The 72,089-nt window shown below is 36.8% G+C and overlaps 1 protein-coding gene across 1 annotated transcript; it reads right to left on the bottom strand.

Annotated features, from left to right (window-relative positions):
- Positions 1 to 27,521: 27,521 nt before the first annotated feature.
- Positions 27,522 to 46,110, bottom strand: LOC114286364 (nitrate reductase [NADH]). The gene is made up of 4 exons (XM_028229529.2): positions 44,361 to 46,110; positions 43,490 to 43,630; positions 39,324 to 39,556; positions 27,522 to 28,933 (listed from the first exon to the last, which is right to left on the bottom strand). The coding sequence occupies exons 1-4, from the start codon at positions 45,370 to 45,372 to the stop codon at positions 27,668 to 27,670; spliced, it is 2,652 nt and encodes an 883-aa protein (XP_028085330.2). The 5' UTR covers positions 45,373 to 46,110; the 3' UTR covers positions 27,522 to 27,667.
- Positions 46,111 to 72,089: the final 25,979 nt, after the last annotated feature.

The following is a 72,089-nucleotide window of genomic DNA, read 5'->3' as shown; positions in this document are numbered from 1 at the left end:
AGCCTCTAAGGCATTGTTTTGCAATGATTCAAGTATTATTCTTGATCATGTGTTAAGGTTAATGTTGGTGTATCAATGTATATGTCGAGCATGTTGTATATTCTTGGATGGAATTAAGTGACTCTTATGTTATAATGTCATATGTTTATATAGAATGGTGGCTTTCGCATGTCTATTTATTTTGGGGCTTTACATCATGCTTGGTCAAAGAGAAGCCTTCATTTTAGGAGTTGTTAAGGCCTTCAAATTCTAGTCGTTAGATGATATAGATAATGGGAACCTTCTGTTTTAGATAATTGCCTTCCATGACCAAGTCTTGATGCCCGAATAAATATGCTGAATTCTGTCACATTTTTCTGGCCATTGGATCATAGGTAGTTGGACTCCAAGTGTGATGGATGATTGGCATGTGTCATAACCACCAGGCCCAATAGCAAGATTGTAGTTATATAGTGGTTCAAATGGGGATAATGGTCAACAATAATCTCCTAAAATGTATGAAAATCTTCTGCTTGAAATATTGATAGAATAATATCTTTAAACTAATTCCTATATATTAGGAAACTACCACCCTATTATCTGATGATAGATATACTTAATAAAATTACCAAGCACCTCCACTTTCATAGGTCACCCCTGCCACGTGCCACTTTCTAATTTGGTTATGCCTTTCGAAAAAACACCTTAGATGTAGTTTTGTCAAACTTTCCAAAATATTAAAAAATTCAATAAAGTTACCATGTACATCCATTTATTTGCATGACCATCGCCACATGGCATCATCCGGTTGGGCAGTCATTTTCAGTATAAACATTGCCACCCTCAAATGTTTCCTTTGTTATGTTCAATTAAAAGGAGACGTTTGATTGTTTGCCACTTCTGGAATCCTTCTGATAGGCTTTCATTAAGACCCCTTGAAGTGAAATTCAACAAGTACTCCTTTATCCTTATCTGACCTTCTAGATTCACTCTTACAAATCAAGCCATCTAGATTGCCTTCTAGAGACTTGACAGGTCTTCATTGGGACCTTTTGAATCCTTACCAGACCTTCTGAGTTAGTTCTTGCAGACTTAATAGGCCTTCATCAAGACTTTTTAAACTACCTTCTGTAGACTTGACAAAGCTTCTTTAAGAGCCTCTAAATTCTAAACACCTCTCAAATATACACAACGATCTTAGACCTCCTTAACAAAGCTCAAGCAGCCATAAACTAGCATCTGAGCTCTTCTATTCTGACCTCATTTCTTTCTACCAACCTTGAGTGAGTTTCTTACAAGAGAATGTTGAAGTGCATAGCTAGTTCTCCTATATAAAACTTCTGGCATACTATAAAGGAATCTTGTTCAATGTGCCAGAAAGCCTGAGATGTTGGTCAAGCTTGACACTTCCATTAGGCCTTCTCAAACATTCTGAAAGACCAATACTTTCACTTGAGAGGCTTGCTACATCTTAGGGCCTGTTCTTTGGGCTAGAAGGCCTGAAGTACTTGGTAGACTTGAAATTAATATTAGGCCTTTTCAAAACTTTGATTCGACTACTCAAACATGAAATAAGTTGCAATTTCTTCTCAAAAAACTGAATTTATTATAGACCGAACTTTTTTACTTGATTTATACTCTTTACTTCCTTCAACACATCCTTTAAACTATTTGATGAATCATTTTGAAGAATGGAGATGTTTGTTCGACCTATAAAACCTTCTATGTGACTTGAGACTTCTTCTAATCACCTTATTGTTTTTGTTTAAGCCATGAAAATAATATCCTCTTCTTATGTGCCCCACAAACCTAATGTGGGTATAGATTTTCATGTACTAAACCAAAAGTTGGCATACACATGTAACGCTTTTTTTTTTTTTTTGAGAAAGGTACCAAAAGGTCTTCATTAAATAGAGAAGGAGAAGGAGGTTCTTCATCACCTTCTATGATATAAGAAGAAGATTTATACCCCCAACCAAAATATCATCAAATTCTCCAACATCATTTTGACCCCATTGTGCACTTTTTAGAGGAAATTTTTGTTAGATCTTCTGGACTATGTTTTGGCTTACTTTAAGTTTGACTTCTGACTTGATTTTAGAGTAAGGCTCGATCTCCTACTTAGTTATAGGAAAAGGATCTTTGGCAAGGTCATTCTCACTTTCTGACAACCTGTGACAAGGATGCCCCCCGCCCTCTGCTCCTTGCTCCCTTGGGATTGGGCTATGGGATGATAAAGCCTGATAAAATCCTATAGGAGTTATGGAAAAAGGAACTATGTCATGTTGATGAAAGTGGTGTTGAGCAAACTAATTTTTCCCTTGTAAGTCAACCAAATAAGGACTGAACAACTGGTTGTACCTCCAAATTGGTTAACCTTGGGTATTGTTGATAGGCCTTTGTTCGCTTACCTGCCCATTGGCAAAGCCAAATCTTCCTTTTGGTGATCTTCTAGGAGGATGTCGCCCCTGAGTTTGAATAAAGATCTCCTGGAGTAGGAGTGCTCAACAAGGATCCTTGATAGACCCCAGGACGTTATATATGAGCATTGATTGGTGCATTGAGCAAAATTCCTTTTCGATGTAGTCCCATTGCTCAAACTTGTAGGATAATCGATTGTGAAAATGGTTGCCTACTTTCTTCAAACATGCCCACCTTTCTGTGAGCTCCTTCAAGGATGTAGTGACAAAACAAGAAATCTCCTGATTTGCTTTTTCAAAACGATCCTTGATGTCTTCTGTTGTGTGGTGTAACTCTTGAGAGTACTCCTGCTGCACAGAAGAATGTTGTTGTGACTCTAAACCAGAAATGCTTGATACATTAGTAGGAGGTTGGACAAACAGATGTTGCGCCCCGAGACCAACTATAGAAGGATTGTACAATGGGTTAGGAAGATTTCATGTTGGTGTGACAAAACCTTCTGCTAAAGTCCTATGAATCCTTATTGTTGGACAGAAGTATCAGTCATTCTCTCTAGGGTCGTCTGAACATGATGCCCTCTGATGTCTGTAACTCATCCTCCTAGAACAAGGGTAGTGCATGACGAACCCTGACCATTCGCAAATGGAGTTGGAACGTCGATCACTAGACTTCTAGGCACGATGCCTTCTAGTTGTTGTCCAATGGTTCCAAACTATAGAGCAGCAGACAGAGTAAGCGTTGTATTCTGTCTCCAAACATAGCCACCATCTTGTTAATGATCGTCATAAGCTCCTGTTGGGACTCCTTCATTTCATTAAAGGATCGCGAAATCTCTTGGGAAACTTCACGATTCCCTCTAATGAGATAGTTTCTGAATTTTTCTGTCACTTTTCAACTCTTGAGAAAATGCATTTTGTGCCGCAGAAGTGTGATCTACAGTTGAGGCATAACTATTTGGTGATGTCTTACCAAGTTACTGACCTTCTGCGAGATTCTTTCTTCTACCTCTTCCTGACATTTTCCCTTAGTAACTTCATGGGTCCCATATGGCGTGCCAAAAGATGTTCGTGCATAAAAAATACAAAAATATACTTTTTAACTAAAACACAAGTTTTGACCAAAACCAGGAGGCTTTGCGTGATTTGAGGGCGTGCATAAATGTACTTGGAAAAATTTGACCTCTAAAACAAGAGGTTGTGTGAGGCTCAAAGGGATTAAAAAAATAAAAAAATAAAAAAAATACCTCTTGCTTTTTGTTTTACCTCAATGAAGATGACTTAAAATCTCGATGGAGTTTTTACTGTAAAAAAATAAAAACAAAAAAAGAGATAAATAACGGGAAATGAATACCAAAACACATAATTTTATAAATTCAATGGATTGAAAATTACAAAAGCATAAGAACAAGTTTAAAAACATGAAATTGAGTTACAAAATAGAATTAGAACACAATTTAAGTTCCAAAACAATGCCCAAGAAAAAAAAAAACACACACACACACACACACATTAATTTGACACGGACGTCATGGAAACTAAGAAACTAAAGCTAAATCTATGGCAAAGATATCTTTCAAGTCTACTCCTAAATTTAATTAGGGCTAAACTAAGGATAGCACTGTGCTATGTACTAAGTTGCGTTGAATGTTGGATTGATTGGGATTTACTTCATCTTCAATTATTGTATTTGTAGATGTTGGAGCCTCTTGAAAATCGTCACTAGCTCCTAGAAATCAATAACAACCTCTTAAAAATCACTCATGATCTCCTGAAAGTGGGGTGCTGGATTGCTCCTACAGTGACATATGTCCCAATAGCCTCCTTTTATGCAAGTGGTTGTTTGTTCCTCATGAATAAGGTTGACTAGATCCTCTTAAAAATATGAGTCGTTGGATGATGGGTGGAGTTTTAGGTAGTTGCCAAGTGTCCCATACTTGGTCCAAGAGAAGCCTTCATTTTAGGATTTGTTAAGGCCCTCCAATTTTAGTCCTTGAATGATATAGATAGTGGAAACCTTATGCTTTAGATGATTGCCATGTGTCCCATGGCCAAGTCTTGATGTCCAAATATGTCTAAATATGCTGAATAATCTCCTACATGTGTTGAATTTACTAATTTGTAAGAGATTCAATTGCTGTCACATTTTTTTGGCCACTGAATCATAGGTAGTTGGACTTCAAGTGTGATGAATGATTGACATGTGTCGTAACCATCAAGCCAAATCCCAAAATTGTAGTTATATGGTGATTCAAATGGGATAATGGTTAACAACAATCTCCTAAAATGTAGGAAAACATTCTGCTGGAAATATTGACAGAATAATATCTTTAAACTAATTCTTATATATTTGGAAAGTACCATTGCTGGAAATATTGATAGAATAATATCTTTAAACTAATTCTTATATATTTGGAAAGTACCATTCTATTATCTGATGATAGATATACTTGATAAAATTACCAAGTACCTCCATTTTCATGGGTCACTCCCACCACGTGTTACCTTTTGGTTTGAATGGGCCTTCTAAAAAGACACTGTAGAGGTAGATTATCAAACTTTCTAGAATATAAAATATTCAATAAACCTACCATGCACAGCCATTTATTTACATGACCATCATCACATGGCATCATCCGATTGAGCGATTATTTTCAGTACAAACAACCACGCAAAAATATATTTGTGTTTATATATGTATATACATTACAACAATGATTCATCCCACTAAAAATATCACCACTAATAGCATTAATACATTAAAAAAATAAAAAAATAATAAAAAAATACAATTTCAAGACCAAAACATCACATCATTAATGGCGGGACCCACTGCCACCTAATTAGTGGGAGCACTAATTAGTGCTCCCAAGCATTTTTCATATACATTATGTAACATTTATGTATTTTTATCTGATACTTGAACAACGTAGTAACATATGAATAGACAGATATAAAATTCTAATTTTACAAGGCCGAATAAATACTAAAACACTTACAATTCAGTCGATATTTTCCAAATGAAAATCCTGTATGTTTGGTAACGTTTACGTTTTCAGTTTATATTTACAAAAAATTTATAAATTGGTTTTTGTTTATTTTTTGTTTATTTTTAGAAAAACATAAACTACAAACACGTTTGGTAATTGACAAAAGGTTTAAAAAAATTTAAAAATATAAAAAAGAGTGAGAAATGGCAAGTGGCGGCGGAAGACGGTGGTGGAAAGTGGTGACAGTAGGTGGTGGGTAGTTGGTGGTGGTGGGTGGTGGCGGGTGGGTGGTGGTGGTGGTGGGTGGGTGAGTGGGTGGGTGACGGTGGCGGGTGGTAGCGAGTGGGTGGTGGTGATGGTGGTGGTGGGTGGGTGGGTGACGGTGGCAGGTGGTGGGTGGTAGCGAGTGAGTGGTGGTGGCGGGTGGCGGGTGGTGGTGGCAGGTGGGCGGCGGATGGTGGTGGGTGGTGGCGGATGGGTGGTGGGTGGTGGGTGGTGATGGTGGGTGGGTGGGTGACGGTAGCGAGTGGTAGCAAGTGGGTGGTGGTGGTGGCGGCGGGTAGTGGGTAGTGGTGGCAGGTGGCGGGTAGTGGTGGTGGTGGGTGGGTGGGTGACGGTGGCGGGTGGTAGGTGGTAGCGAGTGGGTAGTGGTGGTAGTGGTGGTGGGTGGTGGCAGGTGGGTGGCGGGTGGGTGCTAGTGGCAGGTAGGTAGCAGGTGGGTGCTGGTGGTAGGTGGCTAGTGGTGGCAGGTGAGTGGTGAGTGGTGTGGCAAGTAGGTGGCGGGTGGGTGGTGAGTGGTGGTGGCAAGTAGGTGGCGGGTGGTGGTGACAGGCGGTGGATGGTAGTGGCGGGTGGATGGCAGATGGATGGTGGGTGGTGGTGGCGAGGGGTGGATGGTGGTGGCGAGTGGGTGGCAGATGGGTGGTGGGTGGCGGGTAGTGGGTGGTGGTGGCATGTGGGTGGTGAGTGGTGGTGGCAGGTGGTGGTGGGGGGTGGGTGGTGGCGGAAGACGGTGGTGAAAAATGGTGGCGGGTGGTGGCTAGTGTTGGGTGGTAAAAAAAAAAAAAAACTGAAAACTTAAAATGGAAACACATTTTTTGTGTTTTCATTTTTTGGCCAAATTTATAAACTGAGACCACTGATTTATAAATCAAAAATTTTACCAAACAAGTTTTTATTTGAATTTTTAAAATTTTTATAAATATAAACAGAAAACATAAAACGTAAGTGTTACCAAACAGCACCCTAGTATTAGGCAAGTATTGAATTCTTCTCTCTTTTTTTCTTTTATATATATATATATATATATATATACATATCTTATGAGTGCCATGGATAAGATTTTTTTAGAAATTGAACACATTAACAAATTTTATTAAATTTTATTTTTGTGTTAAATTAAATTTTGTTAAAATTGAAACGAGTAGTGCTACACAAACAAAAAAATTCATATATAGAGCTCGTTTGGGAAGTGGGTTAGCTTTTTGGCTTTTTTGGCTATTTTAGTCTGGAGTTAAAAAGCCTGATTTGGAAAGGGTTTTTGATTTTTTTGACTTTTTTGTGAGAGAAAGAATTTAATGATTATGTGTTGGATGTGATGTTTTGTCTTATTGAGCTAAAAAGCCAATTTTATTTTTTGTGACTATTTTAATCAAAAAAAAGCCTCCAAACTAACTTTCCAAACGGAGGCATAATGATGTGACTCTTTATAAACTTTTCATTTCAAAACAAAATACTATTAAAGATGAATTTATTTACAATAATAATATTATTACATTATTCTTATCAAGTTTTTGGTATAAACATCTTGTTGTGACTTTTTTATTTATTTTTTTATTTTTTAAGGGATAGCAAAAGGAATACGAATTTCAGACAAATCGGATCCACATGCTCTGTTTGGGGCCCAATTTATTTTTGATACCCAAGTTGCATCTATTTAGTTTTGAAATGGGTATTTAGGCATTTTTGAAAATGTTGGGCTAACAAGCCTAAACTTATTTTTTTTTTTTTAGGGTAAAAGGATATTATATGTCCAAAAAGAATGGACCTCTAATGTCATATATCTGTATATATGTCGTTTATTTGTTCAATTATCTATTCAGATGGCATATATCTTTACTTATGTCACTTATTTGTTCAATGTCACCTATTTATCCACCTTACCATCGATGACTTTTTCGGCCAATTTTCAATGCACGTCCTTATCAGAATATATATATATATATATATATATTAAACCTTGAACGAATAATATAAGACTCCATAGAAATGGATTTTTTACTAATTAACCCTTTTGAAAATACCATTACTATTGATCCAATACCAAAAAAAATATATATATTATACTTCTTGGTACAATTCACTGTAGTACATTTAGAAAAAATATTTTTGACAATAAATACAAAAATCCATCATTAAAATTTTTCTTGTTTTTGGTACAATAAAATTACGCTTTCATTGGAAAAAAAAATGTGATTATCTTGTGACAGATCCACGTAATATTCCAACTTTATATTTACTTGTTAAAATTGTAAATCTCGATATTTTTTGTTATAATTTTAAAGAACAACTTAATAAACATCTAGTGATAAACAGTGTGCAGTAATGTTTTAAAACCATCAAATAACAACTCCATGATTTTGGATGCCAAATGAACAAGTCGTAATGTGTTGTTGATGATCACATTCTTTTATTATTTTTCATGAGCCAGGTTTCTCTCTAGCTATTGGACTGTTCAGAAATCAATTTTTATGATTATTATTATTCTTTTGTTAATTATTGTACAAGGACATGGCGTAATAAGAGTTGGTTTGAGAATTGAGTTTTTAATTTTTTTTTATAAAAAAATATGTAGAAAATTAAAAAGAATAAATTAACTTTTTATATTGATTTTTTAGCTATTTTAGTTAATTGTCAAACATGGCCTAAGTACTAACATTATTAATAGGAAACCAACCTGTTTGGTACAACTTATTATTAGTTGAAAGTTAATAATAAGAAAGTAAAAATCAAAAGTACTTCTCCCCAATAACTTTTAGATAATTAGATTTTCTCATCTTATTTTTCTTAGGTAATTAATTTTTTTTTTTTTTTAGTTTCTTTAACTACTTTTGCTTAATGAACTGCAAATAGAAGCTACATCAAACACAAACTCCTACATCAAAAAAAAGTTATAAACGCATGGATAAACTGCACCAAACAATCCTTAAATAAAGAAGAAGACGCGAACAAGAAGCAAGGAATATTGAAAAATGACTGAGAGGGAGATTTGCACCGAACAAGTACGACCGAGCTACAATAACACGAGTTATGACGGGCCTTACGAGAGCCGTTTGCTCGGTCGAAGTGATTCCCAGAGCTGTGCTACATTTGTCGGCCGGAGCATGGAATCGCGCATAAAGCCAGACCAAGCTGTGATTCGGTTGGGCAATCGACCAAATCCGTAATGGTGCATTTGGACCGAGCAAAGCATGGCCCGGAATGAATTTAAACCAGGGCGAGGGTTGGTACAATTCACGGCCAGCCAGTCCGGAAGGATCGACACCTTACAACTCGGCCGTGTTGACTGTGACTGGGTTTCCTTCCAAGGGCCAGGTCGGTCGTTACAGCTCGGTAGAGTGTGCCACCTGGACCAATGGTGTGAAGGAAAGGAAATCCACTCCTGGCACGCGTCAATACCGTTTGGCAGTTCCACACATACTGTTTGGAGGTTTTGGCCTTTACACGCGCAAGGTAGTGAAAGGCGAGCACTACCACCTGTCCAGGGAAGGACAGCAGAGGTAGTGCGCGCACAATCCCTGAGGCTGCATGGCCAGCCTAGAAAAAGGCAAGAACGAGAACGTTGGAGATATGCTATCTGAACAACTCTCTCTCTCTCTAAAACAGTACTTTTCTTCCTCAAATGATCTGACTTGATCGTCGGAGGGTCTATCCGGCAACACACCGCCGGGCAGCTCACCCTTTTTTTGTCTTCAGGTCAGGCGTCGTTACGAGAAGCTTGAGTTCAAGGAGTATGGAAAGCAAAGGATATTTCACCCCCGTACAATTGGCGTCGTCTGTGGGAAAACTTCTTGACACACAAACCTTGCTCTTCAAGCTTTTTCGGTTGTTTCCATGGCAAACAGCGATGAAACTTCGTTGTTCATCGTCGATGGTGTCACGCCAGAATCTATTCGACGGAGGGAAGGCCCCCCCGCTATTCCAGCCATAACGGGCCTGCAGACCTCTTTGAGGGGTGTGCGAGACAAACGCGCAAGGAGTTCTGATTGCTCGAAGAGTCTAGAGGGCTGTCGACGGCAGGGGGAGTTGCATGCACAGTGTCTGGAGCACAAACTCAAAGACCAGGACGCCCTCATTCGCAAAATGGAAGCTGAAATGGAGATGCTGAAACGCTAGATCAAGGAGAAGGGTGTCGCTGGAGAGACCAGCCTCAGTGAGCACACCCCGTCTCCTCATTCTGGTAGTCGCCGACAAGAACGGAGGCACACTCTCTCTATCACCAGGAGTTATGGGGTCGGGGCCTCCGATTCGCAGGTGGGCAAATCTCACACTCGCGACAGCACCTACCGCCCCTCACGCCCATCGTCGACATCACAATACTCTTTTTCTGCCCGTTCCGAAGACTTGAGGGATGTGTTGGAAGAGAGGGCTCGCCGTAGAGAGACTCAAAGACTGCCGGCATTGCAGAGGCTCAGCTCCCAAACCTGTTGCAGTGAGGAAGTGGCAATGCCAGCGCCCAGAGTGGTGGCCCCAGCCCTTGTGGACAAAGAGCTGGCGAGACTTACGACTACGCCGCTGTCTCTAGAAATCAAGAGTACACCACTCCCTGCCGGATTCCACCAGCCTAAGGTGACCTTGTACGATGGTAAGACAGATCCGTACATGTACGTGAGTCATTACCGGCAAGTAATGGCTGGACACCGGCGCAATGACGTCCTGATATGCCTCATATTCCCAGCAAGCTTGGGAGAACTGGGCTTGAAATGGTTCGAAAGGCTTCCGGAGGGGAGTATCGAGGGATGACAGCAACTAGCGGCAGCCTTCGTCACCAGATTCAAAACCAACACTCGAACACCAAAGGAGGTCGACCATCTCCTGCGCATCAAGATGGAGTCTGGAGGTTCGTTAAAGGCATACAATGCAAAGTATTGGGAAACCTACAATGAGATCCTCGACTGCCCCACCAATCTGGCGATTACTCAATACAAGCGTGGTCTCCCAGTCGGGCATAGGCTACGAGATTCGCTTACAATGCACCAACCCGCAACCATGGAGTCCTTGATGCAACGGATCAACGAACACATCCGTATGGAGGATGATGCCACCTCTGTAACCGTGAAGGCTAATCCGACCGAGGCGGACAGAAGAATGGCGGGAAAGGTTCACACGGTGGGGCAGAAGGACAACCGCTCTTTGGATTTCCCACTCTTTTTATACGCATACGAGGGGTCATTCACGTCCCTACTATTCATCTTCACTCTAGAGACAAAACCCTAGCCTCCATATCTCTAAACTTCTTCCCTTACTGACGTTACTGTTCTTCTGCTTCATCTACATCCATTTTTGTTCCTTCAGAGGCTGTTATTAAGCTCGAGAGGCTGAACTCTGCTTGGCACCCGATATCGGTGAGTCCCTCTACCCTTCCCTCGTATTTTTTTGTTTGAGTTCTTCGTGTTCTTCATTTCTGTTTTTCCAAGCTTTTAACTAGACTGTTAGGATCTTACTGGTGCCCCTTTAGAGCAACACTAGCACACCCTAGGAAGAACTGGAATCGGAGAAATAGATGGGGCTCCCATGCTCCTTGTTTCTCCAAGTATCAATGCACAAACTTCGAATTTAGAATGAACTGCGTGAACCCTGGGTAAGACCAAGCTAAATAAATCATTTAGATCCATAAATAGGACTTAGCTGAGCAAAAACTTGTTTGTGGTCTCCTTCTGGGGCCTCGACCGAGCTGAAAGCCGGAACCGAACTAGGGAGGCCAAATCGGCCAGATAGTCGAGCTAAGGTAGGAGTCGAACCGATCAAACGCCCCAGAAACCTTTTACCGAGCTAGGAACTCCACATAGAAGCCGTGCAATTTATGCCGCACTAACCCTTGGACTTATTTCTTCACAATGCAGAACAAACTAGGACCGACAAGGCCCGTTCAGCATTACCACCGGTGAAGCTCAAGGTCCGAGCAAACACACAAAAACTTTTCACCGAGATACGAAATAAATCGCCCAATAACTAAAACCGAGATAGATGGAGAAATATCGGTTCATGGTGAGTTCTACCGGGGCACTGGCCGAGTTTCGTAGAGAGTACAACATTCTGGATGACATTCATCTAGAGCTGGCCAAGAGAGGAGACACCCCATGGGGCGAGCTAGACAAGTGCCCCTTCACGGTCGTGTCCGTAGTGGAAGGAGAACTACGGTTCCTGGTCCAGCCCCTGATCTGCGAGTTTTTGAGACAGACCAGGCTTTGCCCGACCCAGGTCTCCAACAATACATACAAAATAATAAATGGTGTGGCCGAGCTAAATAGAATACTCGGTCTGAATCTCGGCCTCGCCGAGATATTTCACCAATATAGTCTTAGCAAAAATAAGGGTGGGTTTTGCTGGTATCTGAAGGTTAGGAAAGGCCGAGCAAAACTCATCGAGGGTAATCCGGATAAAGAAACCAACGATGACGACTTCCTGTGGGTGTCCGGTCGTTATGAGGACACCGAGGCGTCCATACCGGGCTGGTACATTAGGAAAGATTTTAGGAGCGCCGGTAAGTATCTTGTCGAACCGTATTATCTTCTTTCTGCATTGGTCTTCTTGTTGCCGATCTAACACTTGTCTTTTTTTTGCAAATTATAAGCTCTTGGCAGAAGATTACTCCCGCGCTAACCAGGAAGCCATAAGGGTTTTGCTGCGTCATCCGGCCGAGGAGCGAGAATCACCGAAGCTACTCGGCTTCGAACCGACCTACCACTACACCGCGCCGCACAAGAGTAGGGTAACCGACTTTCTGCGTGCGCCCTCTCCAGAACCAGATCCAAGCCTTTCACCGATCAAACTGGTCCCTTTAACGGCCGAGCAAGAAATGGCGAAAATCCGTCCTATCAAGTCAATGATCACCGGCGAGGCGAGCGACTCTCAGCCACTGGAGGCGGCTGGGGGGACTTCTTCCACGCCAGCCGCGCAAGGGGAGGGGGCTATATTGGCTCTGACCAGCGAACAGGCTGTTGGCCGATCGAAGAAGAGGCCGAGAAAAGATCAGGCCGAACAGCATCTAGCGGATGAGGATTTAACCGAGCACGCTTCTACCGACTTGGGGGACCAGATTGACCAACCGATCACCGGGCCATCCACACGATCCAGTGCCCCCCCTGTCTGGTAGCCCGAGTTATCATACAAAGGCCGGGCTGTTTCCACTGCGGACTCAGTCTATGCGGACAAGGATTACTCTCTTGGTTTCAACATGACCAAGGGACTACTCCTTCCCGCCGACATGAAGAAGCACGAAGAGTTATCCGACCTGAAGGTGCTCTGCTCGGTGGCCAAGTCAATAGTGTTGGTAAGTTGGCATTCTCCTTTGTTTATCAAGTTTTTGCTCGGCTAAATCCTATTTATGGATCTAAATGATTTATTTAGCTCGATCTTACCCAGGGTTCAGACAGTTCATCCTAAATTCGAAGTTTGTGCATTGATACTTGGAGAAACAAGGAGCATGGGAGCCCCATCTACTTCTCTGATTCCAGTTCTTCCTAGGGTGTGCTAGTGTTGCTCCAAAGGGGCACCAGTATGATCCTAACAGCCTAGTTAAAAGCTTGGAAAAGTATAAATGAAGAACACGAAGAACTGAAACATAAAAATACGAGGGAGGGGTAGAGGGACTCACCGATATTGGGTGCCAAGCAGAGTTTAGCCTCTCGAGCTTAATAGCAGCCTTTGAAGGAATAAAAATAGACGTAGATGAAGCAGAAGAACAGTAAGGTCAGTAAGGGAAGAAGCTTGAAGATATAGAGGCTAGGGTTTTGTCTCTAGAGTGAAGATGAACAGTAAGGGCGTGAATGACCCCTCATATGCGTATAAAAAGAGTGGGAAATCCAAAGGGCGGCAGCCGTTTGAATTTCGCGCGTGAGGGAGACAGCTGTGGCGCTGCACAGGTCCAATGATGTGAAGCCACGTGGCATCGAAGTCATGGTTCTGTCAGTGCGGCTGTACGACCGGTGACGAGACTAATGGCGCAATTTAGAAGACCGACCAACTAGGATAACTCGGTAATGGCAGTAATCCCAATCACGCTTAGCTCGGATAGGATTAAGGGGCAATTGAGAGGGAGATTTGCGCCGAACAAGTACGACCGAGCTACAATAACGCGAGTTATGACAGGCCTTACAAGAGCCGTTTGCTCGGTCGAAGTGATTCCCCAAGCTGTGCTACATTCGTCAGCTGGAGCGTGGAATCGCGTATAAAGCCAGACCGAGTTGTGATTCGGCTAGGCAATCGACCGAATCCATAATGGTGCGTCTGGACCGAGCAAAGCATGGCTCGGAATGAATTTAAATCGGGGCGAGGGCTGGTACAATTCACGGCCAGCCAGTCCGGAAGGATCGACACCTTACAACTCAGCCGTGTTGACTGTGACTGCGTTTCCTTCCAAGGGACATGCCGGTCGTTACAGCTCGGTAGAGTGTGCCACCTGGACCAATGGTGTGACGGAAGAGAAATCCACTCCTAGCACGCGTCAATACCGTTTGGCAGTTTCACATATACTATTTGGAGGTTTTGGCTTTTACACGCGTAAGGTAGTGAGAGGCGAGCACTGCCACCTGTCCAGGGAAGGACAACAGAGGTAGTGCCCACACAATCCCTGAGGGTGCATGGCCAGCCTAGAAAAAGGCAAGAAGGGGAACGTTGGAGGTATGCTATCTGAACAACTCTCTCTCACTCTAAAACAGTACTCTTCTTCCTCAAGTGATCTAACTTGATCGTCGGAGGGTCTATCCGGCAGCACACCGCCGGGCAGCTCACCCTTTCTTTGTCTTCAGGTCAGGCGTTGTTACAAGAAGCTTGAATTCAAAGAGTACGGAAAGCAAAGGATATTTCACCCGTACAGTAACCATTACTTTTTATTTTCCTTTTTTTGGGTATTATTTTTTCCAGCTAATTTGATAAAACTTCTGTGCCAGATATTTGTTTCAATGTCATTTTCAGAGATAAATAGCAACTAAATGACTTGTAAAAGTTCTACAGAAAAGTCTATATGGGGCAGCTTTCTTATTTGTTTAGCCTCCCCCAAACCATTCATAACACTTTAGTTGATTTAATTATCAAACATTTAGCCATCATCTTGATGATATATAGTTTGTTGATGATAGGAACAGAGATGAAAGTGATGGCTATCACAATTCTTTGTAATAAATCTCTATATAATTGTTTTTTCACTAGTCTAATCATTTATGTTTAAAGTTAAAATAAAAATTATGATATTTTAAAAAATATGATTTTAATGTGATTTTATTTTATTTTATTTTTAATTTGAACTGTTGAATTATTTACTTTATGAATTTTAGTTTTAGGAAACTATAGTAGAGAAATCAGATTGAAATTAGCAATGATCAAATAATTAGTTGGTAAAAAGGATTAGCAATGATTAAGTAATTTTATTTTGTTTTCAATTTTGAACGGTTGAATTATTTGCTTTACGAATTTTAATTGTAGGAAATTATAGTAGAGAAATCATATTCAAATTAGCAATAGCTAGCAATGATTAAATAATCAATTGGTAAAAAATAACAAATGTTGAGTGTAATTGTAAATAAAATATACCGTCTTTTTAAAACAAGTCTATGTGGTGTTTTAATTATTTTTATTTGTCAATTGATAGAAAATTAATTACAAATATAATAACACTTATAACAAATGGACAATTTATAATTCAACAAAGCATATTTTACTAGCCCAATTACCGTCACAAAGAAACCACCTAGAACAACTCAACAATCACCGCACAAAAAAAAAAAGCGTGGGTTTCTGTTTAGTTCTTAATCAGATTGAATAGTGCTGTTGGGCTCGTGGGATCTCATCACGGGTCTCGTTTTGATAATCTGAACCGTTATTGTGTAGAATTTGTCGAGTACTATTAGCCTGTAAAAAATCACGTTAATCGGATATCGGTAGCTATGTAATCAAATTAGATTTTTGTCAACCGTTAATTTATTCACTGTCTATTTTTTTTATACAAAACTGATTTGATCACATAGCTACCGATATCCGATTAACGTGATTTTTAATAAGTTTATTGTTTTCGACGAATTCTACATATTGAACAGTTCCGATTATCAAAACGAGATCCGTGGTGAACCTTTATAAGCCCAACAACATAATCCAATCTTTCGAACTGGACAGAAGCCAAGCCAAAAAAAAAAAAAAAAACAAATCATAAACCCCTACAATCACAATCCTCATAATGAGAAAGAGTTAACGGCGTCAAACTCTTCTCCAGAATATCAAATTCTTTTATATAAAATTTGAACTGACAAGCTCAGACATAAAGTAGTGTTGCAAAACCAATAAGTTAAAAGACTCTGGTTTATATGGTGCTCCATTTGTTTGGACGGGGAATACTTTTTAAAAAATATTTTTTATATTTTTTAGTTTTTGATAAAATAGAAAATGAAAGTTAAGGAAATATTTTTTATAATAAATGAAAAATAAGTCTATTTGGGTACTTTTAAAATACGAAAAATATTTTTTGAACTAAAATTTTACTAACGTCACACCACCACCACCACTTCTACCACTCTCACCTCTATTACCACATCACCATCACCATAATCACCGTCACCGTCGCCATTATCATTGTTGTCACCCAACCACCATGCTGCCGCCGCCGCCGATGTCGATGTCGATGCCGATGCCACTGTTGCCGCCACCACCACCACCACCACCACCGCTGCCTCTACCTTCACCTCCACTTTTGTTCTACCACCATCACTACCAAATATAGAAAAATATTTTCTTTAGAAAACATTTTATGAAAATAAAATTTTGTAAAATGTTTTGTATTAGAAAATATTTTTTTTCCAAACAAACGGAATGTTAGATTCCATAAATTTGGAGATCAAGCTAATTCTTTTTATAAATAATATAAATTAAGAATTTTATAAATTAAACAGTTCATATCATCAAAAAAAAGATTCATGATAAGCCTTATAAACCTCTTAAATTCTCTTATATTGTGATATCCACACGAGAGAAATTTAACTTTTTTAGAATAAGCAAAATACGGTAAGAAAAAATGAAAATTCTAACATTATTATTTACAAAATTAATGTTGACCAAAAACAATCATAGCGATCAGTTTTGATTGGTGTTGTTCTGTGAACCCACGCCAACTACTGGCAATCAAATAAGTTGGCCGGCTTTGGCATCAATGCTCTATTGGACCCAAGGGGTTGTGACATTGTGGTAAGATTTTGGAGTTTAAATTTTAAGGTCACAAGTTTTTTTTTTTTTTTTGGATTAATTTTCTAGGCAAAGCACTGTTGGTTAGGAGGTTAGAGCTCAAGAATGCCTAATCAGCTATTTGGTGTGGGTTTAATGCTCCTCGCTGTGCGAGTCCTAACTTAATCGAAACTTGCCTTGGGAGGTCGGAACAAGCTTCCAGATTATAGTCTCTTACTCGGAACGGACAACAGGACACCATGGTGATCTCCTCATGGGGCGCTGTCTTGGACCTGCGGGAGAGTGGGAGGATTTCCTTGTAACAAAAATAAAATAAAATAAAATGCTCTATTGGGTAAATTACACTCATTTCTGGCTTCTCTTTTTTCTTTTTTTCTTTTTTTCTTTTTTTTTTTTGTTGAAATTATATTTCCATGTAATCATTGTAATTTCAAAAAAAAAAATTAAAAGGAGAGTTCAATGTAATTGTTAGAATCTCAAGATCACAAATGTTATAATTATATATGGTACACATAAAATAGTTTGTATTCTAGAATAACCTAGTATTAGGACAAATACACCTCCTGTGATTTAGGCCAAGTTTGGCATATTGTAAAACAGTCAAAAAGTTAAAAAATTACTCAAAAAGTTAAAAAGTTAACATTATTCACCAAAAGCCAACAATTACAGCTGCACAACTCCCAATCTTAATTTTTCCCTACAAATCAATTTTTACAATTTTTTCGTCTAAAAAGTCAAAAAGTGCACTTATTTAGGACACCCCAAACAACCCCTTAATTAAAATACGAATTGTGGTTTTGGAAATTACGTTCCACCCTATGAGGTTTCTAATTTCATAACAAATCGCTCCTTTTATTAATAAATCATAAAGTCAATTAACAGTTTTTAATAATATTATAAATATGTTTTAATTAATAATTTATGTAATTTTATTATTGTATATAAGAGTAATTATGAATTTCATTTTTTTAGTTAATTCTGTTAAATAAAAAATTCTAACAAAGAGATATTTGTAATTTTTTAATCCACATGAGACAATCTATATTTTAAGCAAATCTCAGGGAATGTGTTTGTAATTTACTCATAATTTATTTATCAAATTGAGATACCACGTGTATTTATTTGAGTAGTATTAAATAATTTATTTCTAAATACTCACATGGTTTAATTATAAATATGTATGTATACATATAATTTATTTCATTACATGTATACAAGTTCTTGTATTTCTCATTTGGTTTTAATAATTCATATTAATTTGTTTACCTAAAAAATGATTAATTAATTTCTTTTATTCTTAATTTACAGTTAATCACTCAAATGTTATACAAACCAAACTGAAATCTCCTTATGTGCTAATTTAACAATTAATAATTGACTTTCTCACAAAAAAATAAAAAAATAAAACTGTTAGTCTAACTAACAATTAACTAACGGATTGGAGCAATTTGTAAATCAAAAATAAACATCAAGGGAGGCTAGTGTAATTTCAAAAAAGCAAAGGAGGCCAAAGTAATTATAAACTTCAAGGAAGGTGGCTGTAATTTACCCTTTATTTTGTGAAAAATGTAATATAATAACTAATAATTTCATTAATTTTATTATTAATTAATGTGTCATATAATAATAAAATTTTAAAAATTAAAACAAATTCTATTTTAATGATAATATGATAATGTCACATCAATAAATTAAAAAAAATTATAAAATATGTCTAGCGTTAGTATAATGTTTATTAGTGGAGAGAGCGACAACACATTCACCAAATTTTTGACGTTTCCACAACCAATATGTACTGCCCTACCAATAATTGAGTATTCCAAACCCAATGTCCTGGGAGCTCTTTCAAAGTTTGCATGGACCACTCTATATTTTATATTTATATGTATTTATATTAATATTAATTTGTAATGTAATATTATATATGGGGACGAAAATTAGAAATTCAATTGCGGGAACCAAGATATGATTAAATTTTTTTTATATGAATTGATATCAATTATTATTTTTTTAAATTCAAAAAATAAAGTATAATTTAATATTAAATTAGTACGTAAAAAATAAAATAATCATATATTTAGTGAATTTAATATATGAAAAAAAAGTAAATTTATGTATTAAATAATTATTTATACAAATCAATTCAATTATCTATTAAAGTAGGACTTGATATTTTTTTCATATCTCGAAAGTTTTTAATGATTAATTCCGTGATAAAATTTTCAATAATTTCCTTCCCAATGTACACATGTAAAGAGTTGGTAAGAAATTCATATTTCATTTCATTACAAAGTCTAATTTTAACAATTTTTGTGACTAAAAATGATCTACGGTAGAAAAAGAAGTAAAATTTTAAATATATTTTATTGTTTATCTATGTTCAGCCAATTTTTTTTTTATTTTTACTGGAAAGAAGAGGCGTAGGCCATTCTAATTAATAGTGGGCCCAATCTGCTTGACAATAGCAAAAGTAGGCGCCATCTTTTCTAAAAATTATATATTATTAATGCTAGATTCAAAAGTTGTGTATATTAATAATTTATTATTATTATTATTATTATTTTTATTTCATCGGGAGGGCTGTGCCTCTGTTGTTAAATATGAGTAAAAAAAAATTAATTTTTCTTAATTTAATATTTCTTCCTCCAACCATACATCAAAAAGGAAAGATCGACCGGTAAGACAAATTTTTTATTTATTTATTTTTTTTTACCGGTTTAAGCTTTTTGACCGATTTGAACCTACCTATTTGAAAGGAACCGGTCGACCGGTTGGTCTACCGGCCAGTCAACCGGCTGGTTGACCGGTTGGTCTCCTCCAACGGTCACGCACAGTAAAGTAAAGTAGTGAAATTTGTACCTTGTTCCCACTTTGATGAATTTTTTGGTGAATTCTCATTTTGATACCAATTTGCTGAAATCATTGGAACTCCAAAAAGTGACTTTTTCACCAAAATTTAAATCTGATGCTATGTTTGGTTCACCGTTGAAGATGCTCTTATATGGTATTTTAAAAAGTTGGTAAAAAATTAATTTTTTAACTTTTTCAACTTATTTTATCTTTTCATAAGAGATAATATGACTTAAAATAAATAAAAAATTAAAAACTGAATTTTTACCAACTTTCCAAAAGATTTGTATATATATTTCATTACAGAAGTGTTACCAACCAACAAGCTGCTTAATTTTGCGTCGGCTTAAACTATAGCCACTAGCCACGCTTTTAGATTAGTAGCTAGTTTAGCTAGGCTTCCTTTCGGTTTTTTTAGAGATTGTTTGGTTTGTATCTCAAATAATTTTTGAAAAAAAAACTTAAAATTTTGTTTAGTTTAAATGTTTTGAAAAAAAAATCAAAATTATTTTTCTCCCTTACACAACACTCAATCATTTTTTCTTTCACACACATCTATTTAAATACAACAAAATATCAAATCATTCCAAACTCTAAAATTATTTTCAAAATATACAACTGAACGAACTAAAAAAATTTCTAAACTCTATCCCTAATTTTTTTTAAAAATTTATCTCAAAACACATAGCAAACACACCCTTAACCTTTTTATTATTATTATTATTTATTTAAGTTAAAAAATGCCTGTTTATTTTTACTAAAAAGTAAATAATAGAGAGAGAGAGAGAGAGAGAGAGAGAGAGAGTTAGGTTGTATTTGGATAAGATTTTGAAAAAAAGAAAGAAGAAAATGTGTAAAATATATGTCAAATAAAATTATATTTTACTTACATTTTTCTTTTTATTTTTTAAATTTTTTTATAAATTCATAACTCTAACACAGTTTAAAAATTCACTCAACTTTTTCAATAACAAAAAATGTATATTATTTGAACATTTATTATTATTATTTTCACAATATAACTGTTAGTGTGTGAGTAGTTTGATTATAATATAAGTCAACGTGTCTCCATAAATTCAAACTTAAAACCTATTTATTTTAAGAAAAAGTAATTGGAGGATACTGTTGAGCCTCCACGGGCTCACCACAGAGCATACATTGTTGATCAGATTACATTTGTGTCAACGAATTATTAATATGATCTAATCAATATAATTTTTTACAGAAATAAAATACTCGACGAATTTTACAAATTAAATATATCATATTATCAATGTAAGTTCCGTAACAGATCCATATGAATTCAACAACGCCTTACAATTATTATTTTTTTAACTGGAGAAAAGCCTCCTTATTTTATTAATATTTTCTCCATTTCTCTTTTTAAATTATAATCGAAACACACAGATTTTGAAAGATGACAAAACCAAAGACAAGGGAGTGTGAGTGGGTAGAGGGTCCAAGGAGTTGAGGTGAAAAGACAAGGTTTAATGGCCTTTCCAAACACGAAGCAACATATTAACTGAAACAGAAGTGAATAGGGGCAAGACGAGAGGAGAGTGGGAGGGGTCGTCAGGCCACATGTTTGTGGCTGACCGTAAACGGTTGTGCCTCTCTGTGTGCCTTTCCAAAGCCGCAGTGGCCAACCCAATATGCTTCCTTCCTTCCTTCTGTGGACAACGTCATTCGTCGACTCCAATCTAATAGCTCAGTGCACCAAACATCACTACAACATTATAATGGACAACCAAGGTTTAATATTATTTTAAGGATTAATTACAATTTCACATTTGTAGTTTAATTCATATTTTATTTTATTTTTTATAGTGTTAATTTGAATAATTTAATTTATATTTTTTAATCCAGTTTTAATTTGATTATTTGGTTCATATTTTTGTTATTTTTTTTTACGTATGAGCTTGACAAGTGTCCTAATTTAGTTTATTTTGACACATATCAATTTAAAATAAGTATCATTTTTTAATTTATATTCTCCAATGAAAAATGAAAAAAAAAATGTGAAAATGAGAGATAGAAAATAAATTATTTTTTATATTTAATTAATATGAACTCTCCAAATGATTAATTGATAAAAAGTCAATTCTTACGGAGTCATATGTTATTTACACAAAGAGTAACATTTTTTAGCGATAACTCATTAAAAAATTGTCGAAAAAGTCATCGTCGCCATCACCAAAAAATTGGCTCAAAAAGGTTGTCAACGACTAATGGTGATTGGTGGTAGGGATGGTCACATGAGGGTTTGTCATCCTCAGCCCCCGCCCCTACTTTCAAACCAACCATCGTCCGTCTCAATCTTGCTACAGGCAAAATTTTTCAACCCTATCCCTATCCCTGCGAATACCCAATCACATTTCAAATAGCCAACACAATTGAGAATTATAAATCCTTTAACACACTAAGGCCTCGTTTGGGAACAGACTAATTTAGTAACTTTTTGGCTATTTGGCTAAAAATGTAGGTAAAAAAAACTTGTATGTTTGGGATGACTTTTTGGCTAATTACGAAAAGATGTGCAAAAAGTAAAGAGAAAAGAGAATCTTTGACTTTTTGGTATGAGTTGTTGGCTTTTTGACTAATTTAATAACTTTTTAACTAATTGACTAAAATAACCTCTTGCCAAACGAGGCCTAAGGCCAAGTTTGGCATGTGGTCAAAGAGTCAAAAAGTTACTTAAAAAGTTAAAAAGTTATCACTATTTACCAAAAGTCAAAAATTACGACTGCACAACTCCTAATTCTAATTTTTCCCTACACACTAATTTATACAATTTTTTAATACACATTTTTTCATAAAAAGTCAAAAGGTTAACCCAAACAACAATATTTTTTTCCTCAACTTTTTAGTTCAAAAGGTCAAAAAGTGCACTTATTTAAGACATCCCAAACAACCCCTAAATAATTTATCTTGTTTCCATATATACAAACAGTGAGACTTTCAGAATTATTATTTATTTAAATAGAACTACAGACTTTTAGTATTCTTTTCTTATATCTAATTATAATATATATATATTATTTATTTGTATATATTATTAATTATATCGGGTCGGGTTTGGATCGGGTGAGGCAATACCCGCTAGGGCTATGCAAAATACTGCTCAATCGTCTAAAACAGCACTGATTCGCATCAATTCGCACTGTAATTTAAATTTTAAAATTTATAATCTGTCTTAGAAATTGCTCCACTCCACTCCACTATAATTAATACATATATAGTTTTTAACCTATAATGAAATATCAAAGTAAAAATAAGTATGAAAGAGATTTAATATGTGAAATTTGTTACACATTAGTAATTATATATATATATATATATGAAAAATATTATGCAAATTATTGTAATGTATTGTGCAAATGTTTGATAATTGGTTAGAATATTTTTCAATATGTCAATTTGCTCAAAATCGCTAAAACTGCAATTTGTCAATTCGTCAATCCGCTTATCCGCCATTCATTTACAATTTTATTTTTAAACCGTTCAAACTGCACCATGCGCACCCCTAATACTCGCCCCCACCCGACCCCTATTGTGAGTGACCAAAATATAATCTATCCCCACTCCACATAAGTGTCAGGTCGGGTAAAATCTACCCCATTCGCGCAAGTATGGGTGGGCCCCCTCAAATCGAACTAAAATGGCTGTCCCTAACTGGTGGAAGTAAGGTGGACAGATATGTAATATTGAATGGATAGAAAAATAAATATGTGACACGTATACATAGAGTTGTAGAAATATATAACATTTAAATAGATAAAATAAATAAATAAATTTTGAACAAATAAATTTATTTTTTAAAAAAATAATATACTTTTCTATCGAAAAGAATTCAAACTTAAATTTATTGACTTAAAAGAGTTTCAGAAATAAACTTGAGTGTACGACTGCAACTATAACAAATAGAGAGAGAGAGAAACCCGTTTGGTTCAGTTTTTAAAATAAGTTTTGAGTTGTATTTTGAAAGATAAATTGTTGAAAAGAATTTTAAAAGTTAAAAATTTATTTAGTCATGTGTTTTGAAAAATAATTTTGGAATGATTTGTATTTTTTTAGTGGACGAATTACGCTAACAGTCCCTATAGTTTAGAGGTCGTATCACTTTGGTTCTTAACTTTTCAATTGTGACATATTTAATCCTAAATTTTAAATCTTGTTCCAAATAAGAACAATTGAAGATACCATTACTTAATTTCAAGGGCAAAATTGTCAATTTGATAAAATATAAATTAATTTGACAAAAATAAATGTCAAAAAAATATTTTAAATTTTTAAAAATTGTTTTTACCAACCAAAGATAAAATTATGTAAAATTGATAAATATTTTAGACATTTATTTATTTATTTTACCAAATTAATTTTTATTATGTGTTTGGATGATAATCATGTAATGGGTGATTGTTAGGATTTTAATGTGTAATCGATATATTTAATATATGAAATATTTTTAGTTTTAGATTTTTTGATTTAATGGACTGGTTTAATAATGAAATCAAAATTGTCGTCATATTTGACTTTTGAAAAAATAGAAACTAATTTAATGAAAATAAAAACAACCACCCATTACATGATCATCATCCAAACATATAATAAAAATTAATTTGATAAAATAAATAAATAAATAAATGTATAAGAAATTTATCAATTTTACATAATTTTATCTTCAGTGAGTAGAAATAATTTTTAAAAATTCAAAAGTATATTTTTGACATTTATTTTTGTCAAATTAATTTATATTTAATTAAATTGATGATTTTGCCATTGAAATTAAGTAATGGTGTCTTCAATTGTCCTTATTTGGAACAAGATTCAAAATTTAGGGTCAAATATGTCACAATTGAAAAGTTAGGGACCAAAGTGACACAAACCCCAAACTATAGAGACCACTAGTGTAATTTATCTTTTTTTAATTAAATAGATGGGTGTGAGAGAAAATTTAATTAATTGATGTGTAGAATACGAGAGAATGAGTGAAGAGAGAGGAGAAAAAAAAATGATTGATTAATTTATTAATAAAAAATAAAGAAAATGAGAGAGAAGAGAAGAGAAAAAATTGAGTTTTGAATTGTACTTTAAAAATTTATTAATCAAACAAACTTTTTTATTTTTATTTTTTTTGATTAAAATTATGTTTTAAAAACAAACCAAACATGGTCAAAATAATTAGGATGATGACTGACCAACTTGCAATAACAAGTTATCAAATTATATCATCCGATTGGAAGAAAACCAAACTTTGTAACAATCGATCCATGCTAATTATTTTGACAATTAAAAGAAAAAAAAATCAATTTATTAATTTAATGACTTATTTCAATTATATTATCTTTTTATTTTTTTATATATATTTAAAAAAAAAAAATTAACTGTTGTCTTTCTTTTCAAGATAGGCGTAAGTGCTGATATATTTACCAACATTATTATGCTTTTGTTGACCTCAAAATCTTCAACCTTTGCATTGGAAATCAAGAAATCCAGTTTTCAAAACCACGCCAAATTTCAATATCTGACAATGACGACTCTATGGTGTTATTCATTTTTGGAAAATGCTTTAAACTTTAAAGAAATTATTAAATTTTTTATTATAAAAAGTGTGAGATTGATACAAATTATATATAAATCTCACATTCATATAAAAAATTTAATAAAAATTTTAATAATTTATTTGAGAGGTCTAATATAACTCCTCACTATTTTTTGGGTGAATATGGTGTGATTCACTGATCATCAAACCTATATTGATGCTGCCGACGATTTGCCCACAGAGCTGCCGCGCATAGTTTGTATCCATCAAAGGCGAAAGAAGTAAAAGACATACTCACATCACATATTTAAATTAAAATAAAAAAAAATTTAAAATATTAATATATGGTACAAATTCAGTTTAAAGTTTTAATTTTTTACAGTTCATTATTCAACTTGAGAGAACCGGATTTAATAAGCCCATTTTGAAGCCAACTTCGGTAACAGTTTGGGTTGGTAGATCAATTTCACTAATCCAAATCATTTACATATTTCGTTGAGTAAAATATTAATTAAAAAATCACAAATTACACTGCTAGTCCTTGTTCTCTGGCTTTTGTGTTATTTTGGTCACTATAATTTCAATTTAATCGATTGACTCTGAATTTCTTATTTTCTTGCAAATTAGTCCATTTGATTCTAATTGTTAACATTTTTTATGACAAATGTGCACAAAAACAGCATATATCATACTTTTAGGAGTAAACTTAAAAACTCGATCAATTTAGTGACTTTTTGGGTAAGTAAGTTTAGTGACTTTAACTCAACTAATTTGGTGAAATTTTTTGTCAAAAACTCTAATAGCGTTATCAATTAGATCAAATTGATGCAAAATCTAAAATTAAGGGTTAAAATTGAGCCAATTGAAACTGTAGAGATTAAAATGATACAAACGAAAAAATATAAGGACTACCTGTGTAATTTGCCCAAACAAAAAAAAATCTATGTGATTGGACATAATAGCTATGTGTTTTAATCACACTATATTTCTAAACTATCGCCAAATTGTCTACTTAGTACCTGAACAATCGATTGAGTCTATTAAGTCCCTAAAATATATACATTAAAGTCTATTTTATCCATAACTATTGATTGAATCCTTTAAGTACCTAAAGTATTTAATTCAAACTTATTTAGTCTGTGAAAGGATTATGAAAACAAATTATATGTCCAAAAATATTATAAATTAGTAAAAAAATTTATCAAGTTAAAATTTTATTTCAAAAAATTCTTGAAATTTTTTCTACCTTTAAAAAGTGAGCGTTAGTTTTTATGGTGAGTTTTAGGGTAAAGATAATTATCCATAACACTTTCTCTATCACATTTTAATAGTCCCTTTTGAGAAATTTTAACTTTTAAGAAGACAAGTAATTATTATACTTGAATTCAAATTTTAAAGCATTAATTACAAAAACACCATTTTATTCTCATTTTTAAATCTATTTATAATTACTAGTAAGGGTAATTTTGGAAATTTATAAATTTAAGGTTTTGACTTTTCAAAATAGATATGCATTTTGGGATAATTAAAAATAAAATAAGGGACTAATAAAATGGGACAGAGGTAGTATTTTTTTTATTTATTTTCTACCATTGGTACATATACTTGCCTTTTATCTAATCCATTAATTGTTTTTAAGTTTTTCGCTAAGTTTTTTTTATTACTTAATTAATGTATCATTTTGTTCTATTATTATTTATAGCGAAGTGTTATCATTTAAATTATCTAATTCTACTTATTCAATATATCTAATATTCATATAATTTAATTATGGAATAATTAGAGTTTTTTTATGATTATAATTAGATTTTAGTGAATTGCTTTCATATTAGTCGCATCCAAATTTGAATTTTAAAATAATTAAGCATACTTTTCTTTAGAAGTCCTAATTTATGGAATAATTAGAGTTTAATTGTTATGGTTAAATTAGAGTTAACCAATAAACTTTTTTTAAAAATAAAAAATAATTAGATTTTAGTAAATTGCTTCCATATATAGTAGCACACAAATTTCAATTTCGAAAAGTTGAGCATATTTTCCTTTTAAAAATCGTAATTTATGGAATAATTAGAGTTTTATTGTTATGATTAAATAAGAGTTTAACCAATAGAATATTTCTTATTATTTAAAAATCAAAAAATCATAAAATTTAATTTGAGAGTTTAGAGCTCCCACAAGCCTTGTTATTAGAAATATCATTTTCCTTATATATATAGATTACAACTAATTACAGGGGTCAAAAAAAAAAAAAAACTATATTCGATAGCTCTGTAGGGAAATTGAAATAGAAGAAGATTTAGAAAATACCAAAGAGAAATAAAACACATATACTTAATACATGAGATAACAAAGAAATATTAGACCTTAATATCTTCTGTCATCAAATTCTTTCTTAGTCTCCATCATTGAATTATGTATGAAGATTTCGGTTCTTGGCTTTTTCAAAACACCAACAAAGAATTCTTGATATCATATCCTATCTTCACCAAACTAGGCTGCACGGCGAACTGAATCATCGGCGGTGGCCCACACGCCAATGCCAGCGTCTCATCGGACGGACCAGGGATGTGCTCCCTCAGGATACTCTCGGTGATGGCCCCCACACTATATCTCCACGCTTCCCTCACTGTCTTTCCCACCACATACCACACTTTCAACCTATCACACTTGTCAGCCCAAGCATCAAGCTCATCCCTCAGCAATATATCCTCCTCCGACCGATTCGCATACACCAAATACATCTCTGTATCATCATTCTGATTCTTCAAGATTGCCTGAATCACCTGATATATCGGTGTTATGCCCGTCCCACCCGCGATCATAGCCAACCTCTTACCAAACTTGTGTTTGCCATGCACAGTGAAACTTCCCATTCCTGTATACTCAATGTGCCCTAATGGACCCTTCACTTCTATCACAGACCCTAATGGGACTGAGTCCAAGTACTGAGTCATGAGTCCACCATTAGGGAACTTAGGGTTCGAACCCTTCAAGTAAATCTTCACCACAAGCTCAAAATAACCCACCTCGTCAACCGAGCTCGTCGGCGTGTAGGCTCGCATGCATAGCTTACCATCAATGGTTACACACAAGAAAATATGCTTCCCCACAGGCAATCCCAGCGCTTGTTCTTCACATGGCAATGAAAATTTAAACTTTTTGACGTCATGAGAAATCGAAGTCTTTTCCACTAGCGTGCATGGAATTTTTTCCCGTGGAACGAGGGCAATGGTTCTCGATCGAGGAACTTCTTTGATCGGATCGAACTGGGTCATGTTCAACTCTCCGATTCGGTAGTCCTCGAGGAGTTTCTTGGCGTTGTCGGAGTGGATAGCATCGAACTCTTCGGTGCAGTCGGTTCCAGCGTTGATGAGAATGCTGTCGGCGCCGCCGGGGTGGTCGAGGAGGAACCGAGTGCAGTCGTAGACGTGGCCGTGGACGACGATCCATGATGAGTCGGCCGAGTTGTGGTTTTTGACTTCGGACATTGAGTAGAGATTTGAGGTGGTGTTTGTGAAGGGTGAAGAGAGGTTCTTGTTTAGGGTTTGGGTAGACTCGGATGAGTTCTCGAGGTGACTCTGCCGGGTCATCCAGCCACCGGACTGGTTTCCGGGCTGAGTTGGGTGGTCGAACATGATTCCGATCTCGGCCTTGTGTGGCTTGCACACATTCGTCTTTACTCGGAACCAGCAATTGTTCATCATTCCCTGTAAACATTATTTGCACAACGTAAGCTTTCATGAGGAAATGCATGGCGCAGCTCAATACCACATTCATAAGACAAACCCTTGGACAGAAAATATTATATATTTTTTGGCATTTAGTATAATGAAAAAGAGATGTTTACAAAAAAAATATTTTTCATAATCAATGAAAATAAATTTGTTTGAACAGCAAATATTTTTCATTTTTAAAATACAATCTCACCTCCACTGCTATGCCACCGCCACTATCACCGCATCCAACTTTCATGTGTTTTTTTCTTTTTACCCTTCTTATATACTATTGAAATATTTTTAATATTAAAATTTTTATTAAAAAATTTTTCACAAATAAAAACAAGGTCAATGACATAATTTTTATATTCCAGACTTCATAATTAACATAATTTGTGAGAATAAAAAAGTGACGTATCATTTTTTGCTAAAAAGAATGGGTTATGTTAACGAGGGAAAATTATTAGGTATTCTCAAAATATCATATGATCATACTCTCTCACAAATTACTATTTATTATGTCTCATCATATTTTTCAATTGCCCAATATAAATAATTAATATTTCATCTTCTCTACCAATTATACAATCATAGATCATCAAGTGATTATACTACTAGACTACTACTGGTACTAGGGATGTGTATAATATCGCCGAAACTGCCAAAATCGCACCGAACCGCACCGCCAAGGCAAATTCGTTATTATTTGCCAATCGAACCGCCGTTTTTTAGTAAGAAAAATGGCAAATTCTAGTGACACTTTTATCAATCCGCCGATTTCTATTTTTCTTTCAAACCGCATCGACCCGCACCGCTATTAAATCATGTGTTTATAAGATTCTAAAAATTCTTTTGTAGTTAAGTTTGCTTGTTGTTCTATACCTTAGAATATAGTATTACATACCTGCTCGAGGGGAATTCAAGATGTCAGTAATCTAAAATAAAGTTGGATTCCAATTCACTTTTCAATCTTTTTTTTTCTGGCCATGTTGCAAACTTGCATCAGCTCACTTTTCAATCTAAATACTTTTCAACAGTAAACATTTTCAATATACTGTAAACCCTGAATGATATTAATTTTATGTATTGTATTTGATCATTGTAGCTTCCACAGATGCTTGTAATGAACTGATGGCATAGTCATTGATATTATCATGTTGTTGCTACACTTGCTGGATCAGAAGAAAACTTCGCAAGATGCTTAACATCACGGTATCTCTCGTCTTTTTTTTACTCTTTGATTTAAGTTTTGTAATTTGAATTATATTTTTTATAAACCGCCAATCCGCCCGAACCGCCAAGGCAAATCTGCCATTATTTGCCAACCGAACCGCCGATTTTTGATAAGAAAAATGGCAAATTCTAATGACACTTTTATCAATCCACCACCCGCCATACGGTTTCTATTTTTCTCTCAAACCGCACTGACCCGCACCGCGCACACCCCTAACTGGTACTACTAGAATACTACTGAATAATCAACCGTTAACAAGTGCGTCATGTTAGTTAAGCAGTAAGACCATCTCTAACGCTTCACCAAACCTGACATCAAATTTAAAATTTGGTGAAAAAGTCACTTTTTTTAGTTCCAACGGTTTCATCAAATCGATATCAAATCGAGAATTCACCAAACCTTTCACCAAAATGAGAATAGGCTCAGCGTTTCACCAAATCACTGTTTCTGACCGTTGGCGAAAACCAACCGGTCGACCACTAAAGGGTTCAAACAGTTCAAAAAAAAGTTCAAACAGTTAAAAAAAAAAAATTTTGCCTTACCGGTGGACCAGTCGGTCGTCCCGGAAAAAAGGTCAAACAGTTTACTGAAAAGGTTCAAACAATTCAAAAAAAAAAAATTTGCCTTCACCGGTCGACTGGCAGGTCGACCAACCGGTTGTCCCGGTTCAGATTTGATGAAAATTTGATTTGATGAACCATTGGAGCCCTCCGTATCAAAATGAGAAAAAAGTCACTTTTTTACTCAGATTTGATGAAAATTTTGGTGAACCGTTGGAGATGCTCTAATGTATTTATTAGTTTAATAAAAATGTACAAAAACATTTAATAATAAATGCATTAAATTAATGGGTAACTAAAAAAAAATTATTAATTTAATGAATAATTAAAATTTAAAAACTTATTAAAATCAAAGAAATGAATACATTATTAAAAAGCTAATTATCTAAAAGTCTTACTTATAAATGTTATCGTAACTAAGGTCTTATGTAAGATTTTTTGAATGAATAGATCATATTTAATAAAACTGATAATAATATTAATTTTTCCTAATTTTTAAAACTAAGAATATTATTAATTTTGTATAGTAATGTTCAAGATAATTGTTTCACTAACTGATGAAAAAAAAAACAGAGAATGAAATTAAACGTTTTTACCCTTTTTAGTTTGATTCAATTATCTAATAAAACCGAGAATATTATCAATTTTATAACTGAAAACATTATCAATTTTTTTTTTGAAGTATTTTTTTTATAAAAATTTTGCACATCAATGTTCCATTATCATTCTCTTTTATAGATACAAAACTTTCAATTTTGTACAAAAAACATAATTCAACTTTTTCAAAAAAATGTTTCAAATTGCTAGAATTTATTTTTCAAAAAATTATACTTTTAGTTTTACCTATTTTTTTTATTTTTACTGAATTTTTTTAATATTTTAAGCATTTTTAAAATTTTTAGACATATTTAACATAAATACACTTAGAAAATATAATATTTGTGAAAAAAATATTTAAAAAATTCAACAAATACCAAAAATATAAAAATTTTGTACATCTTTCGTATTGTTATGTATTTATTAATTTTTTAAAATATTTGTTCACAAATAATTTACTATTTAGATACATCTAAGTAAGGTATATCTCAAAAAGTAAAAAAAAAAAAAAAAAATTTGCTTAAAATTTTAAAAAAATTCACTAAAAACAAAAAGATATGAAATATTAAAAAACACAGTTTTCAGAAAATTAAATTTAAAAAACTGAAACCAAACACACTGATTAGTTTTTTTTTTCTTTGCACATAATTTTGTTTTTAAAATTTTTTTAATTTGAAAGTTGTTATTTTAAAATTTTGAAAATCATAATAAATATCAAATCGTCATATTCTTTTATATATAATCATAAATGGTAAATAATTATTATTTAAAGGACAATTCAAATTATTAAAAAATTAATAAGACTTAAAAATCTTAATTAATATTTAATAAAATATAAATTCATAAATTAAAATTTATATATAAATATGCTTAATTAAATATATCTGCACTAATATCCCATGAGCATCCGTACTCACCTAATTGGGTAATAAACAGAAGAAGTGACAGCGAAAGTGAACGTTTAATAAAAGGATTTGGACCGTCTTCGGTCTCAAATCTAACCGGACAGTCTATGGGGTTGTTTGGGATAAAAGTATATTTTTTAATTTTTTATAAAATATGAATTAGGTATGGATTGAGTTTAAAGTGATGTGGTAAAGAGGTAATGTGATTTAAATAAGATGATATGAGTTAAATATGATAGTGACTTTTTGACTTTTTTAAATTATGTCAAACCAAGTCTAAGGCCTCGTTTGGGAACAGGCTAATTTAGTAATTTTTTGGCTATTTGGCTAAAATATGAGCTAAAAAAACTAGTATGTTTGGGATGATTTTTTGGCTAATTACGAAAAGATGTGCAAAAAGTAGAGAGAAAAGAGAATCTTTGACTTTTTTGTATGGGTTGTTGGCTTTTTGGCTAATTTAGTAACTTTTTGACTTTTTGGCTAAAATAGAGCCTTCCCAAACGAGGCCTAAGCCTCCGTTTGGGTGGATTCATTTTTTAACTTTGTAAACTTTTTTGACTATTTTAACCTAGGGTTAAAAAGTTTGATTTGGAAAAGTCTTTTGACTTTTTTAGCTTTTTAACTTTTTTTTTGTTAAAGAAAGAAGGTAATGATTATGTATTGGATGTAATATTTTGTCTTATTGAACTAAAGTAATATATTTTTTTTATATAACTATTTTAGCCCAAATCTTGCTTCTCAAACAGAAGCTAATTTAGTTTTGAAAATTAACTTTATATAAATTATTTATTTTTTTTGACGGTCTATTTTTTTTCATATAAAACTAAATTGAAGATGTGATTGTTATTATTCAATTGATTTAATTTTTTATAAATATTATATACTTAATGAATATTAAAATGTGTATAATTCGAATTATCAACACCTCTCTAATTTGATTTAGGACAAAAAAAAAATCAATTTCTTAATAAAATTTACTCTTCTATAAAAAAAAATATATATATATAATACATATATGGACCCACACAGCATCAATCAATCATCACCACACAATTATAATCCGGATAAAATTCTAAAATTATTTATTTAAACTCTAGGAATATAAAAGGGAACAAGTCATCTAGATTATTATTTATTTAAACTAGAGGAATACTACAGTAATTAAATTTAAGCCTCAAATTTAATATCTTATGTCTCCAATAATGACCAATTAAAATTCGTTTTGATGACGACACGTGAATGGAACTTGGCACCATCATCAAAGCTAGTTTCAATCACCAATATGGAAAATGGAGTGGGGGACTATTCCTGAAAATGGCTTGCATAAGTTTGTCAAATTATTAGTCATTCATCTTGAAACTGCGGGTGAGGCAGCCACCTGAACGTCACGTCACGTGAATGTTATATTCGCATTCCTTTTTGATATTACGTGACATTGGCATCGTTTGGCTAAGATTTTTTTTCACATTAACTCTTTATTATATCCTTTTAAATTTAATTTATATTTTATAATTTATTTATAAAAAGTATAAAAATATATTTATTTAAATTATTTCAAACATTTCATAAGTTAATAAAATAAAATATTATATTCAAATCATAATAATTTTACTTTTTCCCTTACAACAGTCCAAAACAAATAAAAAGGTCAACTCAAACGGAAAAAAAAAAAAAAAATCTAACCCAAAAGAGCCCATATATATTTTTCTGCCAAACGACAATATTCATATACATCTCTATCTCTATGTGTTTGGTGAGACAAATGAAAATTAAAAACCTTGAGATTCAAATATGAGAAATGTTAAAAACCATAGTAAAGAGTTGTTTTTGTGTCAAAAAAAATGTGTAAAAAATATAAAGTGGTGTTTTGAAAAGTTGATAAAAAGTTGACTTTTTGAAAAACAAATTTTGATTAAATAAAAGGAAAGGGTTTTTGCCATCTAAAAAAAGGAAAAAGGAGGGGTTATTGGTCGACTGGCACGTACAATTAGGGCTTGTGAGAGTCGGGTACAATTTGGACAAGTTCAACTCGAGCAATTCGAGTCAAGTTTGAAATTTTTTAGGATTTGAACCAAAAAAAATTTAAATTCGGTACAAGTTTGAATAAAAATTTAAAAATCAAAATTAAATTTAGACATGCTTGGACGGAGACATAGAACAACTCGAACAATCCAAAGCCTGAATTATATATATAAATTTATAAAAATATTGAATATACATATAAATTATTAATCATTGGATGATATTGGCTTTTTGACTTTTTGGCTTTTTTGGCTATTTTAGCCTGGGCTAAAAAGCTTGGTTTGGGAAGGACTTTTTGGCTTTTTGGCTTTTTTGACTTTTTTTGTGAGAGAAGAATGTAATGATTATAGGTTGGATGTGATGTTTTATTTGTTATGGCTAAAATAGCCTATTTTGTTTTTTGTGGCTAAAATAGTCAAAAAAGCCTGAAAACCATCTTGCCAAACAGAGGCTTTAGATCGTTAGATCATATTGAAAATATTATAAACACAAGTAACACAACACAAATTTTATTTAAATGTTTTGTCTCATAAATTATAAAGATGATCATAGTGGCATCTTTCTTACATTAGATAAATGATTTGTTTTGATATTATTAATGATTTTATTTAAAAAACTATAAATAGAATATAATTTTAACAAATTAATTAACTTAGTTGCACTAAAACAAGAAAAATGAATAAAATTCATGTGCAATTCGGATTTAACTCGGGCCAGCCTTAGGCAGACAACTTGAGTTACAATTCGGCTTTGAGCTAGCTTAGATAACTCTTAACACAACTTGGACCGATTTTGGATAATATCTCAATCTATCCAAATCTGTCCCAGTTGCAATCCTAGTAAGGAGTCGTATTTTAATAATTTAATATATTTATCATTCAAATTTCATATAGATCATTTATAAAAAAATAAAAAAAATTAGATTCATAAAATAATTGTAACTAAATTATTTCATGATTTTGACTTTCTGAATTCAGTTTTCTAAAAATTGATTTTTTCATTTTTTGTTTTTTTTTTGTTTTTAGTGAATATTTTTAAAATTTTAAGCAATTTTTTCCCCCTTTTTTAGATGCACCTTGCTTAGATGTATCTAAAAAGAAAAAATTTTTGTGAATTTTTTTTTAAAAATTAATAAATACACAAAATATAAAAAATGTACTGAATTTTCACACACACACACACGCATATATATATATATTGCATTTTTTGATATTTAGTGGATTTTTTAAAGACATTTTTTTACAAATATTTTACTTTTTAAGTGTATTTATGTTAGATGTATCTAAAAATTCAAAAAAAATGTTGAAAATATTTTAAAAATTCATTGAAAACAAAAAAAAAATAAAAAATAAAAAAGTTTAATTTTTTAAAAAGTGCTTTGTAAAAATCAAAACCAAACAAGCTATTATATGTAGAAATAACTATAATTATCTCTTTAATTTTTTATTAATAGACGTGTGAAAAAGTAAGAGAATAATTAATATTTTTTTTGTGACTTTTTAACTTTTGACTATTTGGCTTTGTTTGATATGTGAATTGATTTTTTAATTTTTTTGACTATTTTAATTTGAGATTAAAAAGTTTCATTTTAAGTTGGATATTTTTTTTTTTTGTTTTTGTCTTTTTTTTTACTTTTGTAAGACAGAATGATTTCTAGTTCGTAGTAATCTTTCCAACTTAAACTCTCGTAATAGAGTCATGATTTCTTGGGCTCCTCCTCTTGGTGGTTAGGACTGCAAATGAACAGAGCCGTTCATGAACAGGCTCGAGTTCGATTCGGTAAGAGCTCGTTCGAACTCGATTCGTTAAATTTTTTCTATGTTCGAGCTCGAGCTTGATCTCGTTAAATTTTTAATAAATAAGCCCAAACATTCTAAAACTCGGCTCGTATGGCTCGTTTAATATTTATTATTTATATATTAAATAATATAAAAATATGTATAAAAAATAAGAGAAATATGTTCTTTATATATTTAAAAAATATAAATGTAAATAATAGTTAACTATAGATAGTACATTTACATAACAGTGATAGTAGATATTATTATTTTAGTAAAATATGGACTTTTTTTTAGTATGTTTATATATATTGTATATATAATTGTATAATCAAAATTTTAATTGTAACTTTAGTCTCACATGTAAGTATGAATTTATAATTTTTTTGGCTCGTTAAGGCTCGTGAACAGACTCGAGCTCGAGTCGAGCCTAAGCCAACTCAGCTCGAGCTCGGTTCGTTAATTTTTTATTCAGCTCGAGCTCGACCTCGAGCTCATTAAAATCTTAATAAACAAGTCCAAACATACTAAAGGTCGGCTCGACTCGGCTTGGCTCGTTTTGCAGCCCTACTGGTAGGTGGCTAAAAATCAATGTAGATGGAGCGGTAAATAACCACTCTAGCAAGGCTCTACGCTCGGACACGGGGGATTGGATTGGTGGTTTCAAATATATGTTGGGCGAGCTGCGCCATTAGTGGCAAAGCTATAAGCCATTCGCCGTGGCCTACAAATGGGCTTGGATAAGGATACCGTCATGTTATTATAGAATCAGATTCTGTGGAAGCAATCTAAGCCATCACGGTTTCATGCTAGGTGGATCCTAATTTCAACCTCTGCCAAGAGATTGGGGAGTTGCTCAAGCGAAATTGGCAATGTGAGTTGCACACCATCGGAAGGGAAGCCAACCGTTGTGCGGACTTGTTAGCCAAGGCTACTATTGGTATGGTTGAAGTTGAAATTCTACTAATAGCCTCTCCCTCTGTGGAGCTGGCTCTAGCTAATGACAAGCTGAGAGGGAGTTCCTCTCGTAATGTTTGCTTGTAGTTTTGGGATGCGGCTTTGGGATGCGGCCTTTATTGTGTTTAAAAAAAAAATAATAATTATACTTTGAATGTAACATTTTATTTTATTAATTTTTTAATTTATTTATTTTTTTTTGAAAACTATTTTAGCCTTTTAACTCCTCAAATCAACATGCCAAACGAGGACTTTGTATATTATCAAAAAGCCCTAAATCATTAAAGAGGTGTTTAGATTATAAATTTATATAAAAATTTTGTGAAGGAAATGAAACAAAATTAACTTATATTTCATTTGTATTTTTCTCCCATTTTTCTTTATTTTTTATTTTTAAATTCTTACCTAAATTCCTAATTCAAAGAAGACATAAAAGAGGAATCTATAATGGATAAGAGCATCTCCAACCCACTAGGCATATAATGCTTGTTAGTCAAAATGCCTAATGTGACTCACTTTTTTCAACTCCAATGCACTAGGTATATGCTTAGGCATTTTGGCTCAGCTCACATTCACTAGCTACATGTAGCTAGCCTTCAAGGCTAGGCAAAATGTATTTAATCATTAAGATTATTTCCCTCCATCTTTGTTGCTGAGGTGGCATTCTATAAAGTTAATAGTATTTGGATGAATAGCTAAAATAAAGAGCATGGTTGGGGTAGAAACATGAATCGTTGACAAGCAAAATAAAATGTATACTTTATAGTAATATTTAGATAGATAAAATGCCTACTACCATTGGAGATACACAATGAATTGAGAAGAATTCTTACCCTAAAATATAAAACACAAGCAAGATTTTAGGGATTTTTTCCAAAATAAGCTAAAATACTAAGCTATTTCTCAAACTAAGCCTAGTTTTGATGGAATTCTCAAAATAAGCTAAAACGTGGTTACAAACCACGTTTTCACTGTTTTCAGGACCCTCCTGCAAAAAATTAGTGAAATAGTAAAAGCGTGGCTTTTAATTAAAAAAGTGAGATTACAAACCACCCTTTTAAATAAAATTTTTTTTTTTCAAAAAATGTGATTTCAAATTACGCTTTTACTGTTAAAATGTAAAAACGTATTTTGAAACAACATTTTCCATACAAACCATCCCAGACTCTGACACTCACAAACACCCACAACACTCACGTGCGCGCGTACACACCCACAACACTCACACATTAATTTTTATATATAATAATAATTTATAATAGTAAATAATAATCAATTATATCATTTTTATAATTTTTGTAAATATAATTTATTTTTATATAATTTTTATCTTTCGAGTGGTTAGAAATAATTTTTTACAAATTAAATTAAAACAACCATACGTATGTATATAACTTGCTCAAAAGTTAAAATGATAATTATTTTTTATTTTTTATTTCTTAACCAAATTAATTTTTAATTTTTTTAAAAAAATTCTAAAAATCAAACCATACATAACCTAAAAATTTTTTGATTATGGTTTAAGGGTATGGATGGTATGATTTTTAGGTTATGGTTTAAGGGTATGGATGGTGTGATTTAAAAAGCAAACCATATGTATGTAAGTCATTTATCAAAAGATTTTTAAGTTATGTATGATTTGATTTAAATTTTTTTTTTAAAAAAAATTAAAAACTAATTTGGTTAAGAAATAAAAAATAAAAAATATTTATCATTTAAGGGTAAAAAATAATTATCATTTTAACTTTTGGGCAGGTTATATACATGCGTATGGTTGTTTCAATTTAATTTGTAAAAAAATATTTCTAACCACTTGAAAGATTAAAATTATATAAAAATAATGTATATTTACAAAAATTATAAAAATTATATAATTAATTATTATTTGTTATTATAAATTATTATATATATTTAATTATTATTATATATAAAAATTAATGTGCCTGAGTGTTGTGGGTGTGTGTGCGCGTGAGTATTGTGGGGGTGTGTGTGTCAGAGCGTGGGATGGTTTCTATGGAAAACGTTGTTTCAAAACATGTTTTTACATTTCTAGTGAAACCACGTTTTTTGAAAGAAAAAAAAATTATTTAAAAACGTGATTTGTAACCACGCTTTCTTAATTAAAAATGTGATTTGTAATCACGCTTTTACTATTTCATTAATTTTTCACAGGAGAATCCTGAAAACAGTGAAAGCGTAGTTTATAAACACATTTTAGCTTATTTTAAGAAATTCGTCAAAACTAGACCCAATTTAAAAAATAACTTGATATTTTAATTTAAAATAGTAATAATATATTAGTAATAAATAAGTAGGGTAGGGCCGTACCATGAGGTTCCAGATGAGATTCTCGGGTTGAGTGTTGAGAGTCTCGTCCCAGGCTCGGACCGCGATCTCCTTGGCTGCAACCAGGTGCAGGACCTCCACCTCCAGGGACCAAAAGCACCAACACCAATATTTGCCATACTTATTGGGCTTCTCTTTATGCTCCACCTCACACACGTGCCACGTCTCCCCTCCATCCATCGTCACCTCTACACGCGTCACTTTCTTCCCTCCTCCTAATTTTTTTTATATAAAAAAAAAAATTTAAAAATATATAAATTTGTCCAAAACAATCAGCAAGTGAGTACTATTTGTGGTCAACAATATCCCACTCTCAATATAAAAAAAAAAACTCTTTATCTGTTCAATGTTATCTATCTGTCTATCTTACCGTCACTTACAACTGTCGTTGCCTATTTTTCAACATGTATCCTTATCACAAAAATAATTAAATCATGAATCAAATAACATATGACTTCATAAGAATAAATTTTTTACTAATTAATCTTAATTTGAATATTGTTTTTGTACATACTTTTTAACACTAAGGCCTCGTTTGGGAACCTTCATTTTTAGTCAAAAAGTCAAAAAGTTATTAAATTAGCCAAAAAGCCAACAATCTATACCAAAAAGTCAAAGATTCTCTTTTCTCTCTACTTTTTGCACATCTTTTCGTAAAAAGTCAAAAAGCCATCCCAAACATACTAGTTTTTTTTAGTTCATATTTTAGCCAAATAATCAAAAAATTACTAAATTAGCCTGTTCCTTAACTAGGCCTAATAATAGTAGTAAGCAGTGTTTTTTTTAATTATTATTTCAAATAAAAAAAAAAAAAGACGAGGGTGATAAGGGAGAGTGAAAGCCACACGCTTGGGAGAAGTGGTGGGAAAAGAAAAGGGGAAAAAAAAAAACAAAAGAAGAAGTCATGGATGAGAATACAAATACCGCAAAAGGATTTTGGGCTCGTTTGGTTTGATTTTCTGAAAAAATTTTGGGAAATTTTCTCTACAAATAAGTTTTCAAAAATAATCAAACCAAACAAATTTTCCCAAAAAAATTTCTCAAAACTTGTAAACCAAACAAGTTTTCCAAACAAATCTCTCTCACACACATATCAAATCAATCACTTTTTCCAAAACTCTATCTCAAAATAATTTTCCAAAACATCTTTTAAAAAAAACTAAACCAAACATGTTTTCGTACTTTTTATCTCTAAAACACATCTCTCAAACACAAACCAAACATACCCTTTACTTTTGCGGCGAGGACACTTCAAAATATAGAAATGTTTTAACCCATCTGCAACAACAAACCATAAAAGACGTAAACCTTTTTCTTGTTTGGTTTGGCAATTCCAGTTCTCATTACGCAAACACACTCGGGGTCCGATGGAAAGATGTCTGGGAAGATGATTTGTGATCAAAATAGTTAAAAAAAGATAAAATAAATTATTTTAATCACAACAAACAAAACATCATATCTAATTCATAATTATTATATTTTTCTCTCATAAAAAAAGTTTAAAAAATCAAAAATCTCTTCCCAAACCAAACTTTTTAACCTAACTAAAATAGTCAAAAAACAAAAAACTAAAAATCCAAAAAATCAACCCACATCCCAAACCAACTTCATATATCCTCCCTCGTTATATATAGGTCCAAACACTCTCCTCGTTTCCATAAGTAAGCACGTGACAACCGGCCCCAAAAGAAAAATAATAGTAATAATAATAGAGAGGATCATACTATTGACATGACAACAAAAAGTTCAAATTTATAAAACAAATTATCGAAATCTTAATTCAAAAAATTTGAATAAAATCATTTAATTAACAATGGACTACATCATCGGAGAAGGGTATTGCTGTGTGGTTACTGTTGTGTTCTTTGTGAGAGGTTATTCTGAGTATTTTTTGATAATTTAAATTGTTCATATTATAAGGTTCATTGAGTAGATCATCCATATAAAAAATTAAATTAATTAGAAAACTGTAACTCTATAAGTAAAGCACATTTGTTTCTGTAACTTTTATAAATTTTTAAAAACAATTAAGACGGAGATCATGAATATCCAATTAATTTAAATTTCTTATCTGAATAATATTCCTAACGAATCTTATAATATAAAGAATATAAATTATTATAAAAAAAAAACACAGAGAGACGTCCCAAAAAAGAACAGTAATAACTGCTGTTCCTTAAAGCAGTACCCCTTCTCCCTTCATCATCCCATCTCATGGCCGCCCAACTACTTTTGGAGCATCACCGGAAAAGTTAAACGAAAACTTTTTAAGAATTAAATATTAATTTAAATAATTATAATTTAATTTTTCTCATTATAAATTTTTTTAATTTAAATTTGATTTTTCTTACTTTTCGAAAGGCAAACTTTATTAATTAAGTTTTCACGAATAATTTTTTTTACATATTTTTCAATTTGTTATATTTTTAATTCATTTATTTATTAATTATATTTTTACAATCAACTTTAAACTAAAACCAAATTATTTGGGGGCCCAACTAAAAAACAATAAAAAAATTATCTAGATCATTATAATGAATTTGTTTATTATTTATTTGATCCAATATAATTATCAAACTTGCCTAATGGACAGGCCTCCTCGTATATGGTCAAAATCATTTTCAATCATTTGTTTTGTGTCCCGAAACTTATTCTAATATCATTTTTATAATAAGATGTAAAGATAATACTAAAATAATTGGAGTTTCAATACACTTTTTTACATACGATAAAGCCTCCGTTTAAGAAGTGGATTGACTTTTTGACTTTTTGATTTTTTTGGTTATTTTAGCCTGGGCTAAAAAGTTTGGTTTGGGAATGACTTTTTGACTTTTTGACTTTTTTGACTTTTTTTGTGAGAGAAGAATGTAATGATTATGGGTTGGATGTGATAATTTATTTTTTGTGGCTAAAATAACCTATTTTATCTTTTGTGGCTAAAATAGCCAAAAAAATCCCGTTTAGCTCTTGCCAAACGGAGCCAAAGTTATTTATTTAAGAAACAAATATACAAAAAAATGTGCAAAATAGATTTATACCTCGATGCCGGACCCCCCCAAAAAAAAAAAAAAAAAAAAACTCAAAATGAAGCTCATTCATATATTTGAAGATTAAAATATTTTAACAGTTGGATTCAAAGTTTTGCCAAATGAAATCATGAGTATGTTTGATGCAGCATATTTTAAAGTGATAATTAAAAAGTAGAAGTCAAAAATATTTTTCTCTAACTTTTAAATAATTAATTTTTTAATTTATTTAAATTATTTATATCTCATAAATTTTAAAGTTCACATGTACTAGGATGATATAGATCTTCCAATTTTTTAATAATAAGCTAATTCTTTGTTGATACCTAACATCATCACTATCTGAATATTATTATAAATTTATTTTAATGGGTAAATAAATAGAGATTAATGACTAACCATTACATTGTCACCATCATTTCCAATAAAGTAATACTAAGGATGCTAAATAAAAATATTGGTAAAATATTTAGCTTCCAACATTTTTCTTTTCAATGATAATAAAAATTCAAAATATATGGGTGATTTAGAAATTGATTATAAGTTGATTTTTTGATTTTTTTTTAAATTTTTAAATTTTTTTTTATATGAGACGTGATGTGACCAAAAATGGATTAAAAGTTGATTTGTGACTTTTTTAGCTTGTTCACAAATGACTCCATAGTCTTCGTTTGGAATATGGGTTGACTTTTGGCTATTTGACTATTTTAAATTTCGTTTGACAACATTACTTTTTCTCTTAAAAACTAAAAAGTCATTAAAAAACTAAAAAGTCAATAACTTATACCAAAAATTTAAGATTTATTTTCTCTTTATTTTTTGCATATCTTCTCATAAAATACTAAAAAGTCATCCTAAACAGACTATTTTTTTTTACGTCATATTTTATCTAAAAAGTAAAAAATGTACTAAAAAAGTCTATTCCCAAACGATTAAAAAGTCTTATTTAAGATAAATTTTTGACTTTTTTTTATTTTTATAAAAAAAAAAATATTATAATTTAAATGTGATATTTTATTCTATTCGATTAAAATAATCAATCGGATTGTATATAACAAAATTAGCCCAAATGGACATGTCAAACGGAGGCATAAGACGGTATTCCACTGGTTTGTGACTCACCGGAATATGCGTAGCCTCTTAACGTGTATGGCCTCTGGGTGGTCCACGTGTTGATCGGCAATATCTCCTGATGACAAGGTGTGGTGATTACTGAGTTAATATTCAGCTCATTGATGATGTACTCAGGCTTGTACCACCAAGCTGCATACATCATCACACATCATATCATTACTTTTCTATTTTTAATACTACAAACAACAACTAATCAATTAATCAATACAGGACAATTACGTGTTATATGGTGTTTTGAGAACTTTTTAATTTTTTTAATTTATTTTATTTTTTTATGAATAAAAAATGTGAGAAATAAATTGACTATGTTTGGTTCCATTTTTCTAAAAATAATTTTTAGAAAATTCTACTTTCTTATTTTCGGTGTTTTTTTATTTTTACTGAGTTTTTTTAATATTTTATGCAAATTTTTTATTTTTTAAACGCACCTAACATAAATACACTTAAAAAGTAAAAATTATAAAAAAAATCTTTTAAAAATTCACTAAATACCAAAAATATAAAAAAATACAAAAATTCAGTACATTTTTTGTATTTTTATGTATTTCTTAATTTTTTAAAATATTTTTTCACATTTTTTTTTACTTTTTAATACATCTAAATAAGGTACATCTAAAAAAAGTAAAAAAAATGTTTAAAATTTTAAAAATATTAATTTAAAACAAAAAAATACGAAAATTAAAAAATTCAATTTTTAAAAAATTTAATAAAAAAACTCAAATCAAACACACTGATGTGACTCAAAATGAATAAAAAATTAAAAATTAGCTTTTATTTACTTCCCAAAACACCCTTTAGAGAGAGAAACAAACAAAAGTAGAGAGAGAGAGAGAGAGAGAGAGAGAGAGAGAGAGGGTACCCTCGGAGTTGGCAAGTTCGGCATCCACGTGGGAGGGAAGGACTCGGTTGTCTTTGAAATGGTAATAACTGTTTGATTCCTGAGTTGTTACTATGATACGCTTTAGCCATTTTACCATACGACCTCCTATGAAACCCGGTATGATCATTCGTATTGGGAACCCATGATCTGGTGATAAACGATCACCGTTTTGCATGTACGCTAATATGATGTCCCGCGATGCATCCATGGCGAACTCTTTCTTCAGGCTCGTGCCGTACTTAGACCCACCGCCGCCGGGGAGATCCTCGGCACCCTCGAAACACACGTTTAGTGCTCCCTTTTTACGGCTGAGGATGCCGCACCGCTTCAGGACACACCGCAACGGTACGCCGCGCCACACCGAAGTCGACACTCCGGCGGCGCCCCAGTTGAACCCGATGGTTTTCTTCACCATGTTTTGTTCTTTGCGGCGGTTACCGGCGCAGACGAGACTGACTGGGAACTCGCGGCTCGGGAACTCGGTGACCAGCTGGTCCATGGTGAACCGGGTCGGGTGCTTGACTAGACCGGTGACCTCAACGGTCCAGTCTTCCCAGGTTCCTTTCGGGACCGGGCCGTGGTTCCGGACGTAGTGGAGCGGGACGGGGGTGATGAAGCCGTGGTGCATGAGTCGGGTCAGGGGAGGTTCCGAGTTGAAAGGGTGCTTCCCGGTGAGTCGGATCATCGACGGGTTTCGCTCCACCCAATTATCGGCGGTTCCTTCGTCTCTCGAGTCGAAAACCAACGGTTCAGATTCCATTTTTTCTTTGTTTAATGCGTTGTCATAATCATTCTCAGCCTCATCTTCGGACGAGGAATCCTCGAAAACTACCGGTTTAATGGGTCGGCTAATTTCAGGAGTATAAGGAAAGCTATAGGCTCGGACGGAGGAGTCGGAGCGGTGGTTCGGACCGGGTTTAAAGGTGTGAGGAACGCCGGATAGACTCTGGTCGAGGCGACTGAACTGTCGGTTTTGGACAGAGGCCGCCATTGAAGACTATGGTTCGAAAGAAAGGTGCCACACTTTCGGTCTCTACTTCTTTTTTTTCTTGATGATTTTTTGTTTTATAATTTTTTTTTTTGGGGGCATATGTTTTTCCACTGGAAACAAGAAGTGAGAGACCACGTTGGAGTCTTATATAGGGGGGTTACTCGCACCGTAAAACTGGATCGTGACGTCATATAAATATAATATGTGTGTGAATAATAATAATAGAGAGAGAGAGAGAGAGAGAGGGAAAGAGAGAGAGATTGGCGGCTTGAAGGTGAGAGCAGCGGCTCAAGGTGAAGCCGAGGCTACAGCTGCATGCTGCGGCTGTCCGTAATGGGCCTTGGTTTTTGGTTGAGAAATAACTTGTCTCCTATTAAAATTTTAATTGAATTTAACAGTTAAAGTCTTTAATCAATAAAAATTATTAAGTGAAAGATTCTGACCAATAAAAGTTATTAAATAGAAAATTCTTATTAATAATAATTTTGGAAAAAATTTATTAAGTCATATTTTCATAAACTCTTATCAATAAAAAAAATTTTCGTTTAATAATTCTTACGGTTAAAAATCTCGACTCTCCGATCTAAGTTGAAAGTTCCAATGGTGATAAACTAAATGCTTTGGGTTAAATCCTCCACATAAATGGCACATATTAATGTGAAAGATGTTTGCCTTGTATGATTTGTGTTTTGAGATATTATTTTAAAAATAATTTTTTGGAGAGAGTTTAAAAAATGAAAAAAATATTTATAAGTTATATTTGAAAGATTTATTTAATGTGAAGTGTACGGGGAGCAAATATTTGTCACTGTCCGTACTTCTTTCGTCCAAGCTCCGTGTCTATCTGATCAACCGAAAGCACAACGACGGTGAGCTATTTAGCGGTGTGTTGCTAGAAACCCCTCCGACGGTCAAGCTAGCACACACTCAGAGAGAGAGAGAGAGAGAGAGAGAGAGAGAAGCTCAATGAATGTAAGTCTATCTCACCAAATGATGTTCTATATCCAGCATGGGGGCGCAGTCACGTTTATATACTTTCTGCGCTCAACTCTGCACCCATTAGTCTCTTGACAAGTGGTGTTGCTCTCCCATCTGTCAGCACAAATCCAGCAATCACCACCTAACCCAACCATCAGGCTACATTAGCGGGAACTCGGCAGCCCGGCGGAATCACCTCGGCCTTCCATGATCGTGCTGCGTAACGTGCCCGAGTGCTCCACTCGCCGAGCTCCATAACAGCCGAGCTCGGTAGCACTCTAGTAGGACAGTTCCAGATAGGTTACACGGGCATTCAGAAGACTTTTCCCACCAAGCTAATCATGCTCCTACAAAACCCGGTAGCAGACGCTCATCTCGGCTAAGTAGACCTCGGGGATAGGCCTCAGCCGAGCAAGTCCAAATCCGGGGAAGCTCGGTCCAAACATGGGAACTGGACCTCAGACCTAGGCCTGGACCGAGCAAGATCATCTCAAAGGAAGCCCTAGTTAGCTCGGCCTAAACAGGGGCGAGCCTCGACCAAGCAAATCCCACTCTAATCAGGCCCAAGTTAGCTCGGCCCAAACATGCTCGGCCATCTTCTGTCCAGCTCCGTCCATGGCCCAAAGCCAGATTATTAATCTCCCTCTCATGAAGTTTTATGACTATTTTTTTAGAGTTTGAAGTCCTATTTAAATAGGAATGTATTTCATAAGGTTCTATGAGTTGTATATGAATGGTATTAGTGTACTATTATACTCCTAATTTGTTTCTATATTGTACCTTATTTTCTTATTCATCATATCACATTTGGAAGGAATCGCCTGTTCCTTGTCGGTTTGAACTGTCATCGACAAAGAGACGGAAGGAATCCCCAGTGTAAATATCGCAGGGTTTTAACTTTTCTTCAACATTCTTCTGTTTTCCCGATGTGGGGTTTCGTGGGCCCAAATAATTTTCTTCTTTTTCTTCTAGGCATATGAGGCCAAGGTTCACTGGTACTTGCCTCAGAGTCGGGCCTAGAGTGAACTCTGTTACAAAGTCGGTTAGACCCTGACCCTTTATCGCTGTCCTTAGCCTATATTCTAGGTCATACTAACTTAAAAGTACAACTCATTATGCTACTCTGCATGTCAGATCTCCTTGTTACAACAAGAATTTTAGTGGGTGCTCTGTAAGCACCATGATTTTGTGGGCTTGAAAGTAATGGTTCAATTTCTTTGAAGCCATTACTAAAGCAATTGTCAACTTTTCTAGGGCAGGTACTTGGTCTTTGCATTGGCCAGAGTTTTGCTGACATGGTACATTGTTTTCTGCTTCCTTTTTTCCTCTCGAATTACCACGATACTGACAACGTGATTTGAAACCGCTAAGTATAGGAACAATTCTTCTCCTAGTATCGGGTTTGACAATACAGGTGCTGTTATCAAGTACCTTTTCAAGTTGGCCAGGGGCGACTTCGCACTCTTTTGTCCATAGAAATTCTGTAGCCTTCTTTAATAACTGAAAAAATAGCTTACATTTATCTGAATTTCGGCTGATGAATCTGTTTAGGGTTGCTGCCTTACCGGTCAAAATCTAGACTTGCTTTGTTGTCGTTGGACTCTTCAAATCAAGGATGGCCTTGATCTAATATAGACTCGCTTTAATTCCTCTCCTGGTTACAAAGTAACCCAGGAACTTACCAGATCCTACCCAAAATGAATACTTTAAGACATTCAGCCGAAGTCGGTATACCTTAAATATTTCAAAGATTTCCTTTAGGTCTACTAGATGATCTTCTAGTTCTTTACTCTTGACAACCATGTCGTCAATGTAGACTTCCACAATCTTCTCGATTAAGTGCTTGAACATCTTGGTAACCCACTTCTGGTATGTCGCTTCCGCATTCTTCAACCCAAAGGGCATTACCCTGTAACAGTAAAGTCCATTTGGGGTGATGAATACTGTATTTTCTTCGTCTGGGGCATACAATGCTATCTGAAGGTATCTCCTGTATGTATTGAGAAAGCTCATTCTTCTATGCACTGATGTGGCGTCAACAAGTTAATCAATCTTGGGCAAGGGAAATCAGTCCTTCAGGCACGCTTTGTTTAGGCTGGTGAAGTCTACACATACCCTCCACTTGCATTCTTCTTCTTTACCACAACCGTATTGGACAGCCATGTGAGGTAGTTTACTTCTCGGATCGCTTGTGCCACTAGCAGCTTTTCCACCTCATCTTCTACTACCTACACATGGACCAAGTTGGTCTCCTTTCTCTCTAAATCACTGGCTTGGCCATCCTATCCAAGTTGAGTTTGTGGCAGGTGACCTCGGGACTAATCCCTGGTATCTCATAGAGTGTCCAAGTGAACACTTCTATGTTTTCCCTTAAAAAGACTTTTATTTGCCTTTCTTCTTCCTTGGCTAAGCCAGAGCCGAGAAGGAAGAATCGCTTCTCATCTCCTTCTTGTACAATAACCTTTTTCAAGGGTTTTACGCTCTTGTCGGCAGGCTCTTTGCCAACATCATCTAAGACCTCGTGGTCTTCGCTTTCAATTTCTGCATTCTCTGCTTCCCTTAAATTGTAAGTGTACATCATTGCTGCCATGGAGCAATTTTTCACCTGTACTTGGTCTTCCCTTACTTCTTCAATCCCCTGTTCAGTTGGGAATAGCAATAACTGGTACAACATTAAGGGAACAACCCCCATTGCATGCAACCAAGGTCTTCCCAGAATAATATTGTATAGGGAGGGAGCGTCTATCATAGTAAATTCTATCATTACCTTTTTGGTTCCTGCCTGCACTTCTAGACTCGTGGCTCCTAGAGGCCACATCGGCGTCCCATTGAATCCAACCATAGGGCTGCCAAATTGCTCTAGATCATCCTTGTGAAGGCCAAGTTCCTTGTAACATCTGACATACATGATGTCACAAGAGCTGCCCTGATCATTCAATATGTGCCTCACCTGACAATCTCCTACCTTCAATGTCATCACTAGTGCATTGTTGTGGGGATGTTGAACCATGTCCATGTCCTCTTTGGTGAAAGATATCATTGGCCCTTGATGTCCACTTGTCCTGGGTTTTTTCTGTTGGACTTGGTAGACATGTTATAGATGCCTTACCCTCTGAGTCTCCCATCGCACTTCGTTCTCATTGACCTTCGAGTGAATCACATTGATTATCCGTGGCCCTTCTACTTGTAGTGGTGGTACTGCCGGTGCTTGGGCCATCTTTGCTTGCTCCTCTCTTGTTTTTGCTTCATTGATTAGGTCTCTTAGGTGTCCCTATCTAACCAGATCTTTTAGGTGCAACTTCAAAGCCCGACACTCTTGTGTCATGTGCCCATCTTCCTCATAATAGGTACAGCGCTTCCCAAGATTCCTGCTCATGAACTCCCTTTGGACCCTTTGTGGTGCCCTGCAGTATGGCTGGTTCTTGATTCTCTCCAAGACCTTATAGATAGGAATCTTGAAGACTATACTTACTACCTGCATGGATCTCAACATCAACTCTGGTATGTCAACGCCGGTATTCCCTCGGCCTTACTTCATCAAGCTGTTTCTCCTTTCTTGTTTTGGTATCTTCTTTCCCTTGTTGTCTTTTTCTACCTTGGCGTATTTTTCTCTCCGCGCCATTAACTCCTCCATGTTTTTCAGGAGTCTCTTTGCAAGCGACTTCTGGAGTGGGCAATCATATTTCAAGCCATTCTTAAAAGACATGACTGCGAGTTCTTGGTTACAAGCTGGAATCTAGTTGTAAACCTCATAGTACCTCTTGGTGTAGGCCCTAAGACCTTCGCCATCGCTGTTCTTCAAAGCCAGTAGGGAGTCTACCCTTAGTGGAAGCAACTTGTTTGTAACAAACCTGGCCACAAACATCTCAGCCAGGCCTTCCCAACTCTTTACGCATCCTTTTGGGAGTTTGTAGAACCAATCTGACGCTATTTTCCCAAACGACGACGGGAATACTTTGTACAATAGTTGCTCGTTCCCACTCCACAAAGCCATTGAATTTAAATATAAGTTGGCATGAAAGTTCTGGTCAAACTTACCATCATAAACTTGAAACCTCGGCATGCTAAACCTCTTCGGCGCCTCGAACGCATCCAACTCCACTAAGAATGACGTCTTCGGCTAGGCGCTGGATGTGATCTCAGCATTGTGCCTCTTTATTTGGAGGTAATCTCTCAGGTCCTCCTTCGTTGATTCGGGAGCTCGGCTATTAATCGACTTTAGCCTTTTCGGCGCATTGTTTCCAGTGTAATTGTGTGTTCTCTTGGACTTCCCTTCATCCACTGCATCATCAAAACAAAGGCCTTGCCCCTGGATCTGCTAAGATCCCCTACCATAGGTCCCTTTGGTCCGTGGTGTTCTCTGTGACTCTCGCACACACTCGATGTGAATTTTCCTATCCTTTAGCATAATGTGGGACAGTGGGTGCTGTCTTTTGTCATTCCTTCTGGGTATTGGCCTTGCCTGTTGGAGCTGGTGTGTCCTGTAAGGAAAACGTCGCCTGCATCACGTTGTTTTGCATCATGAAGTTGACTACTGTCTGCAGGTCTGTCAACTTGTTTGCTATGTCCTTCAGTTCTTCATCTCTTCTCAAGCATCTATCCTTCTATAGTTGGAGATTGCCTTCGTGGTAGTATTTATCTCAACTACCCTTCTTGTTCGTGCCGCAACCCTTTCCTGCATTGTTGGCCCCGGGGTCGATCCCCTGTACTTCTTCGTTATTGTTCCCTCCTTCAATATTATGATCCATATGTTCCTCCTCCTCACTGTAAAGATCATCCGCGATGCTCTCTCCTTGCCCGTTGTTGGCGATCTATTATATGCTAAGTTTCCACAAACGGCACTAAATTGTTGGTGTTAATTTCTGACCACACAACCTAACAAGGAACTCAACTGGAGAGCATACAACAGAATAGATGAAATCAACCAGTTGCAAGCAAGAAAATGAGAATACCGCGGTGGTTCATCCACCCGGGGGCACTCCGATGATCAAGTCAATCAATCAATCAATCTCTCAAAGATCTTGCATAGATATTCAATACATAAATTAAAAAATGCCTTAGACCCATCGGGTGCCTCATTTTTATAGCCAACAATGACCTAGTCCCCTAGAAGTCTCACTTCATAGGACTCAAGCTCAATACTCATCTCGGATTCTCAGTTAGATAGGGATAAACTCATCAAGAGCCTTATCTTTATCCAGACTAAGAGCCTCCTCTTATCTAGGACTCTTGTCCCTTATCCAAATATCTTGGGATTCCGGTATTACTACACCGAACCTTGGTTATATTGCACTGAACCCTAGTAATACCGCAACCACCTCGACAACATGACCTGCCCACGTGGCACCTTGGCTGACATCTCAGATACACCTCGGCCAAGGCATCATTCGCAAAATATCTCCCTATACTAACCATATAGATATGATCATAATCTATGGTAACATTGTATTTCTCATATATGGTATTGCCATTAATTAGGTTATTTTGAATTTCAAATTTCTAACCATATAGATAAGATCACAATCTATGGTAACATTTCATTTCCTATATATGGTATTATCATTAATTAGGTTATTAATTAAGTAAGATTAAGGGTAGATGTGTCCACAGGAAAACCACAGAACCTATTAACTTATAAGTTTTTTTATACGACCATATCTTATATAAGTCTTCCAAATAAGACTTATAAATAATTTACCCTTAAAAAATTTTAAAATTTATTTGCTTGTACATTTTGGAAATAGCTTTGAAATTTGGAATGATTTTTTTTTTTTTTTTTTCAGTTGAATAGATAAGTGTGAGAAAAAAAGTGATTGATTAATGTGTAGTAGGGAGACAAGTGATTTTGGAATAATTTTTAAATTTTTTTTAACCAAACATGTTTTTGGAAATTCTTTTTCAAAAATATATTTTAAGAGACAAATTAAACATGACTGTTAAATTTTATTATAGTGTTTTAGTAAGTTTATTGGTTGAAAATTTAAAATTTCACATTTTTAGCTTTTGTGTCATTGATTCAATGGTGAATATATATATTTATAAAAAATTCATATTATTTTATTAATTGAAATTATTAATATCTATATTTATAATTTTTACACTTAAAAAAAAAAACACTGCATCTTCAACACCAGATAAATGTGCTGTGGGCTCTTAAAATTTTTCAAACCCTTAATACTAAAATCTCATCAATAGTTTAATTTGTTTTTTTTTCATAAGCAGAAAAATAGTTACTTATCAAAAATAAAAACAAAAAAATGTGATAAAATATATATATATATATATATATATAGATACATATATTTTCATTCCTCTTTCACTGGACTCCCCCTTTTCCTCTCATCTTTTTCTTCTTAGATTCTGAGAGGGTAATTTATATGTAAATTGGGCCGAGCTGGGTAATGGGCCATTCTGTGGGCCACAGTAAGGACTGAGTAAAAGGGCCTTGAAGTTAGCCCGGTCCAAAAGAGCTTTATAGTTAGCTCAGTCGGCATGGTCAGAGCGGCGACAGTTAGTTCGATCAAACCATATTGAGCCGAGGTATTTTGGGTCTTTTCTCAGGACCTTGCTGTTGAATAGCTCGGTTTAGGCACACTATGGATAGCACGGTCTCAACTGGTGACACTGAAGTACAAGTAACAGAGGAGAGAACCGAGCTAGCTAGAGCTCGGTCGTTTCAACTAGTTTAGCATGACTGTTTTATCCCGGTTGTTTTGTCATACTACCGAAGTAAAACCATCTCACTTGATTTAAGCAGTGAGGGGAGTGTTGAAAGATAAGCATTATCTTTCAGGGGTGTGACTCCTAGGAGGACTCTATGCGGAGGAATAAGAGTCCTACTAGGATTGTGCCATGCGGAACCTATAAGAGCTCACAACATCACCTATGGAGAGGTAACACAACTTTGATTCTCGAATACACAGAGCTTTTGTCTATTTGTCTATTTTGCTGACTTAGGCATCGGAGAGGTATCCGGCACACACTCGCCAACTAGCTCACGTTTGTGTTTTCAGGGAGTAAAGCGACGACGTTTAGAGGAGCGCAGACTTGATCAACAGGATTATACGAGAAGATTATTTCTTGCTCGTACAATTGGCGCCGTCTGTGGGAAAACCAGAAAGAACAAAACCTCTTGATCAAGCTTTTCCTCTCTAATTAGAAGTAATGGCGCACAATGAAGATTTGCCGCAGTCCGCCATCGACGGACAAACCCCAGAGGGGGGTGGGAGACGCGAAGGTTTGCCGTTTATCCCTCCTATGGAAAATTTAGAGCCCCAACGACAGAATCCCCGGAGGGATGCAAGGGTGAGGCGGACTAACAGCCCCTGTCGCTCTCAAAGTCCAGAAAGACAAAGGCGGAGGATCGATCCTTAAGTTCTGGAGGATCGCGTAAAGGAACAAGATGAGTTAATAAAGAAGATGGCGGTAGACATGGAGGCTATGAAGAGCCAGATCAAAGGAAAAGGGGTGGCGACAGGAGATGGGCACAAAAGCAACACGCCCCCTCGCCACTCAGAAGATCGTGGTAGGCATACCACTCCATCGCAAGCAGAGAGTAGGAGCCTCAGAACAGGCGACACTCAATCAAGGACTTCCAGGACTCGTTACTCCAGGTCTGAAAGAACGAGAACATTGAGGTCTTGCACTGAGGGAAGCACCTATCGGCCCTCACGCATGCACCAGACATCATCCAGGCAAACGGTGTTGCCTAGATCGTCCGACTTACGGACTGTGCTCGAAGAAAGGGCACGATGAAAGGAGGATACCAGGGCACGCGAACCTCGCAGAGTTTCAGCCCTTGAGCGGTTGGCTCCTCGGACGCATGGAAGCGTCGAGGTAGGAATGCCAATACCACGTCTTTCTTACAAATCGACAGACAAAGCATTAGCAAGGCTGCAGACCTCACCGTTCGTTCCGGCGATTGAGAACGCACCCCTACCTTCAGGCTTCCTTCAGCCCAAATTCACCACGTATAAGGGGAAGACAGACCCCTACACGCACTTTAGCCATTTTCTCTAGGTTTTGGCAGTATACCAGCGAAACGAGGCTTTGATGTGCATCCTATTCCCATCCATCCTTGGCGACCTAGGTTTAACCTGGCTCAAAAGGCTACCAGAAGGCAGCATAGCCTCCTGGGCACAATTGGCAGAGGCGTTCGTGACAAGATTCAGAACAAACACCAAGACGCCGGTGGAGATCGATCAGCTACTCTCCATTGACATGGGCGACAAGGAGACGTTGAGATCCTACAACAGTCGTTAGTGGGAGACCTTCAACCAGATAGGAGATTGCCCCACAAATCTCGCCATCGCGCAATACAAAAGAGGTCTTCCAGTCGGAAACAAGCTGAGGGACTCAATTACCATGACGCCCCCTTCACAATGGAAGCCTTAATGGAGAGGGTACAACAGCACATTCGGGTAGAGGAGGATGGCGCTCGTGCTAAAACAAAGTCTGGTACAATCGCAATACTAGATAAAAAGACTTCGGCAAAAGTCAACGCGGTAGAACGTCCAAGCAGAAACGGGTGAGGCAGGCGGGACAATAGAGAGGACTATGATAAAAGGTGGTTGAGAGTCTGCACTGCCATTACCATGGTGTTCAAAAAATCGATCTATCGGATTCTCAGTGAGATATGCGATGAACCTTTCGTCAGATGGCCAGCTAAATTGGGAGAGGCACAAAAGGACTATGACGAAAGATCCTGGTGCACCTTTCATAAGGAAAAAAGGGCACCGCACTGAGAATTGCACGCCGTTGAGACAACATCTGGAAGAGTTAGTGGCAGTTGGGCATCTAGACCAGTACATTGAGGGAGGGACGCAGCCAGTCCCCCAGAACCACGATCACCCAAACGGAATGCTGATTGATGACCCACCTCAAGGTGTGATAAACGTAATACATGGGGTATTCAAACCTGAGCGAGTATGTGAGCTCAGGGGAATGATCAAGAAGGCTGAACACTTAAGGGAGGTATTGAGTGCACAACCTACCATTAAAAAGGAGAGAACAGAGGCCACGAACGTCATGTCTTTTTCAGACAGAGACTTGGCAAGGATATATTGCCCTTACAATGATGCACTGGTCGTCACTCTCCGCGTCAAGGATTATGACATTAAGTGAATTTTGATTGACCAAGGGAGCTCATGCAAGATAATGTATTACGAAACCTTCAAACAATTGAAATTGGAGGACAAAGATTTGGCACATGCCGTATCTCCCCTGATCGGATTTAACTCAATGCTAGAGTGGCCAGTTGGCAAGATAATCCTCCTAGTCAGAGTAGGAAGCATGACGAAACAAGTGGAATTCTGGGTATTGAAAGTCCCTTCCACTTACAACATAATCTTGGGAAGGACATGGCTGCATGCCATGCGATTGGTAGCGTCAACCTACCATCAAGTAACGCGGTTCCCCAACGAAGCCGAAGTAATTGAAGAGGTTTTTGGAGATTAGATCATGTCCAAACAATGCTTCGTCACCGTAAATGGCAGCCGCGCTGCCAAAGGGCTTGTTCAGATAGTGGAAGAACCTGAGAACAATGAATTGTTAGCGGATGTTGGCAAAGCCGCTGAACAGAAGGCAGTGGAAGACTTGGTACAGGTAAGAATAGATGAAAAGAACCCAGAAAAGTTCTTTTTGCTTGGCTCATCTATGTCCAGCATTGAGAGGATAGAGGTCATGGAATTCTTGACCTCTAACATCGAAGTGTTTGCCTAGACGCCGTATGACATGCCTGGCATTAACCCAAACTTCATCTGTCACCAATTGAACATCCACCCAACTACCAGACCAATTATACAGCGCACTCGCAGATCAGCACTCCACCACGCCGAGATAGTGGCGGAAGAAGTGGGAAATCTTCTAGAGGCAGGAGCCATCAGAGAAGTGCACTATCCCAAATGGATATCCAACACAGTAGTGGTGCCAATGAAGAATGGAAAATGGCGCGTCTGCGTGGACTACAAAACAGTCAACAAGGCGTGCCCAAAAGACAGCTTTCCTCTACCACGGATAGACCAACTGGTAGACCTAACGGCAGGACACAATCGACTTAGCATTCTTGATGCGTATAGAGGTTACCATCAGATCGCTATGTATAAACTAGACCAGGAGGTCACATCCTTTACAACGCCAAGAGGACTGTATTGCTACAAGGTCATGCCCTTTAGCCTAAAAAACGCAGGGGCAACATTCCAGCGGATGGTCACCAAGATGTTCAAACCATTGTTAGGCAGAACAATGGAGGCTTACATTGATGATATGGTAGTCAAAAGTAAGGATGAGAATGACCATCTCAGGGACCTAGGCGAGATGTTTTAGATCCTAAAGAAGCACAAGTTGCGCCTTAATGCATCTAAGTGTGCGTTCGGCGTAGGATCAGGAAAATTCCTAGGCTTCCTGGTGACCAACCGAGGTATAGAGGTAGACCTTTCTCAGATCAAAGCAATTCAGGATCTAGAGAGGCCCAACTCAGTGAAAGAAGTACAACATCTCACCGGTATGGCAGCCGCGCTCAACCGGTTCATAAGTCGGTCGTCAGACAGATGTTGACCATTTTTTCAAGCATTAAAGGCCAAGTTTGAGTGGGATGAAGAATGCGACCGCGCCCTAAAAAGTTTGAAAGAATACATGTCTTCCCCACCGTTGCTAGTGACCCTAGTACCTGGAGAAGAACTATTTTTGTACCTGGCAGTTTCACAACATGCAATTAGCGCAGTGTTGGTCCGAGTAGAAGGAATCTAACATCTGCCCATCTTTTATGTCAGCAAGACATTGTTGGGTGCAGAAACTAGGTACTTACCATTGGAAAAATTGGCCTTGATGATGGCATCAAGGAAGTTGTCGCATTACTTTCATGCCCACACCATAATCGTCCTCACAGTTTTTCCATTAAAAGCTTTGTTTGAGAGGGTGAACTTTTCTGGGCAAATCTTGAAGTGGGCGGTGGAATTGGGGCAGTACGATATCAAGTTTCAACCCAGAACTGCAACAAAAACCCAAGCATTGGCAGACTTTGTGGCAGAATTCACCCTAGGAGGCCATCACATCTACCCAGTTGACTTGACTAGTGCAACCGAAATAGGGACAGGAAGCGCGTAACCCCTGAAACAGGATGCCCAGTCACACCCCGAAACAGATCGGAGTAATAACGAGCAGGAAGAAACATACCATGCTGCACCAAGCAAAGACTCATCAACAAATAAAGACTTGGTACAATCAGATAGTGAAGGGTAAACAGTAAAAGTGGACTTTGGAGAAAACACCAGCAACACTCAGGACCCCAAGGCATCATCCGATCCCTCCACCTGCTGGAAGCTATTCGTTGGAGAGATGTGGAAGCTCTTTGTGGATGGAGCATCCAACAGGCACGATGCAGGACTTGGCATAGTCTTCATCTCACCAGATGGCCTAGTAGTGGAACAAGCAGTCAACCTTGGCTTCCCAACATCAAACAACGAGGCGGAGTATGAAGCACTTTTAGCAAGACTGAAATTAGCATTCTATATGAAGGCAACCGAGCTAATGGTTTACAGTGACTCCCAACTAGTTGTAAACCAAATTTCAGGCGACTACGAGGCAAAGGATGAAAGGATGGCTAAGTACCAAGAGTTAGTCAGAAAAGAGATCATGAAGTTCGAAGTAGTACGGATAGAGCAGATCGGTCGTAAAGAAAACAGCAGAGCGGATGAACTAGTAGGCTTTGCTTCGATGGCAGATACATCCATCTCACATCCATTTTTGATCGACTTCTTGCCAAGACTAAGCATCGAAGAGCCCGAAGTAGCTGAAGTATGTTGCGCCGAACTAGGCCCTTCATGGATGGATCCCATCATCGTATTTTTAAAAGACGGCATCTTACCTGAAGAAAAGAAAGAAGCGAACAAGATTAGAGCAAAGTCACAACGATTTTAGCTCTCCCCATCAATGGCCTTGTACAAGAAATCCTTCACAGGACCTTACCTAAAGTGTGTTCATCCCAGCAAAGTTGAAGCATTCTTGTTCGAGATTCACGAAGGCGTATACGGAAGCCACCAAGGGGGAAGATCATTGGCTTACAGGGCAATCTCGCAAGGATATTGGTAGCCTTACATACAAGCAGATTCAGAGAAGTATGTCAAGAAGTACGAGAAATATCAGAAGTTCGCACACCAAATACATCAACCGGTCAGAGAGCTTCTACCATTAGTTAGCCCATGGCCCTTCGCAGTGTGGGGCTTGGACATAGTAGGACCACTTCCGACGGCACCCAGCAACAGAAAATTCTTCCTTGCAGCAACTGATTACTTCACAAAGTGGGTGGAAGCAGAAGCACTAGCATCAATAAAGGAGAAAGATGTGAAGAAGTTCGTCTGGCAGAATATTATCACTCGGTTTAGCATACCCAAGGCGCTAATATCAGACAATGGCTCTCAGTTCGACGACAAAATTTTTAGAGGCTTTTGTGAGGAGTACAAGATAGAATTCTACAACTCTACACCGACATACCCCCAAGCAAATGGCCAGGCAGAAGCATCAAACAAGGTCGTCTTAGATGGATTGAAGAAAAGGTTAGAGAAAGCAAAAGGCAAATGGGTTGATGAACTTCCTCATGTTTTATGGGCTTACCGTACCACACCTCGGCGATCAACCGGAGAAACACCATTCACTTTAGCCTATGACATGGAGGCAATAATCTCACTAGAAGTTGGCCTCCCCACAATTAGAAGCGAGAATTTCGATCTAGACTTAAATGGGGAAGCTATAGTCTTGGAACTCGACCTTGCGGAAGAAAGAAGAGAAAGAGCACTGGTTTACATTGTCTCATACCAGCAAGAGTTGTCCAGAAAGTATAACAAGACAGTACATCCAAGGCAATTCAAGGTTGGAGATTGGGTACTGCGCAAAGTAATGGGAAACGCCCTAGTACCCAGAGACGGTAAGTTAGGGTCCAATTAGGAAGGACCTTACAAAGTGGTTTTGTTAGTAGGAAGAGGGGCATACCACTTGGAAGACGAGGACAGCAAAGCCATTCCTTGGCCATGGAACACTGCCATTCTCAAACTATTTTATTTTTAGCTTTTCTTTAAAGTACTTGTAATTTTTCTTTTTCTTAATAAAACAAGTAGTTTTCTTTTCAGCATAATTGTTTTATTCTGTAAAAGTTGAGCTAGGGGCAACATAAGCAGAGTTGGCCGGAATAACCAACTTTGAGTTCTCTTCAGCCAAGATAAGGATCTGAGCTGAAGAGGTTGGTTGGAAAAACCAACATTACCCCTAAGCCCAGGATAAGGATCCAGGCTGCAGGATGTTTGGCAGGAATAACTAAACACTTTACTCTAGGTTGGCAGAAATAACCAACTTAGAGGTTGGCTGGAATAACCAACACCCCTCCTAAGCCTAGGATAAGGATCCAGGCTGTAGGACGTTTGGCAGGAATAACCAAACACTTTACTCTAGGTTGGCAGGAATAACCAACACCCTTCCTAAGCCCAGGATAAGGATCCAGGCTGCAGGACGTTTGGCAAGAATAACCAAACACTTTACTCTAGGTTGGCAGGAATAACCAACACCCTTTCTAAGCCCATGATAAGGATCCAGGCTGCAGGACGTTTGGCTAACCAAACCCTTCACTCAGGGTTGGTAGAAAAAACCAACTTTGAGCTCTCTTCAGCTAAGATTAGGATCTAGGCTGAAGAGGTTGGCTAGAAAAACCAACACTTATTGTTCTTCAGTCGAGATAAGGATCTAGGCTGAAGAGGTTGGCTGGAAAAACCAACACTTATTGTTCTTCAGTCGAGATAAGGATCTAGGCTGAAGAGGTTGGCTGGACAAACCAACACTTATTACTCTTCAGCTAAGATTAGGATCTAGGCTGAAGAGGTTAGCCAGAAAAGCCAACACTTATTGTTCTTCAGCCTAGATAACACTTATTGTTCTTCAGCCGAGATAAGGATCTAGGCTGAAGAGGTTGGCAGGTATGGCCAGTTAGATTGCAAAGTTAAGACCGGGATAAACATCTCGGCCAGAGAATTTAATTCATTCAGATTATTTTAGAAAAGTAAATACAAGCATAGAAGTAAACCGAACAGACAGTTGAGGAAAACAAAAGATGATTTCATTGATAATGCAAAGTCAAAGTACAAAAGATGGGGCCATAGCCCGGTTACAAAAACTTATAGAGTTAGCACCTAAAGAAAAGAAAAATACATAATCAAGCAAAGAGGTCATCTAAATCGGCATCTAGAACAACCCGGTCTTCACCTAGAGGTAGCTCGGTTGTGCCTAGCCCCCCTTGGTTGAGCTCAGATGAAGGCATCGCATCAGACACAACAAGTAAAGGAGGGATGGAGACCACTGGAGTTGGGGAGATAGACTAACGGCCAGGCTGGGTGTTGTCCTCTCGAGCAGAATCTTCGTCCTCTCCCTCTTGCAGAAATTCTTGCTGAATGGCAACAGCATACTCTGCCATACAGCTCGGTATGAAATACAGGGGAGGGTTGAAGACCTCAGTCTCTAGACCATGACCGAGCTGCGCCACAGCTGCCTTCCATCCGCATTTGAAGAAGAGATCTTTCGCAGCTTCGTATTGCTTTATATAAGTGGCCTCTCCCTCCTTGTAACCCCGGTCCTTTGCATCGTCTACTTTCTTCTCCAGCTTGGCAATTTTAGCGTTCTTCTTGCCCTCAAGCTTGGCCAGCTCGCGCAGGTACTTATCTTTTACCACGGCCGCGGCCTTTTTCTTATCTGCCTCAGCCGAACTGACAAGACCGGTCAGACGTGCCATCTTGGTTTGTAGCATGGCTATTTGCTTCTTTGACTCATCCAGCTCGGTGGTTTTGGCATTAGCTTCTGCCATGGCCTGCCTTGTGGTTTTGCACAGTTCCAGCACTCGCTTGTGAGCAATGTGATTTTTCTGCATGGCCTGCAAAAGGATGGTAAGAAACTTTTAAAAGAAACCGAGCGGAAAGTTGTTCAAATTAGAAAGACAAACAATGGGGTAACTTACCAGCACCATTGATTTTGTGGCTGAGCGAATGGCCTTCAGCTCGGTTAGATGGTCGTGGTGCTCCATGTCGGCTGGAAGGCAAACGCTTTTGGCGAGGTTGAACGCCAGGAAATGGTCTTTTTCTGCGACCACAGAGTCAAAATCCTTGATAGCACAGTTCTGAAATGTGATCTTTGGTACCCACTTTGAAGAGCTAGCTCGGTCAGAGCGCTCAGGTAGAGGGCTTGGTGGAGTGGTTTGAGGAACCACGGTTTCATCTTCATCGACAAGGCGTGGCTCGGTTGTGGAAGTCCGAGAATGCTTGATTGCCCGAGATGATGAAGGCTGATGGGTTGGCAGGGCTACCACGGTCTCTTGAGTTTGGCTGGCTGGTGGTACCTCGGCTTGGTTTGTTTCGATTAGGAGGGCCCTTACTGCTCTTTTCTTGGCCATCTGTTGCTCCGCTGTCAACGGGATCAAATTGACTTGAGGCAAGGTTGGGTCTAGCTCTGGTGAAGGCTCAAAGAGGAAATCGGTCACCCTGGTCTTCCTACGGCAGCTGTATCTGTATGTCGGTTCAAAATTCAGTAGCTCGGCCCAGCTTCTGTTGGGATATCGCAGAGCGGCGCGAAGTGCATTCAAGTTGGGGTAGCTGTACTGGGACTTGAGAAAGTTCAAATCTGCATGAAGTAAAAAGACAACAGTTAGCACGGTCCAAGATAAGAAAACCGAGGTAAAAGAAAGCAGAAAACTAAGCCGAGGTAATTATACCGGCGACTCCTTTATTCCATTTTATCCGATCCCCTGGGATCTAGGCTTCTTGGTCTTCAAAGTTCCCAGAAACCCAGAAAAAATCATCATCGTTTACATCCTTATCTAGGGTATTCTTTATTATCTTTTCACGCCGGCGCCTTATTCTTAGATAGTAAACCCAGCCATCTTTAGCAGATCGTATGGAATATTGGTGGAAGAGCTCGGCTACACCGAGATTAAGGCCAGCCCGGCAGTTTAGCTCGGCGATGCCATTTATTATGCGGTACGAATTTGTGGAAAGCTGGGTAGGGCAGAAGTTGGTTTGCCTAAGGAATTCACAGAAAAGATGCTGCACAGGGAATCTAAGTCCGGTTTCTACAATAGAAAGAAGGGTGAAGGGAACGAAGCCCTGTTTTCCCCAAGGAGTAGTATCTAGTTCGGCTAAACCAAGGTGTACGTCATCAGGGATATGGTAGTCCCTTCGGAACTCGGCCATAGCACCTGGTGAGTTTACTAAGAACCTATACTTTCCCATATGGGCTTAAATTATGTATAAAATATCCTCAAGTGTTATCTCGGTGTTGAGATGATATGGAGTATCTCGGCTGAAGCGTTCAAGGGAATGCCTGACCAACCTAAGTCTGCAAAGTGAAAAGGAAAAATGTTAAGCACAGATCGATGGACTGTGCTAAAAGCATAAAAGGAAAGATAAATGCTGTCTTAGCTCGGCTGCGTAGGTTACTATTCATTCTTAGCTCGGTTCAAACAAAGGACCTTAGCCAGGTTAAGTAAATGTGAAGTGCGCAGCTCGGTGGGAACTTTTGGGTAGCATTCTAGTTCGATTTTGACTAAGGAAGCTGGTTTAGCCCCAAATTTTAGCTCGGTCGGTGATTGTGGCTTTCTAGCGCGGTATTACGCAAACCTGAGGCAGATCGCTAGCTTGGCTAAAGTGTGGCAAAAGGTACTTAGACCTATTGTAACCACAGGTTTTAGTTTGGTTAATTAACTTTGGCTAAGCTTGCGCCTAAATACAAATAGTATCCTAGTTCGGTTGGAGTGCAATTTTGGATCAAAGGGAAAATTGTTCGGATTGCTCATATATACAGTGGTCATATTACAAGGTTTTTTCCAGGAAACACGAGGCTAAAGCAAAAATAGGAATATGTGTTTTTGCCAAAACATACAAATACACATACTATGTTGTACAAAATAAATATGAAATCAACAAAAAGGAAAGAGGATTAAGTTACTTACAAGTATGACGATGAAGGAGCTGGAGATGGAAGCAGTAGCAACAACGAACACGAGCTTTGCCAAAAATAGTGGTTGCAGAAATGGAGGCTCAAGCAAGAGAGAGAGAAGGTGAATAGTGAAATGATGGATTCAAAGCTTTAGGGTTTGTTTTGTGAAAAGGGAAGGAAAAAAGGCAGGATTGTTCAAAATACGTGAAGTACGAAGACGGCGTGACAACTACATTGGGCCAATGAGAGTGTGCCACGTGTTTTTGGAATGAGAAGCGGTTCAGTTACAGCGACTGAAGAGACGTTTTTGACCGGACAGATGGGTAGCCCAGTGTGGATTTAGCCCGGTTGAAAAGCTAAAGTTTTTAGCTCAGCTGGTAAAAGATAATCCCTATCAGTTCTGGTAGGTAGCCCGAATCACTTCCGGCTCGAATGGCTCGAGGTGCCAAAACGATGTGGTTTTGGCACCTTTTTTTTTTTTTTTTTTTTTTTCCAGAACTGAAAGGAGAGAAGAACGGAGGAGGAAAAAGATGAAGAAAGAAGATGAAGATGAAGAAAGAAGGAAGAAGAGCTTGGGAACACAAACAAATAGATCTTGATTTTTTTTTTTTTCTGATTTTTGTTTTGTTCTTGATGTTGTTCTGAAAATGAAAGAAAAAATAAATAAATAATTGTTGGCAATTGTTGGCTTATGTGTTGATGATGATGATGTTCTTGATTTTTTTTTTTTGATTTGTTTTTTGTTCTTGATGTCAAAGAATCTGCAGACCCAACGAGTTGATGTTGATGAAGATGTTAATTCGCTTGGAAAGGATAATGAACAAGATGTTAATTTGAAAGCTCAAAACTGGCGGAGCTTGAGCAGATTATAATTTGATCAACAACATGAACATCTTCATCAACATCCATTTTGATGATGGACAAGATCTGAAAAAGATCTGCAGACCCAACGAGTTCAGAAAAATCTGCAGAAAAATGCAAGAAAAAAAAAAAAAACATCAAAACGACGTGTATACACACAGATCTGTGTATGTATACATACACACAGGCGGCGCCGGTGGCTCGAGGGGTTTGTGATCGACGGTGATGGCGGCACCAGTGGTTTGCGACGGTGATTCCAGCTCTCTCTCTGTCTCTGTTCCCCCTCCCTCTTTCTTCTCTTCCACCCATCCACCCACCTCTGCCTTCCCCTTCTCTTCTTCTCTCTTCCTCTGTCTCCTTCTGCTGTCTGTTTCATTGAGAGAAAACAGAGGGAAAAGAGAAAGGAAAATGTTTGAAGGAAAAAGAAAATTTCGAGCCACATTCGAGCCAAGCATTTCGGGCCCTCAAACATTATTCTAATCCCTATCATGCTGTGCAGATGGAATTAAGGGGCAATTGAGAGGGTAATTTATATGTAAATTCGGCCGAGCTGGGTAATGGGCCATTCTGTGGGCCACAGTAAGGACTGAGTAAAAGGGCCTTGAAGTTAGCCCGGTCTAAAAGAGCTTTGTAGTTAGCTCGGTCGGCATGGTCAGAGCGGCGACAGTTAGTTCGGTCAAACCATATTGAGCCGAGGTATTTTGGGCCTTTTCTGAGGACCTTGCTGTTGAATAGCTTGGTCTAGGCACACTATGGATAGCACGGTCTCAACAGGTGACACTGAAGTACAAGTAACAGAGGAGAGAACCGAGCTAGTTACAGCTCGGTCGTTTCAGCCAGTTTAGCATGGCTGTTTTATCCCGGTCGTTTTGTCATACTACCGAAGTAAAACCATTTCACTTGGTTTAAGCAGTGAGAGGGGTGTTGAAAGATAAGCATTATCTTTCAGGGGTGTGACTCATAGGAGGATTCTACGCGGAGGAATAAGAGTACTACTAGGATTGTGTCATGCGGAACCTATAAGAGCTTACAACATCACCTATGGAGAGGTAACACAACTTTGATTCTTGAATACACAGAGCTTTTGTCTATTTATCTATTTTGCTGACTTAGGCATCGGAGAGGTATCCGGCACACACCCGCCAGCTAGCTCACGTTTGTGTTTTCAGGGAGTAAAGCGACGACATTTGGAGGAGCACAGACTTGATCAACAAGATTATACGAGAAAGATTATTTCTTACTCGTACAAATTCTAAAATAAGCACAATCGACTCACACTCTCTCAAGTCAAAATTAAAATTTGTGGTATTATTAAAAGTTGCTCACTCATAGGTAATCGCACTCAAAAAAAAAAAAAAAAAAAAACAATAAAACTCTCCCACTCAACCAACCTCTCAGAGTCTCTCACGTCTAGACCTCCCTCAGTGTTCATCTGCTGCAATTTGCACAAGCCAAGAAACTCTCAATTTAACAATATAGCTTTGCTATCTCAAAAGGTTTGAATTCAATAGTTTCAAGATAAATGTTAACAAGTACTCCTTATGCATTGTTTAATATTAGAAAATATGTATAAAGCATGTTAAAAATATGTAAGACTATTAAAAAGTATACTAATTTCAGTTAAAATGTATTGAATTTAGTGAAAAGTGTCTTGTACTCTTCAAATTTTTTTGTCTTTAGGGACACTTGTTAATAAGTCCCTAATTTCAATGCATTATTTATATTTACCATATTAATTACGACCCTAATATCCATTCCTTTAAAGAAGCATTTTTTTTATTAATAAATAAATTTTTTTAAATACATAGCGGTTTAAACTAAATATGGAGTATTATTTCGACACACAACAGTTTAAATTATATTTATTAAGTTTATACTAGGTGGTATGGAAGTCATACCTTGTAAGATAGATTCTGGAGGTTTCGAAATAAATTTCCTAGAAAAGTCAGGTAAATCTACTCTATATGATGGTGTAAACTTGGAGCTGGTACTAGACGTACTTCTAGTCAAAGGTTGACGAAATTGGAGGTACACGTTTCCTCCTTGTGTTTGACGTACTATGGTCACTAGTAAACATCAGGAATACTGAAAATTTCTGCAATTACTTCCGTAGCTAATACAATAGCTTCTACATCAGAAGCAGCAGAACTCGTGGCTTACCAAGGTGTTAAGGAAGCCTTAGACAAATGGACAATTCCAACTGGCAAACTAGATACAATTTATAAAATTAAAACTTTTGATTTTACCAGTTAAAAGTTGATTAAAACTTTTGAGCATGCTGCTCCTCTCCAGAATAATGATGAAATAATTAAATTACTTTATATCCAGGATCTTGCATCCTTTTTCAAAAAATACAGATACATTCATATAGGTCTTGTCCAGATAGCCTTCAAGCCTTTAACCTTGTTAGGCCAGAATACCAATATCTAGTGTACCCTTAGAGATGATAGACGTACTAATTGGCAAGCTTCCATTATGAGCGCCATTGAAACCAATTTATCTCATGGACTAGTTTATTTTAATATATATCCGGATTTAAGTGTGTCTCTTTTTGACCCAAATCTTTCAAAAATCTTAGAACTAAGAGTTCTTACTTATAGTTATGAGTATTTACCAGGATCACCTCTCTTAGCAGCAATTATTAGGATTCATTTGAAGGTTTTGACAACCTTATATCCTTATACCAGAAAACGTAGTGAAACAGGAAATACAGTCTTGATAGATACTAACCTATTTAACTCCCATGTAGTAGCTCCTAGAATGATACTGTACGGGAAAGAAATAAACCTTCTCGTATAATCCTGTTGATCAAGTCTGCGCTCCTCCGTACGACGTCGCTTTATTCCCTGAAAACACAAACGTGAGGTAGCCGGCGGGTGTGTGCCGGAAACCCCTCCGATGCCTAAGTCAGAAAAACAGACAAGTAGACAAGAAGCTCTGTGAATTCGAGAATCAAAGTTGTGTTACCCCTCCAAAGGTGATGTTCGTGAGCTTTTATAGGTTTCGTGTGGCACAATCCTAGTAGGACTTCTACTCCTCCATGCAGAGTTCTTCTAGGATTCATACTCCTGAAGGATAATGCTTACCCTTCAACACCCCCCTCACTGCTTAAACCAAGTGAGATGGTTTTACCATGGCCGAACTACCATACGACCGAAGTAAGCATGGCCCTACTTAGCCGAACTATAATTAGTTTGGTTCTCTGTCCTTTGTTCCTCTTCCACCTACCAGGGTATGCCCAAAACTGAACTATCTTTTTACCAAGGTATAGACCGATCTAGTTTAGCTGCGCCATGACCGGTATACGTTCAAAGCATCCTTCAACCGAGCTAATCACCAAGAGTCCTTCGGACCAGTCTAACTTCTGGCCTTGAGACTGGACTAAATTTAATCCTCTTCAAGACCGGAGTAATTTTTTGGCCTTTTTACACACCCTTCACACCGAGGCCCATAACAACCCAGCTCGGCCCAATTCTCATATAAATTACCCTCTCAATTGCCCCTTAATTCCATCTGCATAGCATGATAGGGATAACCTGTTTATCAGCCGAGCTAAACTATGTTTTAGCCTCTCCAGCCGAGCTAAAAAAACCCCCTTAAGCATATCCAGCTGAGCTAAAACCTTCCAGCCTATCCAGCCGAGCTAATTACACACCGGGCTCCGCTTGTCCGGTCAAATGTCTCTTCAATCACAGAATCTGAATTGATTCCCATTTTAACGACACGTGGCAGGTTGCTATTGGCCATCCACATTTGTAACGCCATCCTCGTACTTCGTAATATTCGAACAGTTCCCGCCTCCAGCTTTTTCACCAACACAAACTCTTTTGTATTTCAAAATCACTCACCATACTATTCAACTTCTTTCTCTGAACCTCCATTGCTCTTCAACCTCTGAGCTCATGTTCTCCATTGCTGCTACTCTCATCTCCAGTTCTTGCCTCTTCATCTGGTAAGCACTGCACCTCTATCTTGCTTTCCTTGTTTTCGTACTTTGTTTTGTGTGTTTTTGCAAAACACATTTTTTTTCCATTCGCTTTGCTTCTTCTGAAAACACTAGGTTAGTATAATCCTCAGGTATTCATGAAATAACCTGTAGAACACTGTTTTTGATCCAAAATTACACATAACCGAACTAGTAAACTGTTTGTAGTTTGATGCCAGTGAGACCAGACTATACAACTGAACTAACACTCGTACGAGTAGTTTCAATAAGTCAAACCTTTTGTTTTATCATAGCCGAGATAAGAAACCGAACTAATTCTGCAATCAGTGTACTGGGAAAACCTCAATTCCGACCGAACTACGGCTTCGGGGCTAAACCAGCTTTCTAAGTTTTTAGACCGAACTCAAAAAGCTGCCCCTAGGAGCTCAACCAGTCTAACAGAACCTCCCCTCAACCGAGATATCAATCACCTTGTTGGAACTGAGATAGATCCTGTAATATCCTACATAGCCGAAGTAGGTCTTTTATTTTCTTTGCTTTTTTTTTCTTTGTAGCACGGTCTAACGATCTGTGCTTAACACCTTTGTTTTCCACTTTGCAGACTTAGGTTGCCCAGGCACTCTGAGCACTCAGCTGAGCTATTGAGCACAATTTTGCCACCGATCTAATTTATTCATAACTTATAAAATAAAATGGGGAAGTATAGATTTTTAGTAAATACTCTGGGCGATCTAGCCAAATTCCGAGAAGATTACAATATACCCGACGACGTCCAACTCACTTTAGCCAAACAAGATGTTGTACCATGGGGCAAAGAAGGCTTTGTACCCTTTACCCTTCTTTCAATAATAGAAACCGGGCTAAGATTTCCAGTCCAACCCCTAATTTGTGAATTCCTTAGGCAAACCAGACGATGCCTAACCCAGCTTTCCACTAACTCCTATCGTATAATAATGGGTATAGCCGAACTGAACCGCCAAGCAGGCATTAACCTTGGTCTAGCCGAAATCTTCCACCAGTATTCCATAGGTTCGAAGGAAGACGGCTGGGTGTACTATCTTAGAATACGTCGTAGACGTGAGAAAATAATAAAAAACACACTGGATAAGGACTTGAATGATGACGATTTTTTCTAGGTGTCTGGGAACTTTGAGGATCACCAAGCCCAGATTCCTAGCCGAAGTATTAATTGGAAAAAAGGAACACCTGGTATAATTACTTCGGTTTCCTTATCTGCTTTGTTTTATTTCGGTTTCCTATTCTGCAGCCTAGCTAATAGTGTCTTTTTTCGCAGATTCAACCCACCTTCAATCACTTTACAGCTACCCCAATCTAGGCACTCTCCGCGCCGCACTACGGTATCCAGAACGGAGTTGGGCCAAGCTGTTAAGTTTTGAACCGACATACAGATACAGCGGCCGCCGAAAAGCGAGAGTGACTGACTTTCTGCTAGAAGAGGCCCTCGAACCGGACCCAACCTTGCCACAAATTAGGCTAATCCCACTGACCGCTGAAGAAGAAATGGCCAAGAGAAACAGAGTCAGGGCCCTCTTGACCGAGACAAACAGGGCCGAGGTACCACCACCAAACCAAACACAAGAAGCCGTGGTGGCCCTACCATCCCAACAGCCTTTATCATCTCGGGCGAACAAGCGTGCCCGGACTAGCCAAACCGAGCAGCGCCTTGTGGAAAAAGATCAGACCATTCTTCCGCCACCAAGCCTTCCACCGAGCCCTTAGCCGGAGCGATCCGACCGATCTAGCTCTTTCAAGTGGGCACCCAAGCTCACTTTCCAGAACCGAGATATCCAGGACACCGACTCGGTGGTCGCAGAGAAGGATCACGTACTGGCCTTCAATCTGGCCAAGAGTGTGTGTCTTCCAAAAGACATGGAGCACCACCACAATCAACTGAACACCGAACTGAAGTCCATCCGGTCTTCAACGAAATCAATGATTCTAGTAAGTAGCTTTTTTCGATCTTTCTAATTCTTCCAAGTTTCAGTTCGGCTAAAAAAGAAACAATTCTTTTGCAGGCCATTCAGAAAAACAATATCACTCATAGGCGAGTGTTGGAGCTAAGGAAAATAACTAGGCAAGCCATGGCAGAAGCCGAAGCCAGGATGCCGAACTAAATCAATCCCAACAGAGGACGGCTGAGCTGGAGGCTGAGATAACTCGTCTAACCGGACTAGTTACCTCGGCTAACACCGACAAACAAAGAGCGCTAACTGAGATGAAAGACAAGTATCTGCGGGAACTGGCGAAACTTGAGGGTGTTAAGGACGCCGAAATAAACGTTTTGAAGAAGAAAGCTGAAGATGTCGAGTTGAAGGGCTTCAAGGAAGGCGAAGCTGCATACATCCAGCAGTGTGAAGCTGCGAAGGACTTGTTCTTCAAGTGCGGCTGGAGGGGTGCCGTGGAGCAGCTCGGTTGCGGTCCCGACACCGAGGTCTACAATGCTCCTCTGTATTTTATTCTGGCCTCACTGGCGGAGTATGCAATCGATCTTTAGAAGCAATTCCTTGAAGCGTCTGACGACGACGATGAAGAGAATGAGCCAACTGACACTTCGGCTGACAATGTTCCAGCTAAACAATCAGTTTGGGCGGAGCCTGCGGTAGAAGATCTGACCATTGAGCAATCTGCTGAAACCGAGCTCCAGGCCGAGACCGAGCTCCCAACTCAGACTGTAATTCCGTCTGAAACCGGAGTTCGGGTTGATGCCGAGCTAGATGTCGAAATAGATGACCTTTTTAGTTGATTTTGTATTTTTTTCTTTTTCTTGTTTTTGCTTTGACTTGTAACCGGGCTGGGAGCCCCTCCCTTGTAATCGCTTTGAACTTGATTAATGAGAATCATCTTCTTTTGCACTAACTATTATTCCGGGTTAAATACTTTGCTTTTTTGTGCTTGCTTTCTAACTGCAACTGGAACGAAACACAATATTTTTCGGCCGAGATACTTTATTCTGGTCTTAGCTGAGCAATCTAACTGAGCTTACTAGCCAACCACTCTTTAACCGATGTCCTTATTTCGGCTAAAGAGTACTAAGAGTTGGTTTAATCCAGCCAACCACTATTTGGCCGATGTCCTTGCTTCGGCTAAAGAGTACCAAGAGTAGGTTTAATCCAGCCAACCACTCTTTAGCCGATGTCCTTACTTCGGCTAAAGAGTACTTAGAGTTGGTTTAATCCAGCCAACCACTCTTTAGCTGATGTCCTCACTTCGGCTAAAGAGTACCAAGAGTTGGTTTAATCCAGCCAACCACTCTTTAGCCGATGTCCTTACTTCGGCTAAAGTGTACTTAGAGTTTGTTTAATCCAGCCAACCACTCTTTAGCCGATGTCCTCACTTCGGCTAAAGAGTACCAAGAGTTAGTTTAATCCAGCCAACCACTCTTTAGCCGATGTCCTCACTTCGGCTAAAGAGTACCAAGAGTTGGTTTAATCCAGCCAACCACTCTTTAGCCGATGTCCTTACTTCGGCTAAAGAGTACTTAGAGTTGGTTTAATCCAGCCAACCACTCTTTAGCCGTTGTCCTTACTTCGGCTAAAGAGTACCAAGAGTTGGTTTAATTCAGTCAACCTCTAGATTGGTTTTTCCAGCCAACCTAAAGTAAAGTGTTTGGTTATTTCGACCAAACGTCCTGCAGCCTGGATCCTTATCCTGGGTTTAGGAGGGGTGTTGGTTTAATCCAGCCAACCTCTAAGTTGATTTTTCCAGCCAGCTTAGAATTAAATGTTTGCAATGTTCCTAACGTCGCTAAAACTATCTTGTATAGAAAATAACTATGCTGAAAAGAATTGACTTTGTCTTATTGATGAGGAGAAAAAATTACACCAAATTTTGAAAGAAAAAACTAAAAATAAAATAACTTGAGATTAGCAGTATTCCATGGCCTGGGAATCGCTTTGCCATTCGTATCTTCCAAGTGGTATGCCCTTTTGCCTGCTAATCCAACCACTTT

The sequence above is a fragment of the Camellia sinensis genome, chromosome 3 (assembly GCF_055761805.1).
Source record: "Camellia sinensis isolate YWXY chromosome 3, ASM5576180v1, whole genome shotgun sequence".
Classification (NCBI taxonomy): domain Eukaryota; kingdom Viridiplantae; phylum Streptophyta; class Magnoliopsida; order Ericales; family Theaceae; genus Camellia; species Camellia sinensis.
Note: the sequence above shows the minus strand (reverse complement) of the source record. Positions and strands in the feature narration are given on the sequence as shown.

What these genes read in the sequence shown, in the direction of transcription:
- LOC114286364 (XM_028229529.2), bottom strand. Translation starts at nt 45,372, where the DNA reads ATGGCGGCCTCTGTCCAAAACCGACAGTTCAGTCGCCTCGACCAGAGT. An exon ending in CGAACTTGCCAACTCCGAGG is followed by an intron (nt 43,631 to 44,360) that starts GTACCCTCTCTC and finishes TGATGTATGCAG; the next exon opens with CTTGGTGGTACAAGCCTGAG. An exon ending in AAGAGGCTACGCATATTCCG is followed by an intron (nt 39,557 to 43,489) that starts GTGAGTCACAAA and finishes AAAAAAAATTAG; the next exon opens with GAGGAGGGAAGAAAGTGACG.